Consider the following 70,475-nt stretch of genomic DNA (forward strand, 5'->3'; position numbering starts at 1 on the left):
CTGCAGCAATTATCATCCCTTTTGTTGACACTTACTGCCTAATAACTCTTGCGGAAATAACTCTGATACCAATATACAAATCATATACAACGGATGCCTCTTAGGCCAAATTTATTAATTTTGAAAACACAACATATTTAGAGTGATTACATTACTAGTTACACAAGTCCCGAATCCTAAAACCTTAGTCCTTATATGAACAACTGTAACATGTGTACAATATTTACAGTAACCACCTAACAGATGGGTTACACTATCTTTATCCTTTAGTGGCAGAGCAGATGCAGAGCTATCTCCTGAGGATTTGACCGCTACCTGGGGGAAAGGAAAACATTTGAAAACGGGATGAGCTTGCTAGCTCAGTGAGTGACTTGAAAGAAAATTTATTCCCATGCAAAAGTCTCAATAAAGAGATTAAACTGAAATATAAATTTCTACAGTAACCTTGTACTGCAGTATAAACATCTTCCAAGTATAAAGCATCTAAAGCTGTTTTTATTAAAACTGTTCCTTAGTTGAGAATAACCCTGTTGTGGTTAAATCCCAACGTTAACTGCTAGTCAAGAGAGAACCCTTTTACTCAATCTTTGACTTTAACTACCTATGTGCACGTGGCCATACTAAGTACCGTCATATCTTAGGTACTTCTGCTCAGATATCTTCTCTAAACTTGTCCTTCAGTATCGAGCTACTCAGATACCTTCTCACATGTCCTTCAGTATCGAGTTGGTCGGATACCTTCTTGAATGTCCTTCGGTATCGCGTTTCAAGTAAAACTAGTCATAAATGACTTTCTCTTTAAAGCATGTAAATCATAAAGCATAGAAAACATGTCTTTAAAGATACCAACCATGCTTGGTGTATTTAAACACACATAAATGGTTTTTCAATAAACTTTCATACATGGCATGTGTTTAAAACATAACTCATGGTTTGCTTGGAAACCACTTTGTAAAACTAGCTGGCATGAGAATAATCTTTCTTTAAATTATGGTTTCTTTAAAATATTGTAAATATTTAGTCAAATATTTTAGTCACTCACCTTGGTCGTTTAGGAACCTCTCTCTAGAAGTTCCTTGGTTACCTCGGGCTCCTTTTTAAACCCTAAGATTCAGATTCAAATTAAAGCTCAGATTACTCATAGTTCTAAGCCTTATCTTGAGATACTTCCTTCTGTAAATATGCTCTACAATGTCTCAGGAAACTTACCTTAAAATCTTAGCTCAGAATTTCTCGTGGTTTGGCCGGAATCTTCAAATCCTCAAGACTGGCCCAAGCTTACCCGACAGCTTGACCCTTCTGTATTTTCCTCACTTTCCAGCCTGATTCCTTGAAGCTTCTTCTCCGGAAACCCTACCATGAAAACTAGACTTGTGGAGCTTTCAGGTGGCTTTGGAATCACTCCAAACACACGAGTATGCTGGGAGAACTCCTCATCCCAAGTTGATGCTATTTCCAGACTTCACTGTCTGACTGCGTCTCCTCTTAAAGCTTTATGACCGATGCATAGATTTACTATCAACGCATGCGTTCTCTCATCAACACATAGTTTCCTCACAATCAGCTTTCACACTCTTCTTAATGTCCTTTTAAGAGAATTTTGAGTTATGATCTGAAGTCCTTGGCTCTATTTATAGGCATCCAAGATCTTTCTAAGGCCGACACCTCATACTTAGCCGCATGTCCAAGTGTCTTTTCCCCACGCTATCAATGCAACCTTCAAGTTACCGTAATCTAAGGTGTCTTCCTCTTCTTTAGCCAACACAAAATGCTTAAATTTGTTTGTCTTATTGTGTATCTACCTCATTTTCTTAAGGCTTAAGATTTCTCTTTATCAAGCCACATGTCCGGATGATGACCTTGAATGTGTCCATCCAACCTCATATGCGTTCATCTAACCATGAATGCGTCCATCCAATTGCCGCAACATACCTATGTCCGGACACCACCAATTGGGGCATGCGTCCATTCAATCTTACCTTGTGCATCTAATTGACGCAACTTGGTCACATATGCTAGATGCTCGCAAGGCTCGTCTTTGGCGCATATCCTTCTCTTTTGCATGGCTTACCTTTGCCCTATGTACTCAACTAGGATAATGACCAACATTCTTCCAACGTATACTATTAGCCTTACCCTATGCGCCCACTGATGACATACAGAAATGCATGTCATCTTAGGCATTTTATTTAGAATTATGAGGGCCGTTAAGCAGAATATGCGGCAATTATGTTAGGAATTCATGAGAAAATGAGCTTGCGTTGTTCAACATTAAGAATCTCGGCTAACCCATTATTATGCGTTATTATGAGTTCAATGTTCTATTTTTGTAGCTAACGCAGGAAGTGGACACAAACGCGGAAGCCGGACTACCGCATAGACGATCGCATGCGGAAAAACTCTCCATCGCAAAGGCGAACGTGTTCGATCAATGCATGGGTGTTGCGGTAATCAACCGCATGCGTCCATCGCATGGGTGTTGCGCTCGTCGAGTGATTGCGTTCATCGTGTAGAGTTGCGGTATTAAGCGAATGCAATCACTACATGATTGTGGCTACACGATAATGCATGATGAAGGGATCAACACAAAATTGGTGGAATGAATGCATCAGCGCATCTACCTTGGGAAAAACAAAAGATGATGTTGACATTTCACATACCACGCTGTTAGCAGCAGAGATTCAGAAAGGACTAAACGCGCCGAATGTCAGAATCAGAGCAGTCCATTAATGCTATCGGCGATCCAGGCTCTATATAAAGAAGCCGATGAGCAAAATTTCAACTTGTCCAGGAATTACCCATGCAACCCAGGGTTTTCCCTGCGATCCAGACAAATGCGTGAGAAGAAGCTTGAGAGTTCTTCACCTCCTTCATCCATTTCGAGTGACGACTAGAGCCTTCGACCGGAGCTAGATCTCGGGAGAGTCAGCTCCACCGCCCATCCATGGCACCACCGGCAGCCTTGATGCACATCCGCTGGAAGCAAGTTTTTGCTTCCAGCTGGTCATTTCATTTTCTCTTCTTTTTTTATATTGTATTGTATTACATTTTGTGATTAAGGAATTAATACATTATGTGTTCAATGCATTTATGTGTTTCCTTCAATTCCATCTCCACCTTTCTTTACTTAGCATCCATAAATTCATTGCATCACTTAGTGAGAATGCTAGAGTATCGCATACTTAGTCATGTGGATTAGAGATATGAAGCATGTAGCAAACCACCGAAAGGTGTGTGTTGCGTGAGTGTGTGAGAAAACCTTATTTGCTTAGTGTGAAGCTATAGCACGCTTGTCTATGAGTCGAGTCAGCAACAACTAACTGCCCGGAGGGGTAAGTGGTTGATTGCATTAAGCAATGTAAGCAAGTATTCACTAGGGATAGGAATAATCTTACGTTAGCCAAGTTCATGCAGTTACCTTATCTTATGTATGCGTCCATTGCACCTTTAGAGCTACTGGGGAGAGAGTCTAAAGAAAGAACCTGACTCGAGAGAGCTAGGTTAGAATCGATGCTCGGAAGAGCTAGATTAGGTTTGCATAAGCAAGAATGGAGACTTAAGAATAAGTTTTGTTTGCTATCACACAGCGTATGCACCCTACGGATAGGATATTGCATGCGTCCAAGAAGTAGGATATAGTGGTGATATGCGGCCATCACGCTCATGCGGCAAAAGCACGTGAGCAGGCTTTTCAGCACTTTCGCATATCCATTCCATACGTCCTAGAGTTAGGCTCAAGTGTGTGTAGCATGATCGCATGGCTTGCGTTGACTAAGGTTGCCCTTTAGTCACTCTTAAGGGTTGCAATGAAGACATCTCCATATTTTATCTATTTTCCTATTCATTTACTTCATGTCAAAAGTTGTCGCGTCTCTACCTCTCATTCTTATTCTCATTGCATTGTTTGTTAGCTAGAAGTAGGAGTAGTGTTAGCTTAACAACCCCTCCAACATTCTTTTATTTAACCGCCGCATGCACATTACCACATTCATCTAGCTACAAGTCCCTGAGTTCGACCTCGGATCACTCAAGAAACTTGTGTTCGCATTATACTAGGAGTGAGTGCAAGAAAACTTGTGACAGGACGCATGGTCATCGCGTACATTTGTTAACGCATAGTCATTCCAACGCATGACCATTGATGCAGACAATCAACGCATACCTTAAGACATGCATCGCACATTGCATCCACGGAATTTTAGTTGTTGAGTAATTGACATCTAATTTCCCGATATCACCCCCATGCCTTCGAATGTCCAATGCATAGCACATCACCAATGCATAGTATTAGCCTTGTGTACCGCAAGCCTTAGCAACGCAATAAGTTTCACCATGCGTCCACCATGGCTTGTCTCATCGCCACATAGCTCATCGTCTAGTGCTGCTGCCGCATAGCACCGCGCATAGTGTTGCTGCATAGCACCATCGCATAATGTTGCTGCATAGTACCATCGCATAACGTTGTCGCATAGTGTAACGGTGCTTGTCCAGGGCTTAATTGACAGGGTATTTTTATTCGGCTCACTGCCATCCCCGAGGTATCTTGGTTCCCCCTCATGCCTTCGAACGTCCAATGAAAGTCTTCAGCATCTGAATCACCAATGCAGCTCCTCTATGTGGGCAACAGAGCCCGAGGAGCTATCGCCTCGTTCAAAGACCGTACTGTTTTTCGAGGGTCTCTACCCTCATCATCAATTCTCTGACGGGTAATCCGTCTAGGCGGCCTACCACCGCATCAATTCCATCGGCTTTCTGCAACTTCTTGTAGCCGAGTCTCAAGGAAACGAACATTATCTGGGACCTCTCTCAGGTAGAGCATTTGCAATCTGTCCACATGGGACTTGTTCAGGTTCTTCGTCGCCGACATGATCACTGATCTTCCCTCTATAAGCCAAGATACCAACTGTCACAATCGCTCTTTCGTAAGCTTCTCTTCGATTGTGCGGCACTTGTTCCCGCTCACGAACAAGCCAGCCAACTCGAATACGGACTGCCGATGGCACACCGAGTGCCTCTTGCAACCTCCACGTTCGAGGGAAAATGGTTTTTAGAAAACGGGTTTAGAGAAAAGGTTTTCGTAAGAAGTTTTGAGAGTGTGTATAAAGAAAGAAAGATTGTAGTAGACTAGAAAGCAATAAGCAACAACAACGGCTTTATAGAGTACTACTCCGGGTATGAGGAAATGATGGTTAGTCTTATCCCCATATAGTGCATTCTGAACAAAAAGCCAACTAACCCTTGCATATGCAAAAGGGCGAGTGGTCACTTACAATGAAAATGCAAAGAAAGCAAGCTAACTAAACTAATACAATATAGGATACGAAAGTAAGCTAGAAGGGGGTTGGATTGGGCATGCGGCCATGGGCAACAGGCCCTGGACAAGCATGACCGTTACACATAGCACCAGTCTACCGCACGGCTCTTGCTCATCGTGTAGCGTTGATGCCCATCGTCAAGCGAAGCACGACTATTGGCTGTCGGCTATCGTCTAACGCTGATGTCGATCGTGTAGTGCCAATGCCTCATCGTCTAACATTATCATCTAGTGCTATCGTTTAGCTTCCATGCTTATTGTCTAGTGCTTACACTGATCGTGTAGTACTTTGTCTATCGTATAGCCCGATCGTCTAGCGCCCACCTACACGATCGTCTACCTCATCATGTAGCGCTGCTTACTTACTATACGATTGACCAGCGCCCTTGTCCGCGCAACTTGAGGCTGCCGCACTCTTTGCCAACCTCTCACGACATTGGCTGTCGCATGCGTTTCTCTTGGCCACACTTTGGCTTCCTTCAATGCCCAAATAACCTCTAAATGAGCAAAGCCAACGCATGGAACAATACTTCGTCAATTTTCTAGCTTCCAACGCATGAGTTATACTTAGCCAATTTTTCAAGCTTTACCCAAGAGTCGAGCTTTCAAATTCACACATTTCTTCTAATTTTTCACCCTTTTCTCTACAATTATACATTAATTTCCACATAAACCTACTCACCACACTGATCTCAATAGGGAACATACTCAAGTAGAGAAATTAGGGCTCGGGGTTCACAATATCATATCAACACAAAAGCATAAAACTCAGCTCAATTTTCAAACCATCGGCTTTGGGCATGAATCCCAAGTGGGTGATTGAAGGGAAGGGAATGCTTGGAGGGATGTGGAAGGTAGATGGAGGGGAAGGAGGAGAGGAAGAAAATAGAGAGATGAAATATGAGAGTAAAATCGAGTAAAATTGATTCAACTTTCACATCGAGGAGAGTTTGAAGGTTAGATTTTTGTACCTGTCATATTTTGATGGTTTAATTTTTATACTTAAAAGTTTAGGGTACAATTTTTGAAATTGAAAATTTAGGAGTGAAATTATTATTTTCATCATATTTTATAATTTTTTTAAAATATTCTTTTAAAGTTCAGGACCATTATTAAATGTAAATATTAAAAATTTAGATAAGTAGACTTCTAATTTAATTATCTAATGGTCCTGAACTTTTTTACCAATAAATACTTTATAGTAACAATAATGATAATAAAACCAACTAGCACACTTCAAAATAAACCCGGGCTATTTGACAAATACCTTTTGATACGTTCTTCTAGAAAGCATCAAACCATTTGATCTTGGTTTCAAGAGGGTCGTCTTTTGGATCAAATTATATGAGGTTTCCCTTTGGGTTTCAGAATAAAGAAATGACAATGATCATGGGAAACCACATAGACGAATTTTTGGAGGTAGAGTGTGATCAAGAAGGGTACTGCAGGGAGGAAGCCTTAAGAATAAAGATAGCCATTGATATCACAAAACTTTTAAGAAGAGGGATAACAGTTATGCACAAAAATGGTGGTAGAAGACTGGTTAATAATTAAGTATGAAAGACTATCGGAATTTTGTTAATCTTGTGGTTGTATAGGCCAGGTTGCCAAAGACTACCCAGTGAGCATCGAGATGGACAACACAAGTAAGCCTGCTCCTTTTCAATTCGGACCTTGGTTGAGATTCTCTGGCTTCTCAAATAATTCAAGAAATTGGCGCTCTCCTTCTAAGAATCGGGATGATTTTAGTTCGCCTTTTCAAAATGAACCTATTCCATAGGAAGCTTAGAATACAAATGAAATATTCAAGGACACAAATGGAAACAATATTAACAAAGAACCAGTGGATAAAGCACATCTGAAATGAGATTTAAACGAGTATCTTCAATTAAGAAAATTCTGATGATGCTCGAGTAAGGATAAATAACTTTACCTTTCAAGCGTCGGCTTTGAACATTAACCAACAAATTTTTAAGCCTACAACCCCAATAAGCCTTCTGGCTCAAAAACGAAGAACTTTTTTATACTACAACAGATAATCAAAACAAAGCAAGTTCAAATGAGGGGTTGGAGTTTGTGTCCTAAATCTCGTGGGTTTCATAGTTTGTAAATTTCATGTACACGAATTATTTATTTAATAAAATAAGAAGTTATTTTATTCGACTTTTAGTATGTATTAACCCAGTCTAATAAACTAAGATCCAAAATTATTTTATGTAACTCAAACATGTATGTGGTTGACATACAAGTGGATCATGTTTTAGTAATAACCTAAATAGTCTGTAGTATATGGATAAAGTTAGGTACCTTATTCTGGTGACACTACGGATACGGTCCACTTTGTAATTATTACAATAGTTGTAAAGTATTACAAGCAATTTCATCCTAATCGTTCATATGAAAACATGTGAGTGAAGGTATTTTATACAAAGAATTTGTATAAAACCGGACTGTAAAATGATTAGTCTCTCTTTATAAAGTCGTTACTTGAAGAGATTAACATTTCAATGACCATAGGTGACTCGACCTTAATCCTGAGTGAGTTGTGAACTCTTGTCTATGAGGGCAATCATTTTATTTGTATAGGTGAGAGTGGCCAGATTCGCCAACTCAATAAGTCTACCATTTTGGGATTTGTCTGAGTAGGGAGCTAGGAATATAACTACACAAAATGGAATTCACTCTTTCCCATATTTAGGGAAAGTAGATGAGTTGCTCCTTTAATAGCTAATTCCGAGTCTTGAACAATAAGATTCACCCTCTTACTGGCCCGAGAGGGATTAATTTATAGTTGGACTATAAATTGTTTGTTTATTAGAGGGATTAATAGTACTAGATGTAATTACAAGGGTAGAACGATAATTTGACCCAATTGTAGTTACGAGCAATTAACTTACTATTGATTGGTTATATCCATGGACATAAAAACATATCTACGGTGTGAATATTGCAGTTGTGGGTCTTTAGTGGAATGACCTGCAGTTAATGAATGTTAATTAATTTAATTAAATGGTTCAATTAATTAATCTCACATCATTGAAGCTTCTAATATGTAGGTTCATGAGGTCTATTTGCTAGCTTAGTAAAGATAAAACAAAGAATAAATATTTTCGGAATAATTTGAATACACTTTTACAGAAATGTTGTTCTGTAAAGTTCTTCCCTTCCAAAAGATCCCACAATCTTGATTCTATCCGAAGAATAGCAAGGTTTTCGAGTGGCGGTGTCCTTGTCCATGGCTATTCATGAGATAGCGAAGAAGAAATTATTGAAGAAAGTCTTCAAGGAGTTTGTGTAGAAAAAAGCATTCAATAAGGTCTTCAAGGGTATGTCCTCTTCCCTTATAAAGCATGTTGTAAATTTATGTTTAGTCTGTTGTGTAATTTCTTTATTTTTTTCAAGAATTTCCAAAACAAAAATTACTTACGCACACGTTCATGCTCTTTCACTGTGGAATTTGATTCCTTAATATGTAACCTAGCTAAATTAGTAAGTATAAATAGAAAATACTTAGGGGCATCTTAGGTTGCACCTACCCTTTTTGTGCATCCCACTAAATTGTATGATCATAATTTATCACATGAAAAAATTTTATTACTTATTTTTTGAAACATTTAATTTATTTGTATGTGTGATGAAAGTGAGATGCATAAAGATAGATGCATATTGGAATCAATGATGAAAATATCCATCGACTTGTTGATATATCTGTTAACGAATGGTTCGACATCAATACTAAACATTCATGGATATCTCCAACTTTTTTTTATAAACACACGTAAAATATAAAAAGTGTCATATATTTATTAAAAAAAAAAATAGAAATATTAAGGTAAAAAATACTTTGGTCTTTAAATTTTTATGAAAGTAACAATTTAGTCCCCAAAACTTTGATTGATAACATGATTTAGTCCCTCTACTTTCAAATTTGTAATAATTTAGTCCCTGAACTTTAGTATGTAACGATTTAGTCTTCCTACTTTAAAATTTGTAACAATTTAGTCCCTAACATAAAAATAAATTATCAAAGTTTGATGTCAATTTTTGTTACTCTATGATGTAAACTTTGTATTTTATAAAAATATTAAGTCTCTAATTAGTTTATCGGTTTATTTATACAAAAAAAAAATTTCATTAAATCTTAACAATAATTTCTACAATAAGAACTAAATTATTACAAATTTGAAAATATAAGGACTAAAATGTTACATATTAAAATTTAGAGACTAAATTGTTACAAAATTAAAAATTTAAAGATTAAATTGTTATTTTTATGAAAATTCAGAAACTAAGAGTGTCTTTCAACCAAATATTAATAATAATATTCATAAATTAGTTGTAGTGTAAAAAGAAGTTAATTATTAATCTAAACAAATTTTATAAATTTCGCAATTTCTAAATAAAACTAGAGTCGTATATCGACACCGATATTTTAATGGTTGATTGGAATGCACATAACGAGAAACCCGGCTTAAATTTAATTAAAACCCGCCACTACTACATTTAGTTAAATTAAGGGTAATTCAGTAAAAGTGTAACTCATTACCATGGTACTTGATCAGCGTGCGGATGCGGTATTAGTTTGTAAGACGTCGGATTTCGCTTCCCGCCAGTCGAAAGTGCCCTGCCCGGCTGCCCCGCCTCTACTCAACAAATCGAGTCGTTTCTTCCATGGATAAGGTAGCTTTTTCAAGGGACTCAGAACCAATCACGTGTCCACACGTGGCATTGGCGGATGGCCGTTTGACAAATCAGTGAATAAAACACCACCATTTAATTTCCCTCCCTATCTTACTACCTACAAAATTGGAGGTTAAACCAAGCAGGCAAGAGTTCCAGAACTAGCGAGGCAACGCAGATTGCATTCCCATTCTCTCTCGATCTCATTCCTTTTTCGCTTTTGATTCTTCTCTCTTCTCATTCAACCGAAGCTCCATTAATGGCTTAGATGCTTGCTTCTTCAACAAACCTTGCAGCCAAAACTCGTCAATGGAGTGTATGGGACTCGCTGCTCGGAATTTTGCGGCAATGGCCGCTTCTAATACTTCTAATTTCGCTTCTACTGGAACTAGAAGATTCAGGTTGTTATGTAGAACAGAAAACCGTCAGTTCCGTTTGCGTCGCCCTTCTCTGCTTGTTATGGCCAGTGCCGGAAGTGAGAGTTGCATCGCAGTCAGGGAAGGATTCGCAGACGACGAAGATTACATCAAAGGCGGTGGCTCCGAGCTTCTCTTTGTTCAAATGCAGCAGAACAAGACGATGGAGATGCAATCCAAGCTCGCTGACGAGGTTCGGCTATCTCTCCCTATTCTTCGTACTATTTTTTAGCTTTCTGTAGTTTGTCAACTATTACTTAAATGCTCATATTCATCTCGAATTTTTTTTTTTTACTTGTTATTGGGGTTGGTGCGTGCTTGTGCTCTTAAAAGTTTCTACTCCCTGCAATCTTGTATAAATTAATTGACTAAATCCACCCTAATTACAAAGCTTAAGCATATGGGAGTCCGAAGAACTTAATATTATATCTTTTGGCCTCTGTGGTTTGATTAAACTATGTAATTATATCTGAGGTGGTTGGTTCAATGGAATTATTGTCTCTATGGCGCATGGTAATACGCCTTGACACTCTCCATTTTTCTGCTTCGGCCTATTACTCGTGGCTAATGTTTAAGTTTTTGTTTTTCTTTCTTCTTTATTTTCTTTAATCTCCGGTATAAATTTGAGGACTGAACTGATGATATTAATGGATTTGATTGAGGTCATTTCAACCTTCTCTAAAAAGAAGTATAGAATCAATAATTTTTTTGATCATGCAATTATTGTTTTGAAAAATAAGTTTCAGGAGTTTCTTGTCAGTTCTAAATGAATTGCTGGATTTCTGGAAGCACATCACATGTTTCCCCATTAACTACAAATAGACACTTTATTGAATTGCTGGATTTCCAGTATCTTTGTTGTGATCGTGTTTCTAGTAATCAGTATCATTCTACAGGCGTTTCAATTGTAAGTGTGTGATATCCCCTTCTATTATTGTTGCAGCTTCCGCCAATATCGATTGGAAATGACGTATTGGACTTGGTGGTTATTGGTTGTGGTCCTGCTGGTCTTGCTCTGGCTGCGGAATCCGCTGCTTTGGGATTAAAAGTTGGACTCATTGGTCCAGATCTGCCATTTACAAATAACTATGGCGTGTGGGAAGATGAATTTAAAGGTACGTTGATGCTTGCTATTCATTCCCTTAGAAACGTTCCAGACTGCCCTGGACTTAGTTCAGTCTTGAACTATGCTCATAATCGGTTAATAACTAAGGAGGAATTGCATCCAAAATCCATCCTGTTATGTTGGAATATATTTATCCTTTTCCTTCTAATATATATCATTAAATCCATTCCAAACGTTTTAAGTTGTTATCCTCTCACCTGTGTCACAAGGTCCAACACGTGAGCTACTAATATTAAAGGGGAACAAAAATGACTTTGCAATTTGAACTCAAGACCTCTTAATATAGTATTAAATCAAGCTTAAAAGCTTAAGCTGAGAAGCTCATTAGATTTATATAGTCTTATTTAAAACTAGTATTCTAAGAAGGAAATGACATAGTATACTATTGTTCCTTCAAGTATTAATTTTACGCCATCTGTTGCATCCAGTTAAGGCCAGTTTTAATGCCTGGAAGCTTTCACGTGAAGCGACAAGATACATTACCATGGTTGAACTCCAACCTCCACTTTCATCTAAACTCAAATTTTCAACTTTACAGATCTTGGGCTTGAAGGGTGTATAGAGCATGTGTGGCCGGATACAGTCATATATCTTGATGACAAGGATCCTGTTCTTATTGGCCGTGCATATGGACGTGTTAGTAGGCATTTGCTTCACGAGGAGCTGCTTAAAAAGTAAGAGTTAAGACAGTATGATTTTTGGTACGATGACTAATTTATACATTTGGAATTTATATAATGTATTAATTCCCGTAGGTGTATCAAGTCAGGTGTTTCATATCTCAACTCCAGAGTGGACAGCATTATTGAAAGTACCACTGGCCATAGCCTTGTAGCCTGTGAACATGATATTTTTGTCCCGTGCAGGTAAAATGGCATAATCTTTTTTTTTCCTGCTATTGACCTCAGTATGAATTATTTTAGTCGCTTATATTAACTTTTTGTTCTTTCTTCAACTATTAAAATTTTCATTGTAGACTGGCAACAGTTGCATCAGGAGCAGCTTCAGGTAAATTGCTGCAGTATGAGGTTGGTGGGCCAAAGGTGTCTGTCCAAACAGCTTATGGTGTGGAGGTTGAGGTAGGAAGGAGAATTCCTCTGTTTATTCTTCTTTCTTTTCCTCCTACGTACAGCTACAGACGACTTATACAATCTCTAAAAAGTTATTAAAATTAATTGTTATATTATGTGATAATCAACTGCTGAGTTTGCAAATCATTATTGGAATACTGTATGGAAGGAAACTCTTTGATAGTCTGTTACTCAGAGACACCTTATTAGTATAAACTAAAGTTTTATTTTTTTTTTTTTTTCTAACACCAATTTAAGGGTACTATATATTTCATGCAGTCTGTTATCTGGGGGGAAACGTAAAATGTAGAATTAGACTTGAGTTTTATCGAACCATTGTTTGTAATTCTTGATGTTGCTCTCTCGTGTTATTTCCTAAACAAAATAATGTTCGGTTCTTATATGGAATTTTCTTGTGTTGATAACCAACCTGTACATCTGTATGACCATTTCAGGTGGAAAACAATCCTTATGATCCAAGTCTTATGGTTTTTATGGACTACAGGGACTACGCAAAGCAAGAAAAATCATCTTTAGAAGCACAATATCCTACATTTCTTTACGCCATGCCCATGTCTCCGACAAAAGTATTCTTTGAGGTCTGCACCATTGTTATTAGTTTATCTTTGTATTTTACTTTTCTCAGAATCGTGTATGAATTACACTTGGAAATTTAAAATTTGCAGGAAACTTGTTTAGCTTCAAAAGAAGCTATGCCATTTGATCTGTTAAAGAAAAAACTCATGTCAAGATTAAAGACTATGGGGATCCGAATTGTGAAAACATATGAGGAGGTACGTTTCGTGAATGATGTTCAGTGCCTTTATAGCATGTTACTACTTACTATTTGTTCGATATCTCCTTACATCTCACATCTTTTTAAGAACAGTACGTTAGATGAGTGTTCGTGTCAGTGTATGTTTTTCCCCCTCCTTTCTTTCTTCCTTCCAATTAGTAGCGAGTCAACTAGGAGAATGAAGCATACATGAAACAAATCTCGTTCCAAATAAGATGGTGGACGCAGATGAATTGAGCTTTCATTATCAACCTTGCTACTCAGTACTTCCTCAGCTGAAAGTTTTGGATTTCACCCTTTTCATGTGGCTTTTATGTATCTTATTCTTATTGGTGCATGTTCACGTATAATTAACATGAAAAGGTGTCTAAACATAAGAAGTGTTACCATCTGTCATTATACTGTAAATGATGCTTTTGCATTACTTGAGATCTATGACTGACATCAAATCGGTGTAATATTAGTTACACTCAAATATTTGCTTTCCTGCTTTTCAGTGGACCAACTAGAACTGGGTAAACTTCCACACCTATTGGTGGATGGGGTAGAAGATCATTACTTATGACAAAATCGGTTGTTTAAAAATTTGATTTCCTCAGAATTATGCATGCCATGAAACTCTCCTCCATTAAATCCCAATACTTTGTTTACTGATCGCATATGCTATCAGTTCTCTTGCATTTCAAATTATCAAATTTTGCACCCTTGTTATTCATGACAGTTCTTATATAAACCAGTAAAAGAATGAAAAGGACATAATCTTCCATGTAGGAATGGTCTTATATTCCAGTTGGTGGATCCTTGCCAAACACAGAGCAGAAAAACCTCGCATTTGGTGCAGCTGCCAGCATGGTGCATCCAGCCACCGGTATTAAAAAAAAACGAGCTCAACATCTAACTTATAGAATTATCAATCGAGAAATCTTATATACTTCATCATTATTCCTCAAGCAGGTTATTCAGTTGTTAGATCTCTGTCTGAAGCTCCAAAATATGCTTCTGTTATTGCCAAAGTTCTGAAGCAAGGACAACTAAAAGATGGTCTTGCTAGCGGAAGAAGCTATGGGAACATCTCAATGCAGGGTTAGCCAGTTTTTGTGTTTAAATCTATTTCAAGGACACCATTTTATTCTGTACATGTATCTTTCAAGTGTTTTTCAATGTTTATTAATTTATCTTCTGTTCCAGCTTGGAACACTCTTTGGCCACAAGAAAGGAAGCGCCAGAGAGCATTTTTTCTCTTTGGGCTTGCACTGATTGTTCAACTGGACATTGAGGGCATTCGAACATTTTTCCGGACATTCTTCCAATTGCCAGATTGGTACGATCAATTTCCTCTTAAGATGATGACATCAAAATTCGCTTATGTAGTCTGATAATCTGGTGCTTTGATTTGTAATAACCTGGTACTTCAGCTTGTTGGATTCCATAAATAAATAAATCGATGTAGAGCCAAATTAAGAAAGTAGTAGTTACTCAACATTGAGGTTGCCATCTAAATTGGTATTCTATTGTAGACTTAACCTAATTCTAATTTTAATCATATCTAAAAAGGCTATTCTAAAGCTTTCATACTAATAGAGAAATTGCTTTTATATACCCAAGATCCATTGACTTGAACCCTGCCCACAACAAAAGCCTTACGATGTAATTGCTAGAGATAGATATATCATATATGGAAGATTTTGCTGGATTCTTAATAAATGTAACAAAAAAAAACAATCTCCATCGATAAACTGAACGTTAGCTTGTATACTAATTATTGTTCTTAAGTTGCAGGATGTGGCAGGGATTTCTTGGGTCTAGTTTATCTTCAGCGGACCTTGCACTTTTTGCCTTGTACATGTTCGTCCTTGCTCCAAATGACCTGAGAATGTGCCTCGTTAAACATCTCCTTTCTGATCCTACTGGAGCAACCATGATAAGAACATATCTCACAGTAGCCTGAATTTTACCCCTTCCAAGATCTTGTTCCTGTAATGTAACAACTATGTTTAGATTACACGAGGAGCCTGAGAGGTATTTTTCCTCCATTTTCTCTGTATGTTTCTTGCTGGAGATTGTTATATGTAGTGTACATATTCACTAATCTCCTCCATCTTTTTCCTTTTTATATCTTCGCCCACCACTGTACTAAATCTTATTTTCATATAACTTGAGCTAAAACTTCGATTGTAGGATTAATGGTATATAACCAATAACACAGTAATTTAATATAATATCAGAATAAAAGATCAATGTTCAGTGAGCTTAGTTATAAGTTTAACTGGCATATAGTATGTAACAAGAAAAGGTTAATGCCAATTGAATATATTTAATTGACATGTACTATTTTGCTTTGATTATGGAAAAATACATTTTTGGTTTTTAGGTTTTGGATCTAGTTTCTATTTCGTTCATAGATTTTAAAATGTTACATTTTTAATTCTTAAATTTTGAGTTTGATTTCAATTTATTCCAAGGATTCAAAATGTTCCAATTTCATCATTGAGATTTGATCAAGTTTTGTTTTAGTTTAGTTCCTAGATTTCAAAATTGATATTTTTAACATCGATTTTTTATTAAATACTCAATCTCTGTCTTTAATGATAATGTCTATTAGTTAATTTAAAAGAATTGTAATTAATTAAAGAGAAATTTTCACATATAGAAAAAGTATCAAACTATTTACATAAATAGCATATAAAACATTGATAGACTTCTATCAGCATCTATCTCATAGTATTAATGATAGATTTCTATCCGATCATTGATGGATACTCGTAGACTTCTATCAGCATCAATCAAAGAAAATTAAATTTTATTATTTTGTGTAAATAATTTCTCTTATATGATAGAAATCTATCGTAGTATCAATGATAGATTTCTATCAGATCACTGATGGATATTCATAGACTTCTATCAGTATCAATCAAAGAAAATTAAATTTTGTTATTTTGTGTAAATAGTTTCTCCTATTTTTCTAACTTTGGAAACCCCCTTAATTAAATTTCACTTCATGGTAATTTTGAAATAATTAATTGGCATTTAAACACCAAAGATTGAAAGTGAGTAGTGCCAACAAGATCTTAGTTCAATTGGCATCTGCAATTAGTGAGGATCGTAGTTCAAATTCTCCCACCCCCAATTTGTACTAAAAAAAAGTGAGTATTTAGTAAACAAATGAAATTAGAAGTGTAAATCTTGAAATTTATGGATCAAATTAAAACAAATCTCAAGTATAATATTTTAAAACCTATGGACTAAAAGTGTAATGATAATCTATATTTTATCCAACTAGTCAAACATCTACTAGTGCAACATCTAAACCGTAATATTTTATTGGTAGCACCTCCACATCATATTAAATTATTCAATGCCTCTTATTTTATTAGTCATTTGTTGTATTCTAAATAATTTTGTAACATACATATAACTAAAAACTATAGGTGGGAAAGATATAGATATATTGCTAACATGAATATAACTCAATTGATAAATATTGTATTATCAGTCAGAAATTACATATATATAACATAAAATAATTCCTTTTTTATTAATAAATGTAGAATAAACTAAAATCATATCATTTGTAAAGTAAACACAACTCGACTGCATATGAGAATATTATTGACCACTTGATCTGTGATTTAAATCTCCTAAATCCTATTGTACAAAAAAAAAAATGGGTCTTTTTAAATATAAAAATAATATTTAAAAATATTTACTAGTAAAAAATTCTAAAAATACAATATTTTTAGAATTTTTTGCTATAAGGTGTAAATATTGTTGGATTTTCCTATTTATAAGAATTTCCTAGAAAAAAAAATTATAATTTATTTTGTATCAACGTAGCGAAGAGTGGAAATTATTGTCAAATTTAGTACATTCAATAACTAAGATATCTATACTTATTTTAAAAAGTCATTTATAACCCAATATTCTTTAGGAAAAAAAACAAACACAAAAATAAAACAAGAAATAAAGTGTGGAATTTTCTTTTCACAGTAAAACCTGCCAATCTACTGTCAAAAACAGGTCATAAGGAGAGATTTGATTTCCTCTTTTACCTTTTTTAGTTGATGGTTATTAAGATATCTTATGTAATTTTATATTTAAATTATTAAAAGAATTTATTTTATCACTAAAGAAAAATAAATTTTAAAAATTCATATTTTATCCTCTAATCTATTATTCACGATTTTTTTTTAAATCACATTTTATCTCTAATATTTAAAGAAATTAAGGTAAAAAAGAATTAAAAATACATCACATTTTATTCTCTAATCTCTTATTCATGATTTTTGAAAAAAAAATACATTTTATCATTAATAATCTCTATTTCACAATAAATAAAGGAATTTTAAAAAAAAATCAAATCAAATGATGATTTCACAACTAAATTTTCTGCTAATTTCGACCTCTCATTTTCTTATTAGTTATCTTCTCTCTCTTCTTTTTTTTTTTCTCTTTTTAATTTTGCTAATCCACTCTTTCTAACTTTTTTTTTTTTTCTTTTTTTCTTTTTTTTGTAACATCTTTTTTTCGTTCTTTAAGAAGTTAACTTTTTTTTTCATCACGTATTTTTTTTAGAAAATTACATTTTAAGTCCTTGAGTTTTTATGTGTATTTGGTTTTTGAGTTTTCAAAATATATCTTTTTAGTCTCCATAGTTTTTTAGAATAGATTCATTTGGTCCTTAAGTTTTCAAAATATATCTTTCAAGTCCCCGAATTTTTAAAAATAGGTTTAAAAAGTAATGGAATAATTTTGTTTATTATTATTTTAAAGTAAAAATTATTTTTTCAAAGAATACTTCTTCTCTCTAAAATTATTTTTAAACATATTTTTTAATTTAAAATTCCATATAATTATATAAAGTAAAAATAAAAAATAGTTCAAAGACCTTTTAAACATATTCTAAAAAACTTAGGGACTAAAAAGAAACATTTTGAAAACTCATTGACTAGATACACCTATTCTAAAAGATCAAGGACTAAAAAAGTACGTTTTCAAAACTCAGGAACAAAACACACCTATTATTCACAACTCGTGGACTAAAAAGTTACTTTACCTTTTTTTTACTATTTTTTTTTTTGTAGCAACATCTTTTCCAATATTTTTTTTCATTATTTAAGAAGTTTAATTTTTCTATTAACATATATCTTCTTTTTTTATTTTATTTTGTTCACTTTTCAACTTTGTAAAAACATATAGAGTGATTGAATATAATTTTTTTTTACGCTTCTATATTTTTTTTTCTATATTCACTTGTTGATCTTCACATATTGAAGAGGCTAGAGAAAAGACTTTGCTTTTGAAGTTCGAGAAAATTTTTCAAAGTTCAAATAATTTAGACATCAACAAAGTGATAGAGTAAAGAGTGACTATTTTAATGGTTTGGTAGTTTTTTTTTTTTTTTTCACTTTTTACTTTTTATAAATGCACACCAAGCAAGTTATTGAGTTTATAAGAATAATAACTATTTTTTTTCATGCTTCCGTTTTTTTTTTCACTTTTCATATTTGTCGCAAGTATATATCAATTCATAAAAAAATTGAAATAAAATTTATAAATCAAGAGGAAGATTCATACAAATCAAAAGAGATTAAGTTTTTAGGGTTTTTGTTTGCATAAACAAAATTATATTTTTATTGAAATTAAAATTTGAAAAGAAAATTGAAATCAGAGGATAATCAAATATATTTTTTCAACTAAGAAATGATCAGTATGAAATTCTCTAAAAAAAAGTATTTTATTTTAATTAAAGTTTGAAATAAAAAGAACAATCATATCATTCAAATTAATTAAAAAATTAATATAGGCAAGATTACAATGAAAATAATAATAATAATTTAAATTAAATTAAAATTTAAAATTAAGAGAATAAAAGAATTATCACGATATTTTTCTATGATAATTTTTCGGAAAAAAAAAGGTTTAAATCCAAGTTTGGAATTAACATAATGAACAAATCATAAAAAAAAACTAATTAAGAGATTACTATCACATAATTTAAAATTATTGTTATTATTATTATTATTTTAGATTAATTTAAAGTATAAAAGTAGGAGATTAATCAAATCATCAAATATAAAAAGATTTAAAACAATAAGAAATAACTATCACAATTTTTTTTTTTAAAAAAATCTTGAATTAAATTAAAGTTTGAAACTAGGAAGATAATCACATCTTCAAAATGATTTTTTTATAAAAAAATCACATTTGATCTCTAACTAATATCTACTTCACGTTGAATAATATTTTTTTTTATAAAAAAAATCACATTTTATCTTGGGGGATTTTCAAAGATAGAAAAATAAGTGAAACTATTTACACAAAATAACAAAATTTAATCTTCTTTGATAGAGGTGGATAAAAGTCTATTAGAAATCTATCATTGATTCTATGTGATAAACGATTGAAACTAATATAAATCTATCGTTGATATTATGTTATAGACACGGATAGAAGTCTATCGGTATTTTTTTTTTGCTATTTTTGTAAATAATTTGACATTTTTTCTATTTGTGAAGATTTTCCTTTTATCTCTAACTAATATTTTAAATAGAGTGAAAATTATTGTTTTTTAAACATTTTATCTCTAACTAATATCTACTATTTTTAAAAGGATTTTTTTTTTTTTTAAAAAAAATCACAATTTATCTCTAATTAATATATACTTCTCACTCCTTTCAAACACACACATATATATATACCCACACGTCATGTTAAATAGATTTTTTTTTATAAAAAAAAATCACAATTTATTTCTAACTAATATATATTTTGTGTTAAATAAAGAAGAAAACATTAAAAAAAAAAAAACACTTTTCTTGCTTATGGTATATTATATATATATATATATATTTTTCTTGTCATTTAACGTAAATTGTGTTTTTTAACATTTATGAGATCAAAATTTAGATTGAATAGTTTTTTTTTTTTTGGAATTTTCAAAAATAGAAAAATAAGGAAACTATTTACGCATAATAGCAAAATTTAATTGTTTTTTTCCCTTCTCATTCTTCTTTTTCTCATTTTTTTTTCTTCTTCGATCCGATCTCAATCTCTCTCTCTAACCCCATGCACTCTAACTGCACTCATGTCCAACCGTCGTTTGGGTCTCCACCGCAAATCTGGTTGTACGTCACTGTTAGTGAGCTGATTTTTTTCTCTCTACCTGATTCACTCTCTCTCTTACTCTAACTCTTAGATCCGTGCAACCCAATCCTCATCGCCGCCAGCACTCTAGTTCGCTGGATTTTTGGCTGTTAAGGGTAAAATTTTGGGTATTTTGAGTTAATTTTGTTTGGTTCTTGAACACCCATTAAGTTTTGGTTTTAAAATTGACCTACCATGAAGTTGGATGCTAAATTTGAGTTCTGTTGCTTTTAGATAATTGTGATAGATATTGTTATCAATGTCTATCACAGATAGACGTTTATAGAAGTCTATTGGTGATACAAACTAATACAAGTCTATCATTGATAGACGCTGATAGAAGTATATCATTAGTGTTTATCAATAATAGAAACCGATAGAAGTCTATCATTGATAGAGGCTGATAGAAGTTTATCGGTGTCTATCAGTGATAGAAATTGATAGAAGTCTATCATTAATATTATAGTGATAGAAAGTTATACAAGTATATCACTCATAGACATTGATAAAAATCTATTAGTGCTTTTTTTATTATTATTTCTATAAATAATTTGACATTTTTTTTTATCAGTAAAAAATTTTCTAGTTTTTTCAACTTATATATTTACATTACGTTGTTGAAAATGAAACACGTGCAACACACGTAGTTTCGACTAGTATAAAATAAATGGAATTCCTTATTTGTAATTCTCACGAAACTTAAGGGGTTGTAGTATTACATATAAGATAAAGGCTTATCAATTCAAATGGACAATTAGCAAAAAGGCCAAAATAAATAAATAAACAAATAAATAAGTAATATATCCAACCATATCAAAATAATGAGCATGTTATAAATATTTGAATATTAGATATAAATGTCCATAGATTATATAAATCCTCATATATTATTTTCAAATATCTTCCCATTATCTTTTTCATATATTTATTTTTCTATATCTTGTAAACTATATAAATAGCGGTCATTGAGACCTTTGATATATACAATTGAATAGATAATACATTCACTCTCTACTTTATATTCTTCTTACTTTGTTCTTTATTATCTTGTTTTATAATTGTTTTCTACTCGAAAATAAGTAGTCAATAATTAAATGACTCGGTTAAAAATATGAATATTCTAGAAAATATCTTGAATATGAGTACTCATAAACATCATGAAGTAAATAAAGATAATAAAGAGATCTCAATAATATATGTGTCATGACAAGAAAAGTATAGAACCATATTTAAATAAGTTGACAACATTTTTTCATACAATGTTGCTCACAATATTATATACTCAGATATATTGAAAAAATGTCGCGACATAGAAATGACTGACTTACATGGAAAGAAACAATCCAATAGAAATAAACTTATTTTTCAAATCATGGGAATTAGTAGTTCAAACATTAGAGAATGTCAAAGATGTGAGATACAAGTGACTATTTGTAAGAAAAACAAATAAAAAGAGGTCACTTTATATAACGCGAGACAAGTTCCACAACAATTCTCGCAAAGAAATGATATTGATTATAGTGAGACATATTCTCCATACATTTATATGAATATCTTAATAATTATATCTTTGAAGAATTAAAGATACTAAATTCATATAATTCAAATATTAAAGAAATATATATATATATATATATATATATCATAGATATTCTTATAAAATATTCATGACGAATGTGATATAATCATTTTATTAAATATTTGTTAATATGAGGGTATAAAAATAACCTCTATTTTGTTGCTTTTATAAAGACACCACAATTTGAGATTTACTACATATTATTTATATATATACTGATAATTTGAGCATAAATTCCTAGAAAGATTTCAAAGATAAATAGAGTTTCTTAAGAAATAAATTGAAATGATAAGTTTTGTATGATGGTTCATTCACTTGGTGTGAAAAATTTATATAATCAGATATCAGAAAGATAATAAAGAATCTTAGGTCCCGAAGAACCATAATATTTTTGAAAGAAGTGCGCTTATATCTTTACCAGCTTATATGCTACCTGTCATACCACAAATATAATATTCCTACAAAGAAAGAAGACATTGGAGTAGAGTTAAACATATGTTATGTTTTTATTTGAGAATTAGTTTATTTTATTCTCATAAATCTAATAGTGATCTAGATGATTGTGAAGATACCGGTTAGGTTACTTATCTAACTAAAGACGTCTAAAAAAACTCGTGGGTCGAGGCCCCGGGGGACCCGTCTCGAATGAGGTGAAAAATCCCCGAATACATGGGGAATAGGGAGAGGGGTGGGAAATTTTTTCCTCATTTATAATCTTCGTCCCTAGCCCTATCCAACCTTTTGTCTCACACACACACGCACACACACGCACGCCCACCTGTCCGCATACACGCCTGCACATGCACGCGCACACACACACACATGCATGCACGCATGCATACATATGTACACATGCACACGCACATTGATATTGGAAACTTTTGTGCTCGCACACACACACAACATTAATATTAGAAACTTCTGCACATACATAACATTAATATTGGAAACTTTTGCGCGCACACATACAATATGAATATTGGAAACTTTTTTTTTTTTTTTAAGAATAGGTGATATTATTGTACAACAACAAAAGGGATCCCATAGCCCGGGATTAAGGCATCAAAGCAACAAAGCACAAGCAAAGATAGGGCAACAAAACCAAAACAAAGCCAACAGGATAAGACCAGAACAAAACCAACACAAAAACATAAACACGCAAACCACCAGGGAGAAAGGCAAAGAAAAGAACCCAAAACCTTACAAACTAGAGGCTATAGCAAAACAGAGAACATCGTGAAGTTAAAAAAGAAAAAACATTTGTACACACACTAGATAAGACCAAGAAGGTCAACTCGTCAGGAAGTAGCAGGAGCACGAACCGTAGAGACAATAAGGTGAACCAGAGTAGACACCTACCTCGGTCGACCTCTATGCAACCGTCGATTACGCTCCTGCCAGATGTAGTATATGGAAATATACCAGAAAACACGGAACAACTTACTACGCACCCCCTCACCCGACCCCACTCGGTACAACCAACTTAATTTTACATCCTAATCAGCCACCCGATGCGTGAAACCCAATTGACGCAACACACTAGACCACACCTCTCTCCCAAACCCACACTTAAAAAATAAATGATCCCTCGATTCCACACCTCCCCCACATAAAAGACACCCCCTCCCCTCTGACACCACACCCCAACTCCTAAACCAATCTCGTGTACCCAACCTGTCCCTCATTGCTAACCACGCACAGAAGAAGTGACTTGGAATATCACCCCCCACCCACAAAATACTAGCCCAAGACACCCTAGGATGACGATGACGCATACTCTCCCAAACATTAGCGATAGAAAACTGACCACTAGTATCTGGCACCTAAACCCAATAATCCTCCCCCCTTACTCTAGGCCCCACTACCTGGATAAGACTCCAGATCTCAAGCAGCTCCCAAGACACTGTAGGCCACCTCCAACCTCCCTCACCATCCATGAACTCCGATAATCGCGCTTCCAAACTACTTCTTGCATCATGAACCACCGTAGACCCGTATGAATCCAAAATCGCGTTCCCCCCCTCCCCCCCCCCCCCCCCCCCCCCCGACAGCCAAGGATCCTACCAAACAAAACAAGACCGTCCATCGCCGATCATCAAACGAATCTGATGCTTGAATCTATCTCTACTTCGCAAGATAGCCCTCAAGCACTAAGACCTCCCAACCTCATTCCGAACAGCCCACAACGACCGCCCACGCAAAACATACGCCTCCACCCATGCCACCCATAGTGACCCCGATTTAATTAAGAGAAGCCAAAGCAGCTTCATAATAACAGCCTGGTTCCAAAAGGCCACATGTTTCACACCCATCCCCCCCTCTCCCATCGGCAAGTACACCTCATCCCATGCAACTCGTGCACCACCCCGATTCACCACACTACCCTTCCATAAATAACTACGTAACAGACGATCAACCTCATGAGTTACACACGCAGGTAACACGAAGATGCTACACTACCTGATAGAACTGTAAAATAGACCTAACAAGCTGCAACCTCCTAGCAAAGGAGAAGGACCGCGCTGTCCAGCTTCTAATACGAGCTGTAATCCTCTGTATCAAAGGCGCACAATCCACAAGTCTCAATCGACCCACCAATAAAGGTAAACCCAGATACCTAACAGGCAACGAACCAAGAGATACACCTATATACGCAGCTAGTTCCTTTGCCTTCCTTGACTCCACACTCACAACAAACATGGAACTCTTCACAACATTTGCAACTAACACAGACAACCATGCAAACTCTGCCAAGACGTGCCTCACAAACTCCAAAGAATCTCTCTCAACTGCATAGAAAATCATCAGATCATCTGCAAAAACCAAATGAGTTAGGCCCAAACGTTCACACCGATCATGGAACCTAAACCACACAGGAGGTTTATTCAACAATCTATACAAGATCTCCATCACCATCATAAACAAAGAAGGAGACAACAGATCCCCCTACCTCAACCCCTTCTTACCAGGAAAAAAAAAACCCTTCAAGGGAACCATTAATCATCATAGAGAACTTAGGTGAAGTAACACAAGCCTTCACTCAACTAACAAAATGAAGGTCCGTATCTATAGCCAACAACACACTAAACAGAAAATCCCAATTTACCAAATCGTACGCCTTCTGAAGGTCTACCTTTAACACACAACGCGGCTTCCCTCTGCCCTCCTTATAGCTCCCCACGAGCTCTTGACACAATAAAATGTTATCGAAAATCGATCTACCCGGAACAAACGCAGACTACTTAATACTAATGAAATCAGGCAACCACAATCACAATCTCTCAGCAAAGATCTTCGAGATACACTTGTACACAACATTGCAACATGAAATAGGACGAAACTCTTCCATACGTTCAGCTCCCCGTCTCTTTGGGATGAGAGTATTAGTAGTAGAATTTACTCCACCAGGCAGGTAACATGTCTAAAAAAAAAATTCAGCACAACGTTACAAAAATCATCCCCAACCATACTTCAAGCAGCTCTGTAAAAATCCACCAAAAACCCATCAGGCCCAGGAGCATTCCCAGACTTCATCGAGAATAAAGCCTTCTAAATCTCCTCCCGACTCACTGGCCGACCAAGCGCTTCCACCCCATCTTCGAACCAGTTGAACTGCACAATATCCTCAATTCGGGCAGTAAAATCTGAAGGAAATTGAAAACGAGATTCCATGAGCAGCGGAACAAGACTATTCCAAATTACAATCATGAATCAAAAAACATTTACCGTCGACTTCAAACAAACGGTTATACGATTCATACAGAAATTACAGCATGTAAAATAGAAAGGAACAGAGATTAAAACTCTATGCACATAGGCAGAAGCATCTCCACACTCCGTTGCGCGATCGCTCGAACAACAGCGACTACGAACACTCGATCTACAAGACTGCAACACCGCACGAACACTTCGCGCTCGTCCTCAACGATCTCCTCGGTCATGAACTCCTCCGCAACAGCGAACAACCTCCACAGCACCACGAACAACCTCCAATAAACCTCGACGGTGTTGATTTGAATCTGACACCACCAACAAGGCGACCTTGGTATTCTCGGTATGAGAATCCAGAGGGTGGGCTCTATTCAGACTTGGTATGAGACAGACGAATGGAGGAAATAACGATCGCGTACACGACTGGGCAAGTGAGAGATGGCAGAGACCTATCGTATAAGTCGATGCCCAATTGTTTAGATAAAGCTATGCAATCGTCTAAAAAAAGCTATGTGATCGTTTAGCTCGGTCTGTCGCCTACAGACTCTACATGATCGTTTACCTTAGGCCAGCGATCGTCTAGAAAAGCTATGTGATCGTTTAGTAATACTGCATGATCGTTTAGCTCGCACCTGCACGATCGTTTAGCTCGCCCAGCCATCGTTTAGTAAATCTATATTTACTTGATGACCCGTGAGTTTCTTTGCGCGAGAGAGAAAAAACTCAAAAACTTTTTTCAATCGTTTGTAAAACCTCATTTCAAAATAGGAAACTACTTTCCTTTTAAACTCACGGTTACCATGATCCAATAACCATCCACTACTTTGGTTATTTAAAAGAAAAAGAATTAATTATCTAATAATTAATATTATTATAAACATAAATGATAACCAACTTATCATACTATATTTATAACCTATAGTTTTAATATTTCATCTCATGAAACATATAAACCATAGTTCTTTTTCTATTCCATGGTACTTAATGTAAATCTCATTTACATCAATCCTCCACTAGATGTATCTCATACATCATACCGATTATATCATATATAATCAATACCTCTTGTCAATTTGAACATTTCAAATAAACACCAAGAACGAATCCTCAACAGAATCCAAGCTACCAAAGGGACCTCGTGGACCTGTAGCTCCGAAGCTCAAACAGTACGTGAATAATGACTAAACTCTTTAGTCACGGGATCCACCATCCGTTAACTACCCTACCAGGCACTCCACTAAAGATCGACAGCTGAACTCTCTTTACTACAGATATATTATGTGTCCATCTTAACCAATCAGCAGTGCGATAACCCTTCACAGATCGCTCGTAAGTACAACTGGACCAATAACCGTTATGCCCTTGTAGTTACATCTGTCTCCTTAAGTACCACTGATCCCTCTAATGAACATAAGTCATAGTCCTACTATGACTGAGTCTTCTCTTCCAAAGAGAAGTTGTGGCCACTATGTTCAAGCCCCGGAATCAGCCCTTAAGGGAGCAATCTCTCTACTTATCTCTGCTTCGGGAAAGGAGTGAATTCCATATTGTGGATTGAGTTCCCAGCTCCCAGATCAGACAAGTCCCCAAAAATGTAGGCATGTTGAGTTGGCAATCTGGCCACTCTCACAAATACTAATCAAAGAACGGCCCTCAAAGGCAAGAGTTCTCAAAACACTAAGGATTGAAGTCATGTCACCTATGGTCGTTTAAGTGAAATGCAAGTCTCTAGTATCAACGACGTTATATACAGAGTCTAGTTATCTTGTGGTCCAGGTCTTATACAAACTCTTTGTATAGGACACCCCCGCTCCACGTCTCCACACGAATGGTCAGGATCAACCATCTGTAGTAGTTTACAACACTTGAAAACCTCTACAAAGCGGGTGGTATCTGTAGTGTCACCAGGATCAGGTATCCCACCTTAATCCTTATACTACAGACTGATTTAGGTCATCACTTAAGGCATGATCCACTTGTATATCACATATACATGCTTAAGTTCACATAAGATAACCAATGAGCTTTGTTTATTGGATATGAGTAAATGCCAGAATTAAATAACACTTATTTTATTCATCGAACAATGTGTATCTTTACAAAACAATGAGATTCCGAGAGAATTAGGACGCCAATCCTAACAAGGTTCCTATACTCCACATTCTGAGCCCTTAAGCAACCCCGAAAGAATTCTACCACCACCCCTGCCACCCTATAATGCACCATTTGACGAGTCCCTCCAGCATCCACGACCATAAAGAAACCACTGCAGCTACGACAAGAGCGAACACAGCGATGAAAAAAAGTTTTGTTCATATCACCTAACTCCAGCCACCTTACCCTGGCCTTCTGCCAGAGCGACTCCTCCTCCAATCTCGCCACTAACCAAAACACCTCAGTGGCCTGAACTGCCTCCGCACACACCGATTTTGAAGCAGGATCCCTTTCTACGGAGCTTGAGCAGCCTCCATAACTTGCCTAGCCGCCCACACCTTATCAGCTAACACAAAGATATGCCTACCAAATGATGCACGAAAAACCCGCTTCACTGCCTTTAAATTTCGCACAAAACTAACCATAGGAGACACATCCTCAGACCTTCTCCACATTGACCTAATAGTATCAAGAAAACCCTTTGCCTCTGTCCAATTAGAAAAATAATGAAATGTAAGAGGCGGCCTACTCCTCGTCTCCCCTGTAGAAACCAGAAGAGGGCTATGATTAGAAATCCCTCATTGACCAGGCTATGATTAGAAATCCCTCATTGACCAACCCTAACCTTCGAATATAGAAAAGCTACCTTCCACGCCTCATTAGACAAACATCGATTCAATCGACACAAGATATCATTCCCCTGAAGTTTACTAGTCCAGGTAAACCAGTTACCTGTCACACCCAACTCAACCAGATCCGCCTCCAATAACACCCCATCAAACTTCTCCATCTCTCTCAAGCTAGAAAAACCACCAAAATCCTCCGAACTACTACGAATAGCATTAAAATCCCCCAAAACAACTCCAGGAAGCTGCCACGAGGCACACACATCAATCAACTGAGACCACAAGTTCCTCCTCTCGCTCACGTGATTAAAGGCATACACAACACCAATATGTAACCTAGCACTAGATACAATATCCACTAAGGTTCCAAAAATGAATTGATCCCCACTGACATTAATGGAAAAATCATAGACACTCTTCCGCCACATCACCCAGACCTCCCAACTCCCTGCACACCATAGCTACACATACAACTCCAAGCATCACCAAACCTACCCATCACCATACCAAAATTCTCATGACGAACCTTCGTCTCAAGAAAATAGTAGAAAGTAATAGAGGAGGAAGCCAAAAAGTCTGCCACCACCCTATACTTGACAGGGTCATTCAACCCCCTAACATTCTAGGAACACCACATCATGAACCTTGCAAGAAATCACACTTACCACCTCCCACTAGGCCTTTGCCCAAACTCCCGAACATCCCATCCATAACAAACAACGGATCAGGATCTTCCTGCACTAGTGCCAATGCCAACGAGTTTCCCCCCCATCACACAAAACATCAAACTGATTATAATCATCAACATGCTTTACAAATCCCGTAATTCTAGGGGACCCATAAACTACTCTGCTCTTCAAGGGCGTCGTACCCGGTGACCCACTACCACCCCTATGCCCTACACCTCCTCTATCACGCCTACGACGACTAACCATATTAAACTCTTCAACCCTCCCTGCGCTCTTAATCTCATCCATTGGGCTAACTCCCCTCGCACCCATACCCAAGTCCTACCCCTTCCTCACACTCTCAATTCCCCTATTCTCCTCCAAACACCCCTCATTGACTGCCACAATACACAACTCTTGACTCTTCTCCACACTCTGTTGCTCACACACAGCCCCAGTATGCCCAAAGGAACCACAATAAGTACACCTACGAGGTTTCCACTCATACACTATTGGAATAATAAACTCCTGACCCCATATTCTAACAGTGACTGAAGGGGGCATTCACGAATCACCATTCACCTGAACACAAACTTTCGCATACGATAACCGTCGCCATTATTTTGCTGCAACATCAAAAGAGACAGGTTTACCCACAGGACTAGCTAACATTACTAAACCCTTAACCGTCCACAACTCTAGGAGAACACACTCCAGTTTAATCCAGATAGGAACAGAATCAAACACAAAGGTTTCAGGAACAATACTTGGAGACTACTGTCGTAATAAGATGGGCTTGCCACCCAAGTGCCATGGACCATTCTCCAGCACCCAATCTCGTGACTATATCTTCTAAAATTTAAAGATAATCAAACTGTTCTCCAATAAAGTAATAGTTGGCATCTCGACACGTCCCCAAATTCTCTAAATAAGATGACAAATAACAGAATACGGGAGTTTGACATCCACAAACTAACCAACTAGAGATTTCTCTCACATATAGACACCCTCATGAATAATTTCCTCACAAGGTTCAACAATAACTTTATCATTTTCAACCAATGGGGGAATGAACTCCAAATTACCCCTCAACTTAGACCAAAAAGGGCCACCCACGAATTTCCCCCTTTCATGCCGGATCCAGAACCACCAGAACCACACCCCTCCCCCAACCGATCCAACTTTGGACCAAACCCTCTAGCTAAACCAGTTTTAGGAACCGGCTCCTCCCGCTCACGAAGAACCTGAGTGTCCACTGATTGACCCTCACTTCCATAAAGCCTAGCCCGTGAAACCTCCTCACTGTCTGACTTCTGCCCCTTCGAGCCTCCCAACTCGGGCTCAACACCACGTGACCCACCCACCAAAGCCTCCTTGCCTATCGACCATTTCCCCAACTCCCTCTGTACCAGTCCACTCCCTTCACTCAGTCTCAGCCTACTCCCATCAGGCCTGCTCATTCCAGCTCCCTCAAGGCCCAACTCAACACCCCTCACAACCTGGTTTTCATCCGGGCCCCCAACACCCTTAAGGCTCCCAGACACCCCTTTCACTTCCTGCCCATTAACTAACCCAAAACCCAGTCCACCCGGTTCAACCCTCACAACCCGAATTTCCTTCTTCAACCCAACACTCCCCATACCAGACCCTTCACCTTCCTTAGAACGACCGTCAGACAACCCAAAATCTTTCACCTCCAAAGAACGAGCACCCAATCCCAATCGATCTCCGGTCTAAGCAGACGAAAGGGTTGACGAGCAATTCGCCATCCATTCTTCTGCTTTAGTCTTAGAGGCGACCGCTTACGCACCATCATCACTAGCTCTCACCGTGTTAAACCCACACCTCAATAAGATTGTCACCGTCTGCCAACAAATCGGTTGCTATCGAAAACAACAAGTCGACCAGAACAAGTCGCCAACAAGTCAACAAGTTAACAAGTACAGACCGAAACTCGTACAGACCTCAGATGACCTAGATGACCGAATCCAGTCAACAAGTTAATAGATGACCACACAATAATTATTGGAAACTTTTGTTAGGATAATTATGGATGTTTTAATTACACACAATAATATTAAAAACTTTTGTTAGGATCACATACATACAAAAAAAAAAAAAAAATTAATATTGAAAATTTTTGTTAGGATAATTATGGATGTTTAATTATTTAAGTTTAGAACTTTATTACTTTAATTCCTTAGATATTGTAATTAGGATGTTCTAATTGTTGAATCATAATTTTTACAAATTATGAGAATTTAACAGTTTAATTATTTTTTTTTAAAAAAATTGCATGTGTATCATTATATTCATTAACAAAATTGATAATATTTTATTTAAATAAAAACTGTATTGCAAATATTTAAGGAATTGTTAATATATATATATATATATATATATATTTAATTAAAAAAATTGTTAAAAAATAAAGACGAGGAATTTTTCTACGCAAGGAACCTGATCCCCACGAAATTTCTACCTCATTCCTTGCAGGGAAAATTCGTGATGACAGAGAACGGAATGGGGGACGGGGACGAACCTGCCCTGCCCCTAAACATCTCTATATCTAGCCCGTAAGAACTAGATCAGGTTACTTAGTATTTGGAGAAGATTTTTCTATTATGGTAGCTTATGAAGCCAAACATAACAACTACTTTAAATCATGTTAAAATCTTGATGATGTACGAGGCTAGCCAATAGTGTTCTTATATGAATGTGATAAAGCATAAAGTATCGACATCACTATTCAACGAATTCCTTTAAAAGACGACTTGAGAGACTCATTGACGAACGTGTTACCTGCAACAACATTTAAGAAGTTGACATACTTGTATGTGACAACCAAGAGTATCAAGTGATATTTTCATGAGAATGAATAAATGTGTTGCACTCTTTTTCTCTTGACTATGGTTTTGTCTGGATTTTTCATCAAGGTTTTTAAGGAGGTAGTTATTATTTTTTCTTAACTAGGTTTTTCCCAGTAAGGTTTTAACAAGACAAATGAATATTAATATAGATGTTAGTAGATTATATATTCCTAGATATTATTTCCAAATATCTTTCCTATTATCTTTTCCATATATTTATTTTTCATATGTGTTCCTTATTTTCTTGTTTTATAACATAGAATCATATATCAAATCTAGAAAAATACCAGATTTTTTTTAAATGTAGAATTTTGTGTAATAAATAAGGGAGAGAAAATTTGTATTGAGAGGTCTGCAACTTGAAATCTAAGACTATTTAATAAGATCAATATTTATTTATTTGTTTTGAGAAGAAGTCGCTCAATTTTCTTAAAAAAATAAAATAAAATAATAATCTCAAGTCTTCACCTACTTCATTTTACATATTTCATTCATCTAGTCCATTAGAAAATAAATTACCAATTAACTATCACATTTTACATAAATTTTATTTAGTAAAATTATATTAATAAAACATTTATCTAGTCCATTAGAATATAAATTACCAATTATCATCTTTAAAATTGATAGTTTGATTTTTATCATTGCAATGGTTACCTTCAGAAAAAAAATTCAAATCATCATAATATTAAGTTGACCTTTTTTTTTATTTTATTTTAATTTCTAGTGATGAAAAAGTGAGTTATTTGTAATTGATATCGATTAAAGTAATAAGCCAAGAATAATAAATTATAAATCTATTAAAAGGTATTTAAAAATTTTGGTAACTGTATAGTTAATGGATAAGATGATATTATATTTGATGGGACAAGATTAAAAGATATGAGTTTTTTTTTTCTTTCAAGTAAATATAAAGGTATGGAATTGCGTTAATATTAAATTTTATAGAGATAATACATCAAAGTATCATAGCAATTAATAATAATAATTTTTTTTTTAAGAAGTATTGTAATTAAAATGTGAGGTATTATTATTAATGATATTAATAATAATAATTATTGATTCTCTCTTAAAAAAAAATAATAATTGTAATTCTTTGTAGATAATAATAAATATCATTAATGACATTTTAGTTATATTCGTAATACTTTATATTATTTAAGTATTATAAGATAAATATGTCAACGGTCTATTTTAAACTAGGGATGTTGGTACCCAGCCATTTTTATTCAAAATAAAGTATAATAATAATTTTAGAAAAATAAATAATAAACCTTTGGTTTGAAAATCTCTCTAGCTTTAGGGGAAGGAAATAAATAATGAATGCAAAAAGCGGTGATAGTTCTATTGGTTCGTCACCACGTTGCGCATTTGTAAGCTGTGGCATCTCTAGATTCTTGACATTTCTCTACAGTCTGTTCCTCTTCAAATTGCTATTTGCTTCTTTAATTGCTTTCTTTGGAATGTGAAATTCCTCTCTCTGTTCTTCTTATACCTCCTATTTTTGGTGTTCTTCGGGGATTCCTCTTCTCTAATCTCTCTGCCTTCATATCTTCACCGACTATGTAATCTTTCTTTCTCCCGCTCTTTCTCTCTCTTTGTATACTGTTTATGCGCGCTTCATTACTTTTCTAATTTGTGTTCCTTTTTCCAGAATTTTTCTCTTATTCCGTCTATTGTTGCTGTGTTCGCTTCTTTCATTTGATGGCGATCGCCGATACGCTTGAGAGTACAACCCCCTCGGATAGCTCTTTAAGCGACTTGGATGCCAGCCGCTTCCTTCGTAGGAGACCGACTGCTACCACCACCGCTGGAGTTCAGTCCGATACAATTTTGAGACCGAACATTCGTGGGACTGATACTTCGCCTCCAGATCATGCAGTTGATAATGGTTTATCGGCTCCCAAGAGCTTTGAGGAGGACAAGGAGCGAAGTGACCCTGCTGAAAATCCAAATCTAATGGAAATGGAGAAGGATCATGGTGAAAAGGACGAAAGTCGAGACAAAGCCAATTCTGATGTTTCTGCTGTGAGATTTGCTTACAGGCCTTCTGCTCCGGCTCATAGACTAGTAAAGGAAAGTCCTCTGAGCTCTGATGCGATATTCAGACAGGTAGGTGGAGATTCTTGTTTATTTTAGCTTCGATATAATTGAACTCACCATTACAATCGCATTTATATCCGTTCTTCCTATTAGATATCATAAGTAGGCTTAAATAGTATAGCTGGAGCCCGGAATCATTAAACAGCTATCTAAAGTTAGAGTTTCTGTTTCTAAGTGAAATCGTGCTTAGGCCGACTGCTTTTCGGAGGAATTTTTCTGTGATGAGAACAAATTATCTTGCATTGTCATTGAGTATAACATACTCTCGGGAACTATGGTTAACATGCGGTGTTATTTCTGGCCTAAGTTTTTAGATCAGATCTGATGGTTAAGGGATATATATAATGCTGATAATTTTATTAACTTTAAATGGCAGAGCCACGCAGGTCTGTTCAACCTCTGTATAGTAGTGCTTGTCGCGGTAAACAGCAGACTAATCATTGAGAATCTTATGAAGGTGGGCCTCCTCTATGCTCTGTTTATGTAAACTTGGCTCACAACAACGTAGAAGAAGTGAAATTCACTCAGTTGTCGTTTTTTACGTATTTCTTCCATTGTTTTCCCATTTAGTCAATTCTGGAAGAGTAATATCTCTTAGGTTTAATGTAGTTTCTCTTTTCCTCTCTTTTGGTATATTTCTGCAGTATGGCTTGTTAATTCAAACTGGTTTTTGGTTTAGTTCAAGATCCTTGCGAGACTGGCCACTTCTAATGTGTTGGTAAGTTCTCTATTGTTTCTTTTGCTACTAAATTGAGATGCATATGCTATTATTGATTTATTTTTGTATGCATTTCAAATTATTTTCTGACATTAGACAATGTCTTGCCCTTGCAGCCTTTCTCTCCCTGTATTCCCCCTTTCTGCCTTTCTTGTTGAGAAGCTGGCTTCACAGAAAGATATATCTGAGCCTGTACGTTTTCATGGTTAACTCTATGGGAAATTCTCTCTTTCTTTTATTTCCTTTACTTTTTCAGGATTATAATCGTTTCTTTGGATAGATTTTGGCTGTATATATGATATTTAGATGTTTAATGGCTGAAATTGTAATTGCAGGTTATTATTTTTCTTCATATCGTTATTACCACAGCTGCAGTTCTGTATCCAGTTTTTATGATTCTTAGGTCAGTTATGGTTTACTTGGCACATTTGGCAACTCACTGGGAATCATCAGCTGAATGGGAATGATGTTAAGATAATTTCTAGTTTTCTTTATATATTGTTACCTATGTTTTAACATGTTGAAATTTCTTATATAAGTAAAAAGAGGGTTGATGTTATCATATATTTTTAACGTTGACGTAAGCCTTTTAGAGAGGTGAACCGTCCTGACTTTAACAAGATAGTTCATTATGGATGTTTTATGCATATCTCTTCGCAGTTTTTTCACAATTGTGTGTAAAAACTGATCCAAATTGCTTGATGAGAAAAATAGAGACAGCCTATCATTTAGCTATGCAGTCTAGCTTTAAATGATGCATAAAGATGGAAAAACCTTCTCATTGGGTTATCATCAACGTTCTCACTATCTATTGTATAATTAGGAAGGGCATGTCGGCATTTAATTTCGTAGGAGCCTTTTATGTTGACACTGTTATTTCTTAATCTCTAGAATTGAATTTTCATAAATAGTATACCATTTAAGTCTCCTCTGCTTTCTAGATATTCTGGAGTATGTAAACTACTGTTTATCTATGGGAATGATGCTAGATTCTATGATCCTAACTGAATTTATGTGATTGAAATTTGAAGGCTACAATCTAATTTTGTGACTTTAAACTGGGCAGGTTTGACTCTGCTGTTTTGTCTGGTGTAACCTTGATGCTCTTTGCATGCATTGTCTGGTTGAAATTGGTTTCATATGCCCATACGAATCATGACATGAGAAAAATTTCCCGATCAGTTGATCAGGTAACAATCTGGTTTCCTTTCATTGGTCCTTGAACAAATTGTTTTTTTATGTAGGAAATAGTATCCAATGATTTGTTAAGATTATTACTTCTAAATTACGGTGTTTTATTCAATTATTATTGTTGTGAATATTGTTATTATTTCTTGTTCAGAAGGATATTGTTGAACATCTTTATCTAAGCATAGAACTGAGGAAATGGAGCCAAGAGCCAGATTTGATTAGATAGCTTACTTTTTACTGGTTTTTCCATGTCTATTTGAAGTTATGCTCTTAAATTTTATCCTGCTCATTCTTTGGTAAGGTTAGAAATATGTATATTATCATTATTTGTGCATGATGCTTGATGATTTGTTATCTGTCCTAATGCCATAAAGTTGTTTCTTTAGGGAGATGTCGTGCCTAGTTCTCTGGATTCAGACTACCCTCACAATATTAGCTTCAAGAGTTTGGTCTACTTTATGCTTGCACCAACATTATGCTATCAGGTATTTTGTTAATGAGAAAATGTATTGCAGACTTTGTTAAGTTCATGAATCAGCTGCCAATTAGCATGTGTATATAATTGCTTATTCACTGTGTAGCTTGCTTGTCCAGATTTTTTTTTACCCATCGTGATGGGGTTTTATTCCTGTTGACGGGAAATGTTTGCATTGTTCTTACAGCCAAGCTACCCACGAACAACACACATACGAAAGGGTTGGGTAGTTCGACAATTTATTAAGTTAATAATATTCACAGGGGTTATGGGTTTCATTATTGAACAGGTATGTTTTCTACTCTTAAATCTTAATAATTCCCCAGCTCTGTCTTATTTTCTTAAACTGCATAAATTGATGGATCTTTTGTGTTTCAAATTTTTATCTTGTAGTACATAAATCCCATCGTCAAAAATTCTCAACACCCTTTGAAGGGTAACCTTTTGTATGCTACAGAGAGGATCTTAAAGCTTTCTGTGCCAAATTTATATGTTTGGCTCTGCATGTTCTACTGCTTTTTCCACCTTTGGTATGTATTTTCAGTAGGGTAGAACAGTTTGGATGAAGTCTTGGTTGAGCTTTGAAATTACTAAGTATGATTGCACCTGATAGGTTAAATATATTGGCGGAGCTTCTTTGTTTTGGAGATCGGGAGTTTTACAAGGACTGGTGGAATGCCAAAACAGTTGAAGAGGTTATACATATATATGCTTAGTGAAAAATTATTTCTTACGCTTTCTTCACCTTTTCCCTTTTCTAGGGAAATAATCTTAACTATTTGTCTTGATCGTGTGGATCTTTCCTTTTGCACCATGGCTGCAGTATTGGAGAATGTGGAATATGGTATGTTTCTCAACCCACATTTTTTCGAAGTGATTTCCTTTCTCAACTGTGATCTATCATAATGTCCAATCATGATATACTGAAATGAGGCATGTCTTCTTAACAATTTCATTGTCTTTTCACTGTTAGTTTAATATTTTTAGTTCATAATACTATCAATACTTGCAAAGTACTTGTATAACATGCACCCACTTAATTCCCATGTACTGTCACTAATTGTGTTTGAAATTAACTGTGTATGAGAGAGAGAGAGAGAGAGATTAATGGTACGACTGATCTGACTTCTTCTGTAAACAGCCTGTCCACAAATGGATGGTTCGCCACATCTATTTTCCATGCCTAAGGAATGGGATACCGAAGGTACTAAATTTTACACTGTACTTTGCGCTATTTTTTATTCTTACCACGTATATCTTTCTCAGCTCCATGTATGGACATTCTTCAATACATATTTATCATATTGGCCTTCAAATGTTGATTTCACTGTTTACTGATATGGTAAAAAGATGCATGAAAAGGTTTAAATTGATGAATACTTCAAGCTCCTCCTTCCCCTATTCTTCGTGATAAATTTAAGTTGGTTGCATTTATTTAACAAATGGATGGAGATGGTTATGTTAATTTTATTGCAATTTGTTACTTTCGATAGAGATAGAGATAACGCATGGGATACTGAAGAAAAATGAACACAACTGGATGGTCTATTAAGGCTCAGTGATCTCAGCACCCAAAAGATGATTTCATTTCATAACTCAAAATATTCTGTTAGGTAGATGCTTTATTTTGAAATTTCATCTTCAATTAATCACCAATTCATCTACAATTATTAAATAATAGCACAAGGGTAGGCAACAAAAGTATTAGATCTGGCCAAGGAATTTTGGCATCTATACATCCAATGTGATAACATTCAACATGATTCTAAGTGGACGGACTATAAATCTTTTTGTTATATTGATTGCTGACAAGTTGAGACTTCTCTTAGCTTTGAACAATATATTGTAAGCTAATTGTAAACCTGCCACAATCAACTTAATGTAATCTTGTCATTATTTGACTTTGTTCATCTAGTCTTACAAAATGCTTTGTATTCTATCAGTTTCTAATCACTGAACTCTGAAAATTTCATGTGTGAACTGACCATTAATTTCATTAATTGTTCTATAAAAAATTATTGTATGAAATGCTGTATTTTTTTTTTCTCACCAAACACGTGCAGGGAGTAGCAGTTGTAATTGCATTTCTAGTTTCTGCAGTATTCCATGAGGTATAATACTTTTCATTTTCTTGGTGTTCTATTTCCTAGTTTTTCTACAGTTTTGTTTGCTATGCTTTATTGATGAGGGAAGTTTTGTTTGTACTTGTACCGTGATTGAATGATTTGGAACGGTCAACTCCTTTGAAATATTATTGAGCTTATGGCCTCAATTCTAATGCAAACAATTGAGTGGTAACATTTCAAGTCTTCACTTTGTTAATGAGCATGTCCTGCTAAAAGTTCAAGAAAGATATATATTAAAAAAAAAATCATTGTACTTGGTATTTGTCAATTGTAAAAAAATGTAAAATTGTGTCCTCCTATCTCAATTTAAAATTGAAATGTTGCATTTGAATCTATTTCAAGTGTTATGATCTATGGAATTGCCCATTACTTGCCTCTTCAAACTTCGCTGCTCAAAGAACGGTGTCGTGTTGACAAAAAAGTTTCATGATTATTGAGTACAATTTTGCAGATTGCTGGACGGTTAATTCGTATTTTGTGTTCTATTTGAATTTTTTATTGTTTTTATTTTTGCAGTTGTGCATTGCTGTTCCTTGCCACATGTTCAAGCTCTGGGCTTTTATTGGAATTATGTTTCAGGTCAATATTTTCACTTCATCATGTTATGAAATTTCACCTGATAGCCCCTTGTGCTGGACATGAATTCATTGGTCCCCTGTTTTCTTCTTTGCTCTTTGCTTCAACTGTTTTCTTGCTTGATGTAGGTTCCGCTGGTTTTGATAACAAATTACCTACAAAATATGTTCCAAAACTCTATGGTATGCCACTCTCTTCCTAGAAACATCAAATTATAAATATTAGGATTTTGGAGGAAAGTAACACACATGGCCTCAGTCTCTTAATAAGTTTGTAAATCCCAAATTCAACCACGGTATCACTTTCAGCTCTACAGGTCAATAGTTCTTGCTACAATGTCCTTATAGTTTGGCATTCCACTTGATCAAACCTTGGCGTTGATTGTAGTGAGAACCCATAAGAGAACTTTATTCAAGTTCGCATTACCTAAAAGTGAACTTGTGGTCTGTTAAAGTAAATGCCAGAGATACTTTATCTGAGTTCAGATCTCATGTAGAGTGCATTGATAAGAAAAGTATTCAGTTTAATGCTATAAAGCTGAATATCTATGAAAAGTAGTGGTAGATTCTGTATGTAGATCTCTGTTTCTTTTATGATATATTTGGTTTTCAATTGTCAGGTTGGGAACATGATATTCTGGTTCATATTCAGCATTCTTGGTCAACCAATGAGCGTGTTACTGTACTATCATGACTTGATGAACCGCAAAGGGATTGACTAAGCTTTACACTCGAGTGTGTGCGGTTAACATAGCAAGCCCACCCTCTTTCCTTAACCAAATCCCCAAGTGCTTTAACCACAAGTTTTTGTATTCTTTTCTTTCTTTTCACCTTCTGAGATCCAATTCAATGTTTCCTACCAGTTTTATGGTTAGAGTTTCATTAAACTTGTATATGTAAATTGATCTAGGCGTATTTTGTAATTCCACAAACGTTCAACATGCGACTCAAGCAGTTAAAAATGGCTAATTTATAGGAAGGTTCCAATTCATTGTATGTTTATTGCAGGGTAGATATTAAGTCTTCAAACACAACAACGTTTCTATCAGTAAAGAGACTTAAATTTAGAGGTAGGTTAGAAGAGACTGAAGATCGGAGCGTAAATGGAAGAAAATAACTTCTTTCAAGGCAAACCAAAAAACATAGCATGTACATGCCGCAATTTACGTTTCAATATAACAAGCAACGAAGTTCAGAGGTGAGCGGGAGTGAGGGAGAAGGCATGTGGATGGATGCAATGTATGTTTAAATAGTGGGACCAATTTGTGAAGATGGACTTTACAATAACAAATCCCAAATAAATACATTGTGGGTTTGTTGTCTGAGGAATCGTAAATGTATGTTTCCAAATCGCCACACCCCTTTTAAATGAAGGAGAAAAAATCCCTCCAAATTCTAGAGCAGCAAATGCATGAAGTCCCACACCAGAAAATCCTTGTACAAGTGAGCTTCTTAATAATGGACCCTCTCATCAGTCTCCAACTGCAGTCCTTTGATCCCCTTCAAAGCCGTGTTATAGTTCTTTACATGTCCATGTCCTGTGTGCCTTCCAGACGTTCATCTCTTTGGATCTGCCGGTCCAACTGGTGGGCTTCTCTGTGCACTCATGCTCTTGTGCAATGCCCCAGGACTAGCATCTCTTGTTCGCGACCGGTGTGGATCCTGTTCACTTCCCACATAAGGATCCTGACTGCTCGACACTGCAGCACGTCTTGATGATCCACTTGATCGCCCTACAATATTAGGACCTAAAAACTGCAATGCACAAAGGACAACTCAAGACGTCAGTTAGTTTAGCTCAGAAACAAGTTTGAAAGCCTACTATACTGTTTTACTCATTCTCAACTAGTCGTCCAGCAGTAAACCGATAAGTTAAGAGCACGACTGTAAGCATGTGGAAAATATCTATGCAAGTGCAAAACAGAACACAAACAAGTTCAAAAAGGGTCCTGGTGTTTGCACTCAAAGAACGAGCGGCTGCGCGACCATGTGATCCAGCAGGCTTCTTAAAATTGTTCTGAATTTGAAACTTCCTAATTGTTCAGCAGGCTGGTTAAATCGTTCTGAATTTGAAACTTCCTAATTGTTTGTTCTATTAGAAATTCATGATTGTTTAAAGTTTGGTTCTCAAATCTAAAATTATTAATGTCGTAACTAATTGTTAAACGTACCATAGCGTCCTTAGGAACTGCAGTATCGTTGGCAATTGGACTATAATTCTGCCCTCCGCTTAGATGAATCCATCAAAGACATCCCAGCTAGTTTTGCCTCCTCTCGAAAATTTAAAGTACAACCAAAAGAAAACCTGTCTGTCTATCAACATTTGCTATACTAGGAGGAATTTTAGAACTAGTTCCAGCAACCGGTTCCAACACCAGCACCCTATAGAAAAAAAAGTACACTCAGTGCGGTTAAAAGAAAGGGCACAGTTGCACAATAAAAGCAAGTCACATATAACCAACTAGGGCACGGGTTGGAGGAGTGACCAGCTGTGACTGCTGATACTTTAAAATGGTCCAGTCAAAGACAATCGATCTGGAAACCTGTAGCAAGAAAACCAAGAATAACAAAACAAATAGGATTTCAATAATAGACGATTGGAAACAATAAAAAAAGCTGCAAGTATGAACTATGAAAGAAAAACTCATACATTCACGAATAAAGAGATCACGAAATATTCTTTTCAGATAAGCATAATCTGGCTTATCATCAAAACAAAGTGATCGACAGTAATGAAAATATGATGCAAACTCTGGTGGATATCCACGGCATAATGCCTATAAAATAATTAAATTCTTGAAGACACAAAAGTAGTGTTAAAAATGCTCCAAAATTTACATTTGAGAACAACTTACCTCAATAGATGTAGAAACTTTTTTCTCATACTTTTGCTTCTTGGTGCCTGCTTTCAGTCCCTGCAGGGAAGACTACCAGAAACAGAAGATGTATTTCTAAATCAACTAGCATCAGAGAGCTATAATAGATAACAAAAACAAAGTGGCAAAAACTAATCACCTTCCTTTTAAGAAGTACATAAGCACATAACCAAGAGACTCCAAGTCATCCCTTCGACTTTGCTCTAAAACCCATATTGTCAGTAAAGAAGGCCAGATCAATAAAAGGTGATAATAAGCACTTACTACATTAATAAAATCAAGAGAAAAACGATAAAATAGTTCTCAGGCTTGGATATAGAAGTTAAGGAGAACCTTAATTCCAAACAAGTGACTATTTAGATGGCCTAGACAGGTATCTACAGCATCCCAAAAAAAGGAAAATGTAGGTGTCAATCATGTCAAACATAGATATTTTGTGCTTGTGCATGGATTCTGTTCATTTTAGATAATGCGGGTGGAAGATCCCCCCACAAATACATGAAGCAAAAACACTTATGAAGATCAGGGTAAAAAACACAGGGGATTATTCAAAAGAACACTAAATGTAACAGATTTTCTCAAAATGAATTTCTTTCCCTTTACATGCCATGTGCCTATTGTTGTTACTACAGTAGTCCTTTGGGAGGATGTTTCAAGGCTATGTGTTCATTGGTTTAAAATGAGACCTAAGGTATTATGGAGGGATATCGTTAAAGCAATAGTAGTTTGGAGATTTTTTTTGACGAAGAGGAATCCGTGCAATCACTGAAGGCTAACATGTTAACTGAGTGAACAGAGTAGAACTTATCACACATTATATGACTTCTTGATGTACTTTCTTGCAACACTCCTGAGGGGTTGTCTTTCTTGGGGTGCTTCCTCGTAATACTCTACATTTCTATTGTTATCTCTCAAATATCAATTAAACACTCCGTTTCTTATTTCCCAAAAAAATGAATACATCAAATCTCCACCTCATATAATTCACTATATTTGAAAGCTTCAAAATGTGGCAAATATAAAACAATTCAACAATTTTGTGCTTCTCATTACAAATATAGGTTTATCAAGTGTGCTCATGCTGAGTTTCTGTCCTAATTCTTACATTACACAATCTCTAATTCATTTTTGTCCATTCTTCTAGGTGGCCACAACTTCACAACCAGTGGATGTCACATACAATTATTAATATGTGCCAAAACAACCCAACATGCAACTTGACTATCAAATATTTCAAGGTTAAATACTTGAAGGATAGCCGCAAATCATATAACAACGGCAAGATCAGAGAATAAATATTATTAATATAAATATGGGTAAAATGATTATCTATCCCAAGATGGGTGTTCATGCTAGCATATCTTGCCGTCCCAGTCAAGTTCTTATTTTCTCTACAACCAGGAACAATTATCAAAGACTTCCACAAAAAAAAAAAAAAAAAAAAAAAGCAGAAGAAAATAAATCATGAAGAATAGGTAAACGCAACATATAGTAACTCTTATAACCTATAGGGAATGTGTTGATGGGTAGAACTATCTCTATACTTCTTAGCAAGACCAAAATCAATGATGTAAACCTGCATATTATAATCTACATCATGCTCTATCTTTGTATGCCTTGACAAACTAAAATTTATCAAGATTTAAAGAAGTTGGATGAATTTTAAATTCAAAGAACTTTAAACCAAGTACCTGATTTGCACGCCTTCCAAGCCCCATCAGAAAATTGTCCGGCTTAATATCTCGATGTAGAAAGGATTTAGAATGGACAAACTCAACACAGTTGATCTGGGCAAACAACCAAATCATGTTTACTATTTGAATTGTAGTAGACGGCAAAGTGACAAAATGCACATTAGATGTCAATTTACTTAATTAAGTCTACCATTTGATCTGCAAGCATAAAAACTGTCTTCAAAGAAAGCTTTCTGCTACGGAAGTTAAAAAGATCTTCAAGACTCGGACCAAGCAAATCCATTACAAGAACATTGTAGTCTCCTTCAACTCCAAACCATCTTACATTAGGTATCCCAATTGTGTTCAACAGATTTTTTAAATGTAAGAATAACTTCAGATCATCAACAATAAAAGTCACAATTACATGAAAATAATAATAATAATAATCATATTTTTTTGAAAGAAAAAGAGGATAAGAATATCTCATTACTTCCTCCCTGAAGAATTCTGTATAACTTAGACTCGTAAAGCAACTGAAGATGCTTCGTCTTGAAATTTTCCTGTACATGAGAAAAGTAAAGCAAATTAGAATTATGTTTTACCAAGAACATGAACTGGCTCATAAAGAAAACGAAGACTACAGTATTCAACTCAACATAATGAATAAATAATTATGCATCCAAACCCAACTAAACACACACACACACACACAAATCTATTTGCTTTATTTTATCCAAGTAACACATATATCACTGCTTCTCTAAGAAGATAGCAACCTCGGTTCAAACATTAAAATTCTTTGCATTCACTATCCCTCTAAGTAGCATAACCAGAAAGGATCAACGTTCCACTCAACTAAACCAGAAAACTCTGACTATTTGCTTTAAGTGCCACATAAATCATTCCTATTCTAAGAAGACAGAAACATCAATTTACACATCAATGTTCTTCTCATTCAAAACATCTCCAATTGGCATATCTGATACAAAACCAAAGTTCGAAGCACCTTAAGTATAATTCAATTGTTGGCTCAGTAATTAAGGGAATAGTTCGTGGTAAATACAACCATACATAGAGTTCAGAACCACAAACGTCGACCCCGAATGGGAAAAGGAAGGGAAAATAAGCGCATTTAAGCGAATGAAGAGAGAGAGAGTAGGCGGAACTAGAATCGTAGTGTTGAATTAAGATCGGAAGACTTACGAGTTTAATTGCAACCTCTTCATTCGTCTGTATATTAGTACCTGCAGATGGAATTGAAGCATTAAAATCTAGTTGTTGTAATAGAGCAGCATAATGAGAAGCTGGAATGGAGAAAAACCAGACAAACCAAGATAGATCTCCCCGAATGCTGACACGAGGTTCCGACCAAGGCAAAACTTATTGCCGACGGGAGGTTCCATCCGGGAAGGAAAAAGAAGAAAGAGAAGTGTAGAAATGGAAGATGATTAGGAGAAGTTGAACATGGAATCGAGGGAATCAAGGGAATTAAGGGTGGAGAATTCAAAATTCAGTGCCATGTCAACGCTGAGAAGAGGAATCAGAGGTTCATCAATTAAGAAAGAAATGAAAGAAAGTGAGAAATTTCAATTAGAGATCTAGAGCAGGGCAAAGTAGGAATTTTGGTTATCATTTCTTTGGTCACACCATAGGGCGGCTAGGGTTGGGTAGGTTAACAAATTAAAAAAAGGTATGTTTAGTCACTCCATCGCTTACTAAATCCTCTGCGATCGCCCACAAACTCCTACACGATCGCTTAGCTATTACTATTACACGATCGCCTTCTTAAAACCTATACGATCGCATACCTTTTACTATACGATTGTCTACCAAGTGCTACACGATCACTGAGTTTTACTACACAATCACTTAGCTATTACAATTAGACGATCGCTTCTCAAAACCTATACGATCAAATACCTTTTACTAAACAATCATATACCAAGTGCTACACGATCACTGAGCTTTACTACACGATTGCCTAGTGGAAGTACACGATGAGTGGCACGCTGTGATGGCCTCTCCATGACAGCGTCTTCTGAACTCCCACTCTCGAGAGCTCTCTTTCCTCACTACACGATCGCCCACAAACTCCTACACGATCGCTTAGCTATTACAATTAGACGATCGCCTTCTCAAAACCTATACAATCGCTTACCTTTTACTATACGATTGTCTACCAAGTGCTACATGATCACTGAGCTTTACTACACGATCTCCTAGTGGAAGTAGACGATGAGCGACACGCTGTGATGGCTTCTCCACGACAGCGTCTTCGAACTCCCACTCTCGAGAGCTCTCTTTCCTCGCTACACGATCGCCCACAAACTTTTACATGATCGCTTAGCTATTAAGATGAAATGTTTTTGGTAATCCTCTTCATGTATATGCTCACTATGCATTGAACACTTAGCCAAATTCTTAGGCCTTAACTTGACTAGGCAGCAACTTCATTACCATGCATGCATGGCTTGCGTCCGTGCCTTGCTTTAGGCGTTCAAGCCTCCTATGCGACCAAGCTTTCAGCCCACGCCTACTAGCCATCGCATGGCCCATCGTATAGCAACCTTTGCGCCCATCGTTTAGCTCATGTGCCTGTCTTGTGGCACATTAACGCATGCCCCATGTGTTCATTTGATTGTGCCCATGGACAATTGCATAGCAACCTTTGCGCCCATCGTTCAGCTCATGCACCTGTCTTATGGCACATCAACGCAGGCCTCATGCGGTTGCACCTATAAACTTCAATGCAACCTTGCGCCTAATACCTACGCCTGCCTGTAGGATCTAATGCCTACACAGCACTTGTGCTTATGGCTTCAATATGCGTTGCATGGTCTAATGCCTCTCAACGCATCCTTGCGTCAATTTAACCTCTAACGCATGCACTCAGCATCATCTTCAAACCCTTAAAGCTGCCTGCTTGTTCAACCCAAGCAGCTGCCTGCTTGTTCAAGATTCCAGATTTAAATTTCAATTTTAATAACTAACTTTTCAAGAATTTTCTCAAGAAATTTCCTTCTACAAACATTCTCTAAAATGTCTTAGCAAGCTTAACTTAAAATTTTAGCACAGAATTCCTTGTGGTTGAGCAGGAATCCCCAGATCATCAAGACTGGCCCAACTTACCCGAGAATTTTACCTTCAGTCGGATTCTTCATTCTCCAGCTCGATTCTGCTAGAATCTCCCTCTTACATTTCAACCTCAGTAACTAGACATACTTAGGGTTTTAATGGCTCTAGAATTACTTCATTTGTACGAGCGAATTTCTCAAAACCTCTGTTTGAAGTCGAGCTTCTCTTTTAAACTAGCAACTGTATGTTCTCCTTTTAACATCAAGCTGCCACCTCATCCTTAAAGGATAATATCAAACTTGAGTATGACAGCTGGCTTAGCTGATCAATCACTAAGATGATCCTTTCCTCTTGGTTATCGAAGCAAGGGTCAGCTTCCAAGTCAACGCTTGCAACCACATGGCCACATGCCTCCTCCACAATGCATCGCCCAATCTGCGTAACGCATAACTCACTTAGAGGCTATTGCGTCCCTCCTTTGGTCGCATACTTCCTAAGCAATGCATATCCTAACCCACGCGTAGCTTAGTCTTATCATATCAACCAAGCGTTAGGCCTTCCTTGTTTCATAGCATAACTTTAGCGTGCATCGATTTTCAACGCCTTGCGCACATCGCATACTCCATCGTCTAGCGCCCAACGCCTATCGTCTAGCGTTTTTCGTGCAGCTCATTGTCTAGCGCTGATGCTGATCGTGCAGTGCCAATGTCTCATCGCTTAATGCTATCGTCCAACGCATAGCGCTATCACTTAGCGCGACCCTTCGTATCGTCTAGCGCTGCACTTTACCGCACGATCGCCTACTGCATTGCTTAACTCCGTGCATTTGCTACACGATCGCTTACCTCATCGTGTAGCTCCGATCGTTTGCTAGATGATCGCATACCTCATCGTGTAGCACCGGTCATTTGTTAGACGATCGCATACCTCATCGTGTAGCGCCACTTATTTACTACACGATCGTCTAGTGCGTGCATCTCCAACTCCCAGTGCCCAAATACCTTCGCAAGCCCCTTGGCTGCCGTTAAAGAATTAGAAAGCCTCTTTTCCTGTTCGTGACCTTATCAACGCATCATGCCTTTCAACTCATGCGTTCATCCTTAGTACCAACGCATAGTTTATCCTTGCCTAACACTTTGCCTCTACAAGCCTTGGTTGCTATACACGCAACCTCATGTGTCCACACTTCTCCATCAACGCATGTCTATACTTTGCTTCCATATTTCGCCAATTTCACTTGTTATATTATCAAAAACTCACCCTTGACTAAGTATTTCTAACACTTAGAATTTTCTTCCTCCATCTTCCTACTTTCTTTACTTCCTTTCATAATTTTACTTAACACGTTTGTTACTCACTTTTGTAGGAAAAATGGAGTACGGGGTTTACAGATTGTCAGCGTACCCAAACATGGCTAACAAGAAATGTCCACATGTCCACAATCAACAGGTTATAGGGTATTGAGCTTGTGTCCACGTTGCTCATCAAGGGTTATTAGCGGAGAATACCCAGGAAAAATAGATAATCATGCCAGGATTTTCCAACTAACAGGCTGGGGAGATTACATTTTGCTATGTGATTGTTGTTGATTGTGGAATTGTTTTCCCAAAGATGAATTTCTAAAATCAAACTTATGTTTGTTTAAAGCTGCCATTCATTGAACTTTGTAGCTCATGTTTTACATGTTTTATGCCTCCTCCCCCCCCCCCCCCCCCCCCATGTAGCGAAAGGTGAGGAGTTCCAGGGTGCTGCTAAGGTCAAGGTCTACCACAAGCCACAGTTACACTTCCAGAGGGTTTTACACTGTTGTTGTTGTAAACTTTGTAGTTAAGTCTTGGAGTTGTATAAACATTACATGGTTGTAATAAAATGGGCCTACTTAATCAGTTGTTGTTATCTCCTTGACTTAAAGTTTACTGAGGATAGTAAAGAGGTTCAATTGGGTAGTAGGTATCACAAAAGGGTGGTATCTGCGGTCTCTTATGCTTCTCCTTGGGCTCAGGAGTGCGGGCTCAATGCGGGGTGTGACAGAATGTACCTCAGGTGAGAAATCTTACCATTGAAGAGGTGTATGAAACATGAGAAGAAGTATACTTGTGTTGGAACAACAAGAAGATCATATTCAAAAGTTATTAGAAGACAATCACCATATTTTGAGCACTATATCAGAATTAAAGAAGGAACGGAAATTGACTCAACAACATTTTGATTCAATATTTAAATCTGTTTGCATGTTAAATTCGGGTACAAATGATCTAGACAAGATTCTTAACACAGGGAAGCAAGTTGCTGACAGAAAAAGAGGTTGGGTTCAGTAATCATGGGAAGTCTGGTTATAGAACAACATTGTCATCTAAGATTGTCTTTGTCACTGCTCAAAATCCTCACATGTCTGAGCTAAAACCGGATGATACCATATTTGTGACTAATGTTGAAATTAATAAGTCTCGGAAGAAATGAGTATGTCATTACTATGGGAAGGCAAGTCACATTCGTCCCTTCTATTTTTTTTTATCTTATTAGCCAAAGGGAACATAAAACATTAAGACATTCTTCCCCGAGTCTATCTACCTTGAGTCATGAGAACGTAAGAGTTACTTTTAGAAAATTTGAGTAGCGTATCAAAGATTAAAAAATATCAAGAGAGGATGTCCTGCAATGTGGCTTTTACCTCGTTACATACCTCAAATTAAGAAGATTAGTACTTCGAAAGTGGATACTTGAGACACATGACAGGTGAAAAATCCTTCTTGTCTGATCTAAATGCATGTGGCTCTAGACATGTAACCTTTGGTGATGGAGCTAAAGGAAAAGTGTTAGGCAAAGGAGATGTCGAGATCTAGTCTTCCTGCTCTTCGTGATGTCATGCTTGTTAAAGGCTTAACTGCTAACCTAATTAGCATCAGTCAACTATGTGATCAAGGATATCAAGTAAGTTTCTCTAAAGATAAGTGTTTAGTAAAAGATGACAAAAAACATGTTAGTTATAACAGGTTCTCATTCAATGGATAACTGCTATCACTGGTCTCCTGATGCTTCCATTGATGTTTATAACTCTTCCTAAATTATTAAGACTGAAGTGTGGCACAAGAGACTTGGTCATGTAAGTCTACAATCAATAAGAAAAGCAATCAACGTGGAAGCCATTCTTGGATTACCTTCTATGAGTGCAAAAATTGATTCATTCTGTGGTGAATGTCAAACTGGTAAACAAGTTAAAATCTCTCATAAGAAAGTGACACAATGTAGTACTAGAAGAGTTTTGGAGTTACTACGAATATGGTCCAAGTAATAAATGCCCAAGTTTCCTTCTTAGTCCAATCTCGAATGGAACTTTTTTTTAGGATTGTTACAACATATTTTTTACTCAATTTCGAATAGAAATAGGAAATTAATAAAAAAAAATAGAAAGAAATAGGGTAAAAGGATTGGAGTTGGTTGAATGTATTACATTGACTTGATGGGACCCATACAAGTTGAAAGTTTGGGAGGAATATAGAATGCTCTCGTTTATGTTGATGACTTTTTTCTTTTTACATAGATAAGATTTATCATAGAAAAATTTGACACTTTCAAGGTGATTCAGACATTATGTCTTTAGCTTCAACGTGAACAAGAAAAAAACATCATTCGTAATAGAAACGATCATGGAAAGGAATTTGAAAATTCTCAATTTGCTGATTTCTGTACTTCTAAAGGGATTCTACACGAGTACTCTGCTCTATAACTCCTCAACAAAATGAAGTTGTAGAAAGAAAAAACCACACGCTCTAAAAGCTGGCTCATGCCATGCTTCATGTTAAAAGGATGTGTCACACCCCGTCCCAGACTACTCTCTGAGCCTAGGAAAGGATATGACTGCAGTAGTTATCAACCCTTTTGTTGACACTTACTGCCTAATAAATCTAGTGGAAATCTCTGATGCCAACATGTAACTTATACACAACGGATGCCTCTTAGGCAAAATTTATTAAGTTTAAAAACACAACATATTTAGAGTGATGACATTACTGTTTCACAAGTCCCGATGCCCAAAACCTTAGTCCCTATATGAACAACTGTAACATGTGTACAATATTTATAGTAACCACCTAACCGACGGGTTACAATATCTTTGTCCTTTAGTGGCAGAGCAAATGTAGAGCTATCTCCTGAGGATTTGGACGCTACCTGAGGGAAAGAAAAACATTTAAAAATGGGGTGAGCTTGCTAGCCCAGTGAGTGACTTAAGAAAGAAAACGGATTCTCATGCAAAAGTCTCAATAAAGAGATTAAACTGAAATATAAATTTCTACAGTAACCTTGAACTGCAGTATAAACATTTCCAAGCAGAAAGCATATAAAGCTGTTTTTGTCAGAAAACATTAAAACTATTCCTTAGTTGAGAATAACCCTGCTGTGGTTAAATCCCAACGTCAACTGCTAGTCAAGAGAGAACCCTTTTGCTCAATCTCTGACTTTAACTACCTATGTGCATGTGCCATATTAAGTACCATCATACCTTAGGTAATTTTGTTCAGATACCTTCTCAAAACTTATCCTTCAGTATCGAGCTGCTCGGATACCTTCTCAAATGTCCTTCGGTATCGATTTTCAAGTAAAACTATTCATAAAATGACTTTCTCTTTAAATCATGTAAAGCATACCACATAGAAAATATGTCTTTAAAGATACTAACGTATGCTTGGTGTATTTAAACACACATAAATAGTTTTTCAATAAACTTTCATACATGGCATGCGTTTAAAACATAACTCATGGTTTACTTAGAAATTACTTTGTAAAACTAGCTAGCATGAGAATAATATTTCTTTAAAACATGGTTTCTTTAGAACATTGTAAATATTTAGTCACTCACCTTGGTCGTTTAGGAACCTTTCTCTTTAGAAGTTCCTTGGTTACCTCGGGCTCCCTTTTGAACCCTAAAATCTAGATTCAATTTAAAGCTCAGATTACTCATAGTTCTATGCCTTATTTTGAGATACTTCCTTCTGTAAACATGCTTTACAATGTCTCAGGAAGCTTACCTTAAAATATTAGCTCATAAATTCTCATGGTTTGGCTAGAATCATTAAATTCTCAAGAGTGGTCCAAGCTTACCCAACAGCTTGACCCTTCTATCTTTTCCTCACTCTCTAGCCCAATTCCTTGGAGTTTCTTCTTTGGAAGCCCTACCCTGAAAACTAGACTCTCAGAGCTTTCAGGTGGCTTTAGAATCACTCAAAACGCACGAGTATGTAAGAGAAGCTGAATTGTAGGAGAAGCGTGGAAAATGCAGCTGGTCGAGCTGGAAGAATGGAGGATCAACGCATATGAGAATGCGAAGATTTATAAAGAGCGCACCAAGCGTTGGCATGAAAAACACATATGCGCGAGAAACCTCCAAGTCAGGCAAAAGGTCTTACTCTTCAACTCAAGATTGCGGCTCTTCCTGGGAAAATTAAAATCACGCTGGTCCAAACCCTTCATCATTAAAGAAATATTTCCATATGGTACAGTGGAGCTGATCACTGAGGATGGTGGCTGGACATTTAAGGTTAATGGACAGCGGGTCAAGGCATATTGCGGAGGTGATTTCCAGCCAGAAACAACCTCCGCAAAGTTGAAAAACCCGGACTACCCTCCTATATGATTCTTGAACTCTTATTCCTTCGTCACTTTTACTATTATTTAGCTATCTGAATCTTACTTACTTTTACTTTTCAAAAAAAAAAAAAAAAATTGTTGTTTTGTTTTAAATCATTTGACCCTCTCTTTGTCTGTTTACAACGATTAAGACACGAGATTGCGGAGATGTTACATGAAGAAGCAAATGATCTCACTCCATCATCGCAATCCACAGAAGAAAGATCGCTGCAAGGATGGATGCATCAAATACACAATGGGAGCGACAACGCAAAATTTGGGGATGTACTCTTCCTTATATTTATTACAAATTTTGCGCTATCACATTGCATTCTAGTTTTAAAAAGTTTTATCACTGCATCCTCTTTGATCACCGCAATCATTTGACATAGATAAATTTAGTAGTTTACCGCATTCAGTTTCTTTGCCAAGTATGATTTCAATGATGAAAAATATGCTTCTATGTCTTTCGTATATACTAGAGTCAACTTAGTCTTAAGATAGTAACCTCATGAAACATTTCTAGAAGTTAAGGGTTTGCTACCTTTCTCTCAAACTCTCTTTACAACGCCTTCTAAGACCATCGCATGACTTATTTTAATATTTTGGCAATGAGGACATTGCCACATTTTAAATTTAGGGGTGAGGTATTTATTTTTGACCTTGCTATTTTCAAAAAAAAAAAAAAAAATTGAGAATAACAACTCCACTGTCAACGCAATGGGAAACCCATGTTGATAAGAGTTAAGTTGTGAAAGGCATTTACCCGTAGTTGGATGTCCGCATGACACACGTGGAGGCAAGCCAAAACGAAAGTAAATCACTAGGATCAACACATAAATAAATGACCGCAACTCCACTGCCAAATAGGCATGATTTAGTTTGAGAAAGAGTGCGTTGTTCGTAGTTGGATGTCCGTATGACGCCCGTGGGGGCAAGCCAAAATGAAGGCAAGGCACTTGGATCAGCGCAAGATCAGAAAAAATATCAATGAAAATTTTTTTTGTGCAAGGATAAAATCATTTGACACCCCCGTAGAAAAATTTTCTTTTCAAAATAAATCATGCGATGTTCCAAAATTTAGTAAAATCCTTTTGAAAGTTAAGCTTGCAGTCCCTAGGTCTTAGAAATATTTTAAGAAGAGACTTGAATAAGACTTAAGAAAATTCTGGTATATAGGATTTGAATGAAGTATTCTTGAGAAATCTAGGAAAAGAACATTGTGATTGACTTGTTAAAGGAATCTTTAGCTTATGCTTGAGGACAAACATTGTTTAAATTTGGGAGTGTGATAACGGGCAGAAATGCACGTTATCATAGTACTAAGTTCTTAAACAATGTTGGATTCCGTTGATGAAATATGTTAACTTGCATCCATTAAGCATCGTTTTTCATAATATTGCGGTCACATGCGTTCAGCGCATTAGAACAGTTGATTTTTGTATTTTTGTGCAGAATATGCGTTAACGCAATGCAAAGATTGCGATCATAGGAATTCATTGGTTGAGCGCAACTTCACCGTAAGGCTTTGCATTGATCATGCTCGCAAACATTCGCCCGAGAAGGATCACTGGAACTTGGTCAGCGCAACATGGTAGGCGCATCCGGATGAAAGGATAATTACAAGCGATGGGGCAGAAAGCTGATGACAGTCGAATCCAAATTAAGTTGACAATTGTAACGCGTATTTTTAGCATGATGCAAATCCATGCCATAAGCTTGATGACATATATTTTATGCGATGATATGTGATACTACTTCTAGATATGCATTATTAATGAATGTTTTTGTAGTATGTTGTGCGTTGTCATAGTTTCCTTGCGTTGAAACCAAGTATAATTTCACTGCAAGTTTCTCGGTGTGATCTGAGGTCGAACACAGGGACTGTTTGAGGTTATTGCGTTATGTTTATGATATATGCGACCAGGAGTTTTTCAATTTATAAAAGAATTTGTGTACAAGTAATTAAACATGCGATAAAGTAAAGTAAAGCGGTAAAAATGCGATAATAACATAAATTGCGTTAAAGTAAATTGCAATAAAATAAATTTAAGCTAAGATGATACAAGATACAAGTTTCGTGATACAAGATATTGAGGTCAAGGCTGGCTATGAAGATTACACAAAGATCATGTAATGCGGTGACAAGTCTTATGTGTGAAGTAGAAACAGGGGAGATAATTAATACAAACATCGCAAGTTCTTTAATTTCGTTCAAGATATAAGTACGGTTCCGTTTTTTCCTTGGCGTACACCTCTCGGTGATCGATCGCGTTCCCACATTTCTGTGGTGAAACAGGGATGAACGTAATGAACGCAAGGTTGCTTCCATCTCTGGAAGTACTACTTGCTTTAGTTAACGCATTCTTCTAAACTTCTCTCCACAGATCAGAATGACATCTTCACTTCTGCTCTCACAGGTGAAGATGCCATTTAGCATGCCTTAGCTAAACACATTTATCTCTTTAGCATAAATTAAGTTACTTGTTTAATCCATATTAATTACCAAGGTATTAAGAAAACTTCATGGAAAAATCGATTAATGGAGGAGCGAAAATAGACAGAAAAGTGGAAATGAAAGTGATCGAGACATTCAATAACACTATTTAACGTCTGATACATGATTTGTGAATGAAGAGATTAAGAGAATGAAATACAATAGATGAAATAGAGTTAGAAACAAATACAAATAAACGCCAACGTCTTAACGCCGATTTGGATGGAGATTTGTTTGCTGGCGTGGATGGATCATGTGGAAGGAAGAGCTTCCCTCTCGGGCTTGCTCAATCGGTAGCAGGGATCTAAGCACAGAGCTTCACGACAGGGATCTGGCAGAATCGCACTGAGACTCACCTCTCGATCTTGTCTCTTCTCTTCCCAGATTTCTTTCGATCAGTACTCAGCTTAGCCTCTCTCTCTCTCAATGATCTAGCACCAATTAGCCCTCGTATCAAGTATATCTTCTCTGAATTCTATGGGGGTATTTATAGGTGAAAAGCTTTAATTCTCGGCTTGTGGACCCCACTCCTTGTTATGAAAATTCCGAAGATGGAGGAATAAATATTCCTTCTGTTATGCAATCAGACCGTCAAATCTGTACAACGGTTAGTTGTACACGTGTCACAATCCTCTGCATTTGCATGATCATCTTTCGATCGATTGCTCGCATGCGGTGTTGTTTTTATTACCGCATGCGGTTGAAATTCAGCTCGGGATCGACTGTCGCATTACGTTGTCATTGCGTTAATCATCTCTTCATTGTTGATTGACAGGTGCAAGGTGACAGAGATACGTTATTCAGTTTCTCATTGAGCCTTGATCACAAGTGGTGATTTGGTTTCCTGCAAAACAGTAGTAGAAATATCCTCTTCTACCATCTTAATGATGTTAGTGGGCGTAATTGTGATAATTTGTATTTATTGTATTTCTAAGCTAATTTTCATACAATCGATGCATATTCCTTCCCTTTTGGTCGCAATATCTGAATAAGGCAATATAAATAACTTGTATTTCTACAAGTTATCAACAACCGATAACGGTTAAAAAGTATACTTAGCTTTATCGGTGACAAATATTCGGCACATCAGTCAGGAATTAAAACTGTCCCATCTGTACAACCAGGAGAGAAAAGCCGCCTTTCACCATGGATGCTCTATAAATACCAAGGGCATTCTTCAGAAAAGGGGTTGATCAGTTCACAAGTTTAGCAATTAGAGATTTCATACTTCAGTTTGCACGCTTTTGTTCTTATTTTTCTTTCATTTTAAGGCGGACGCGAAGGAGGAAGTTGTGCCGGTAGATCTTTTCGGTAAGCTTGGGAGAGCTCCGAAAACTTCAAGGACAGAGAGAGGGCCGACGCTTGCGGAAGCGAGAACATCTTTAGAATAGAATAGAGTTCTCAGTGTAAAAAGACTCGGTCAGTAAGGAATTGTTACTAGGCTCTCTACCTTTAACTTTCATTGTCATTTTGTACTCAACTCATTTATAAAAATGAAATTTCCTTCTCTATACTTGTTCACTCTCTGTTATTCACGCATGAGTAGCTAAATCAGTTGAATGGGTTGAGAAGCATTTAGCTAGCACAACTAGGGAATCTTCATTCTTTACGATTATCTTGTTTATATATGCTTCATTCGTCCATTAGAGATACTCGGGAGGGTAGTCTAAGGACAGGATCTAGACTTTGGAAGGTCAAGTTAGAATCTAGACTCGGAAGAGCCAGTTTAGAACGCATAAACAAGAGATAGATGCTTAGGAATGAGCTCTATTTGTTATCAACACATCGCATGCATCCTAGAGATAAGATATGATTGTATACGGTCACCTTGCTTTCGTGCATTTTGCATCATCGCATAGGACAAGAGTAGAGACTTAGGGATAAGCTCTATGGACACTTTTGCATTCAACACATGTGTCCTAGACTTAGGAGCATCGCATTTACATTGGGAAATGACTGGCGCCACTGTTTTTCTTCGTTTTCCTTACTTCTTCGGCTAATTTCTTCAAATAAAGCCTCCCAATAGCTTCTTCTTTACTTTCTCTTTAATTTTATTTCATTTTTCCCAATTTTCCTTCACAAAAATGGCCCTAATTTGGAAACAACTTTTTTCTTCTTCTTTGATCGGCCAAACTCAGAAATATCGTAATATCCTTTCTTTCTTTGTTTTCCAGCTTCAATTTCCGGTTTAACATGTGCCCAGATGATTAATCCTTAACCTCAAAGACATCCAATGAGAAATTTAAATGAAAAGCACCTCAATTTTTCCAAAATCTCTCAAATTCTTTTTTTTTCCTCTTCCTCTCGGTTCACATAATTTTCCCCCAATTTCCTTTAATTTCCAGTACGTTTATGCCCAATAAGTTAAACAAGCCCAATTTATCTTTAAAACTAAAAAATTACAAAAATTTCACCACTTTTCAAATTGTTGACTTTTTTTACTTTAACTTTGACTATTTGATCGTTGACTTTTACAATTGACTTTGACCTATCCCGAGCATGCCAAGTTCATCATTGAATTTACTTTACATGCTTAACTAGGTTCGTTACCCTCAAATTATTCCTTAAATCCTTATTTCCTCTTCCTAAGTGAAACAAACGTCAATCTAAATATTTTTATTTTTAATTATAAATCTTAACAAGAGATCTACATCAAACTTTATCTCGAGTCCCCGAGTTCAATCTCGACTATATGCTTCCTAATATTCTAAGAAAGAGTAGAAGAAGAGTGGTCTTACAAGTTACTACCCCCTTTTTGAAAATTTCGTCCTCGAAATTCAGGTAAGGTCATCAGATGAATAGTTGTGAGTAACAAAACTTCCATCAACTATGGCCATTCTCTTTTACGATGACCAGGTTGTCCGCATTTATAACAAGTATAAGTTTCATTCTAACACTGTTCCCAATGATACCTGGTTCATACTAAACACAAAGGTCTCCTTCTAATACTAGCAAAGGATTCTTTAAGTTGCTCACTAGAAACAATTCCCTTTGTTCCCCGATTTTCTTTACTCGAATTCAAATCGGAACCTGATGTACCTCCATGCTTGGATTTTAAAGTTCCTTTATTAGGCACTCCAAGTGCAAATCTTTTATTCCCTTCACTTCTTGTTCATTCAACATATGGACTTGGAGAATTTAAATCCATTATCACTATATAATATTCCTCCTGCCTAGTTTTCTTCCATCACACTATTTTCCATTCACATAGAAACTTCCACCAGTTAGAAAATTCTTTCTACTCAACACTGGTTGTTACAAGGGTATGTATTTCTTTCCTCAATCCTTCCTCAAACCGCCTGTATAACTCTTTGTCAATCTTGAGTTGCCTTTAGTCTCTCTCTAATAATTTTAAGATTCCCAAAGTAACATGTACTGGCTTAAGGCCAATTAATTTCCTTTCCTAAACCCAATCTGTATTGATGCATCACACAGAATACAGCAGTTAGTTCTAGTTAGAAGTAACTCTTATCCACTGGTTCCCATAGTTGGATCCTCAACTCTCTTTCGAACTCTTCCAAAACCAACCTGTACGTTGCTAAAAAGGTCATTACTGTCCTAGGTACCATGCCAGACCACTTAGGCCAAATGTCTAGGAATTTTCACACCACTAATCAATCTTGTTAACTAACATTTTTAGTACATAACTCTAAATTTATGCTATCCTTCCATAATAACTTGTCTTCTTTCTTTAGCGAGTACATACTAGCTTAAAGGACTCTCTTGCCATTCCTTTAAGTTATTTCAGGTGTTACATCCACTTCTGGCTACCTCAAGATATTAAACTACACCATTATGTCATTAATGCTACCAAACCCACATAGTGAAGAAAACAACACAACACATAAAAAGGGAAAAGGGCGTAAAGACCTTATGAGCTGTGAAAAGGGCGTAAAGGCAGTTTACGTCACTTTAGGATTTTGGGATGCCCGACAAACGTGTTGGTGTAAAATCCTAAAAAATTGGAACGACGTTCAAAACTATGCCTATTTGTAGGTTATCCAAAAGAAACGAAAGGTGGCCTATTTTACGATCCTCAAGAGAATAAGGTATTTGTATCGACAAATGCCACATTCTTAGAGGAAGACCACATAAGAAGTCATCAATCTCGCAGTAGACTAGTATTGAATGAAATTTCCAAAGACGCTACAGATAGAACTAGTTCATCTACTAAAGTAGTAGATAAAACTAGTACATCTGGCCAGTCACATCCTTCTCAAGAGTTGAGAATGCCTCGACGTAGTGGGAGGGTTGTTCAACAGCCTGACCATTACTTGGGTTTAACAGAAACACAACTCGTCATACCTGATGACGGCATAGAGGATCCATCGACCTACAAACGGGCGATGAAAGATGTGAACCGTGATCAATAGGTCAAAGCCATGGACCTCGACTTGTGGGCAGTCTATGTACTTCAAATGATGTAAAACCAATTGGTTGTAAGTGGATCTACAAGAGAAAACGAGACCAAGCCGGTAAAGTACAAACTTTTAAGGCTCGACTTATGGCAAAAGGTTATACCCAGAGAGAGAGAGTTAAATATGAAGAAATATTCTCTCCCGTTGCCATACTTAAGTCGATTAGAATACTCTTATCCATTGGCATCTTTTATGACTATGAAATTTGGTAGATGGATGTCAAGACAACATTTCTAAACGGCGATCTTGACGAGAGTATCTATATGGCTCAACCAGAGGGGTTTATTGCACAGGGTCAAGAACAAAAGGTTTGTAAGCTTCAAAATTCCATTTATAGGTTGAAACAAGCTTTTAGATCCTTGAATATAAGATTTGATACTGCGATCAAATCTTATGGCTTTGTACAGAATGTTGACGAGCCTTGTGTTTAAAGAAGATCGTCAATTCTACTATAATGTTCTTAGTTTTATATGTTGACGATATTCTACTCATTGGGAATGAAGTAGGTTACCTAACTGACATCAAGAAATGGCTAGCAACGCAGTTCCAAATGGAAGATTTGGGAAATGCGCAGTATGTTCTAGGGATTCAGATTATTCGGAACGGTAAGAACAGAACACTAGCCATGTCTCAAGCAACTCATATATACAAAATGTTGTCTAGTTATAAGATGCAGAATTCCAAAAGAGGTCTGTTACCTTACAGATATAGAATTCTTTTGTCAAAGGATCAATGTCCTAAGACACCTCAAGAGGTTGAGGATATGAGACGCATTCCCTATGCTTCCGCAGTAGGGAGCCTGATGTATGCAATGTTATGTACTAGACCTGACATATGTTACGCAGTAGGAATAGTCAATAGGTACTCGTCCAATCCTAGATATGATCATTGGACTACTGTTAAGAATATCCTCAAGTATCTAGGAGAACGAGGAACTACATGCTCGTGTATGGTACTAAGGATTTGATCCCTACTGGATATATTGGCTCTGATTTTCAAATCGATAAAGATGCAAGAAAATCTACATCGGGATCAGTGTTCATTCTGAATGAAGGAGCAGTAGTGTGGAGAAGTGTGAAGCAAAACTGTATTGCGAACTTCACAATGGAAGCTGAATACGTAGCTACATGTGAAGCAGCAAAGAAAGCAGTATGGTTGAGGAAATTCTTGACAGATTTGGAAGTCGTTCCAAATATGCATCTGTCTATCACCCTATATTGTGATAATAGTGGTGTAGTTGCAAATTCAAGAGAATCAAGAAGCCACAAGTGTGTCAAGCATATTGAGCGCAAATACCATCTGATCTAGGAGATTGTACATTGTGGAGATGTTGAAGTAACCCAGATATCTTTTGAGCAAAACATTGTTGATCCTTTTACAAAGGCCCTCGTGGCTAAAATGTTTGAAGGTCACCTACAGAGTCTAGGTCTACTAAGTTTGTAAACTAGGACAAGTGGGAGAACTTTTAGGTATATGCCCTAGTTTATTGTATTCTTATGTTTATTTTACTCATATGTTTCTCACTTAAATTCAATATTGTGATACTTCATTAGGAGTTTTAGTCCAAGTGGGAGTTTTTTGGATTTTATGTCCTAAAACTCGTAGTTTGTAAATTGATAATCATATTCTGTTTTGTTTTTCGATAAAATTGTTATTGAAATTGTAATCTTGAATCCAATAAACTAAGGTCCTGAGGTTATTTAATGTAGTTTGAATTTTATGTAGTGACATAAATGTGGATCAAGTTCAAATATATAGCCAAAATGGTCTATAATATATGAATAAGATTGGGCGCCTTATTCTGGGGATACTATGGATGCGGCCCATTTTGTAGTTAGTACAAACGATGTGATCCTAAATCGTTCATGTGGAGACATGAAAGTGGGGGCATCCTATGTAAAGATTTTACATAATATTGAACCATGAAATAGTCACTTTTTACGTTCTAAACACTGTTTTATGTATAAAACTAACTATTTGGTTAATTGATGACCTAGGTAACTTAATCTTAATCCTGAACTAACTATGAACTCCTGTTCACTCGAAATTATCCTTAAATCTGCATAGGTGAGGGCAGCTCATTATCGTTGGCTCAATAAGCCTCCCATTTCAGGGGTAAGATCAGGTGGATAGTTGGGAACATAGGGTGCAAGACGAAATTCACTTCTAGCCGTTATAGGGATAGTAGATAGGTTGTTCCCTTTAGTACTGAATCCAGGTCTTGAACAAGGGGCCCCATCCTCTCCTTAGCCCGAGAGGGGTTCGGTTTATAGGTTGGACCTTAAACCAATTATTCATTAGAGGATCAGTGGAACTTAAGGAACAAGATGTAGTCTTGGGGGTAAAACGGTTTTTATGACCCAGCTGAGATTACGAACAATCTGTGAATGATTAGCTTAATAATCATGGTTATATCAAATGGACACAAATATATCTATAGTGGGGGGAGTGCAACTACAGGACTATAGTGGAATGACCCGTTAGTTAACGAATGTTGATTAACTCCGTCTGAAAAATTTTTAGCCAGTTAATCACGGATCGTTGGAGCCCATGATCTATAGGTCCATTAGGTTCCCCTATTAGCTCATATGGAATAAACTTAGGATAGTATGATAGAATGATTCGAATTGTTCGAATTAGGTGAAGAGAGAGAAATCGACAAGTATATGTGATATAGCAGTCGGTTTTCAGTTTAGAGATACAGCTTTAATATTTGAATGTAATTTAAATATCAAGAATATAAATACGTTCATATTCGAAAGCTCGGAAATAATGGAAATGGTCAAAGATGTAAAAAGTCAAAGAGTTGACTTTTGACTTTGAAAAGTCAAACTTTGACCGACCTTATATTCAAATGTGATTTGAATTTCGAGAAAATAAATACGGATTCATGCTCGAGAAGTCAAAATTAGTCAACACGAAAAAAATCATAAAAAGTCAAAATATTGACTTTTTGGTCAAAGTTTGACTTTGACAAAATGACTATTTTGCCCTTTGACTAAAGTTAGTGGAAAAATCCAAACTTTTGTTGGATAATTCCACTAACAAAATAGTGGGCTAGGTGTTGGCTTATAGTGGAGACATTAAGCCCACTTAGATAATGGATTGTAGGTGTTGGGTATCTATGATTTTGTTTCATGCAATTGTTGCATGGTTTTTTTCTATAAATTGGGCTTTCAATTTGGATGAAAAAACTTTTGCCATTTTGCCAAAATTATTTTCTAAATTTGGGCTGAAAAAATCATTATTTTGGAGAAATTTTTTCAACCTAAATCCAACCCAAAATTCCATTTCTTTTTTCATCTCTTTCTCTCTTTCAGGTTCTTCATCCATCGGGTCCCACAATCCGGTTCTAAGTCCAGAGGATAGTAGGTCAGCTCTAGTGGTGGTCCGGAAGAGTTTGGGTCGAGATTTAGCGAGAAAAAGCGTTTTTCCGGGAGCTACAAAGGTTGTATTCTATCCCTATTAATTTACTGTTTTTTCCTTCATTTGCATGCTAATTTCCTTTTAATTAAAAGTAATTAGAGTGTAATTAGATCCTTATTCCGCTGCCTATGTCTCGTGTTCCATCATCAGCCTCCTCCAACCTCCCTAATGCATGCACAGGTTACTACTAATGAGAATGTTGGTCAGAATACGACTGCCTTGAATTCTATCATTGATGATTCGCCTGCCGCTGAAGCAATTGTACCTCAAAATCCTAATACCAATGCTGGTAAACCTGTGATTGACAAAGAAATTTCATCAGACTCTTCTTATGACCATGTCGTGCTTGTGGAACTAGGCAAGCATAGAATGAAAAAACGGTCTCAATGTCTTAGATTGCTGGTTTTTCTTCCAAAATGCGCTCACGTTTAGCACCATCCTTTGAGAATCCTTCTAATTCGGTTTCCAGTGTTCATTCTCATTCATCATCTGATGCAGTTGATGCTACTGTGGTCCCAAAAAGAGTAAACACCAGAACTGATAGAAGGAAAGGTTCCTCGGAATGTTCTATTCGTACCCATTGATGGTATTTCTTTTCACTGTGAAGAAAATGTTTGAAAATGGAAATATGTCATTCGTAGAAGAATTGTAGATGAACAAAATGTTTTAGATAGGAGACAATTCTGTTTGACAATCATGGAGCTTTTAAATCAGGTTGGATTGCTGAAGACAGTTTCTCAGCTTGTACCTTTTTATCCTCAACTTATTCGAGTTCTTTTTCAATCTTTCTAATTTGTTTGATGATCCAAGTAGTGGTGAATATAGAAAATTTCATGTAAGAGGTATCTGCTTTACTATTTCTCTAGAAGTTATTAATGAGTTTCTTGACCATGATGATACCTTAGCTCTTTGTGCACCACATCCTTTTACAAAAACTTTGGTGATTGAGCTAACTAGGGGCACTTATTCTTCTTGGCCTTCATCTGGTCAATTGTCTACTACCACTTTGAGCGTCAAATATGCAATACTTCATAATATTGATATTGCTAGCTGGTGTCTCTCTACATACGGTTCTGAAGTGTCTCCATCGCTTGCCATTCTGTTATACCAAATTGGCACTGGTTTTCGATTCAATTTTGGCGTTTTTGTTTATAATCAAGTTTTGCATTGTGTTGAATCCTTTGTTATCAAACTACCTATTTGCTTCCTTCGTCTTCAGTGTGGTATCATGCTCTCTCAGTAGCCAACCATTCTTACTCCCGTGGATGCTCCAAGTCTTGTTGCCAAGTGTATCAATCTAAGCTACAAACTTTTTTAGGGGTCCCATGTGCCAGACATTATGCACAACATTCGGCCTTCTAGAGCTGATGACATACCTGTGCCTGATGATCTTCGTGCTCTTAAAGGTGGCCTATTAATTCCTTATAATCTTAGAACACGTATCTTACAGGTGCTCTCTTTTGAGTTCGAAACTTTGAGCGGTATAATTCGTTCTCTTACAGATCAATAGAGGACTGTAGATACTCTGGTTCAATTGTTGAGTTTATCGTTACCTTTTGATGATGCCTCGTCTACTTCACAACGTCCTTCCTCTCAACATGCTTAATTTGCTTCCTCTGGGAATCAAGGGGGAATGTGGGTTTTTTTTTTTTTTTTTTTTTTTGTGCAGTGAAGTTGGTTTGTTGTTGGTGGTTGTCTTGGTGGTTGGTTGTTGTTGTTTTGGGGAATGGTTACTAGTTTTCTTGTTTAGTCTTGGTTTTTGTTACCTTAATGCAGTTTTTATTTATGTTATCTCATGATTGCCCATACAAGAAAATAGTTATGCCAAAGGGGGAGATTGTTATTGTTTTTATTTTGCATGTAAATTTTGTTTTATTGAAATATTTGATCTTTTCCGATTGACTTCGTGATGGATTGTCTAGTTGTTTATTTTGGAATGTTCAGGTCTTGTTGGTTTTCTTATCTGTAACTTTCTTGTTGATACTGTTTATAAAAGGAAGTAAGAGAATGTTCTCAACTAGGTTTTTTGGAACTGAATGTTCATTGTCATTTTTGTGCGGCCATTGCTGAAAGCGAATAAACAGAAGGGTTTGCAGGGTTCTTTATCGTGCGTGGGTAAATACTTGAAGAGAAGCGTTGAGTTTAGGGCAAGCTTAAATGTACAAGATCAATAAAGCCTGATCTGAGAAAAAATCTTGAGATAGATGAAGTCAAGTTTAGGGGGAGTCTAAACAAATTGCCTATCTAAGATTTACTGCACTATATGACAGTTGTTCTATCCATTAAGTAGTTTCTCTTGTAAACCTTCTTAATAATACTAGGCTTCTTTTTATCTTGGGCACTGTGCTCCCCAGATGTAGGCAAAGTTATAGCGAATTGGGTTAACATATTGTGTGTTATTTTTCTTCTCTGTTTGTTTCTTTTGTACTAATACTTCTGTCAACATCATTGTGTCCATCATCATATATTCAGTTGACTGTTTGTACGTTTTTCATATTTTATTTTTATATATATTTTAAAAGTTAAAATTCACTTTTATCTCTAAACCTTGTGCTTTAGTTTTAAATAATTTAACCTCTATACTTTTATATTTATAAGCAGTAATGGAACGTTGAATTGAGTTATGAAGTCTAGAATAATGTGCTTGTGGAGTTAGAAATCTATGTTCAAGAGTAGAAGGTTAGTAGATTAAATCTGTGTTTGGAGTTCATAGTTGAGTTACTAAGTCACCGTATGCGATACAGATGTTTGCAACCCAAAAATGTCTTGATTTTCTATTATTTATTTTTTGTTAATATATTTTTGAGGTGAACAATTTAACTCCTAAACTTTAATAAGTATCAATTGACTTATTGTATTTAACAATTTATAATAATTTAACCTCTATTATACAAATACTATTAAAATTTAATATTATTTCTTAAACGATTTAGTTTGATGAGATATTTCTGGATAGAAACTAAATTATTAGAAATATAAAATTGAAAATTGAATTGCAACATGTTAATATTAGAGGAGTAAATTATTATAAATTTAGAAGTACAATAGTCTCGAGTAAATAATAAAGTAAATTTGTGTTTAAAAAAAGTTATTGTCGTTTTAAAAAGTACAAAAATAGATTTTACTTCTACCAAAAGTAATATTTATATATTTTGATCAAGAATTCGATTTCCATTTCCATTTTCCCTTGAAGTTTCAAGCGTTAACTGTTTTTGTGAGTAAATTTGTTGACATGTCTTTTAATAAGTTGAAAAGTTATCATAATTTTCTAGAAAGAAATTGTTTGATGTCTAGCTATTAAGAAGACACAAATCCTGGTTCCATAGAGACATTTTCTTAAAATCATTTGTAGATTAAACAAATAAATATTTAAATCTTAATTTTCAAAATATAGCTTACATATTTATTTCAAAACAAACATATTTGCACATTCTCCATTTCTCTGCTTTTATCCTCCAACCTAATTTTGATACATATTGTAAATAAGTTATAAGCCTAGTCACCAACAGAAAATCAAAAGAGAAAGGGAACAGCTCACAAACCAACACAATTTACAAACTAATTCCAAATTCTATAAATTAAACCTCCAACTCCAAACCCTGTAATGTAACAAACTCTATTTAGTATTTTTAACCACAAACTTCTCCCATGGAATTACAAATATGCCACTACAGCAGTATAGCCAACACATTTACTGCAGAATTCTCTCCATATCTGCAAAGGTATCACAGTTACATAACATCAAATTTAAATTAAGCTGCAAAATAGAGCTTTCAAGACAAGTAGAAATCTTTTAGAGTTTCGAACCATAATTAAGGCTTGGAACGATACGTTTCAAGTCCAAATTTCATCCGAAATTCTGAAAATTTTCTACTTAGTTTTGAAACAGCAGCGACGTTTAGAGGTATTTTTCATAATTTAGCCGATTTATATACAATGATATGGAATGACAGGGGCAAAAGTTTCCTACTTTTTCCAATAAGAAAGTACTCATGGAATGGATGAAACAAACTTATTGAAAGCTTGTTTCTGTACATAACCTGAGGGGCAATCTTGAGGCTTCTTGATCAGATCCTCCAGTTCCAGGAAAAGATTGAAATGGTTACTACTCAATTCTTCATCAACAACCATATCCTTTGGTGGCATACAATTCGCTGCACCATCTTCCAATGCTTGGAACGGCGTTTTGATCTGTCCAGATTTGATAACATCAGGAAAAATATCGGTGAGCTCAGAGTGCATGCTCATAAGCTCTTCTTGGACTTCAGTTTCAAGATTGACATCCCGAGATGCGTCGATAGTCTCAACGCCAAGATTTTGATGTCCTTGAATTGCAAGGAATTTCCTTTTCTTTCCAAACTCATCTCTATTATTCAGCTTCTTCTTTTTCAGCATTCTCCTCTGGACCAACTGTCGACAAAATGCGGGGTTTCTCGACATTTTGGCAAGGAAATAGAACATCTGTTGATGCTTGGATTCAACGCATTGAACACGTTCTTCGACCATGGTGAGTTGGTTCTGTGAGTCCTGCTGCTGGTCTCTCAATTTGGACATCTCTAATCTCAAAATGTTGTTATCAGTTTTAAGAGTTTGTAGTTCTGTTTCCACTACTACTGGCTTTGTCAAATCTTCTAAATTAGTAGTACTCATGGCCAAGCCTAAATGCTGCTTCTTGTAATTATTATTATTATTACACCTATTTCTTCTCTTAATATTCTTCAGCAAATGTTTCTTCCCTCCTTGAAAACCTTCATTTGCAAACTCCCATTTATCAGAATCAATCTTCCTAAAACCCTGCAATACACACCCAAAAACTTATTAATTCTACCCTCCCTTATTTTTTAAAAACCAACCCACAATTTCTCAGCATTATCTACTTTCTAAGAATGTTTTTGAAACCCGAACTCGTTTTGAAAAACTTAAAAACATATTGCCAGAAGGTCCTAAAGACCTCGTATATATATCATACATACACTACCAAAACTAAAACATATCACACGTTTATATACGACAACTGAAAACCGTCGAACATAATTTTCAAAATAGTTATCAAAAACGAAGAAAAACAAAATCAGAAACATAATTTTGAAATCCTAACTTGTGATGTGGCGGGAAAATGATATTAAGTCAAATCCATGATAAAAAAAAATATATATATATCATCTCTAAAGTGGAGAGAGCACTCCTCCAGAACACAGTTTTTATTTCAAATAATGATATTAAAAAAGCTTCCTATTATATAAACTTACCCTTAAATAAGAAAATTAACTAATTAAATAGTAATTAATCTAAATTTAAAAAAATAAACTACAATTAACTTAAATTATACAAATACTAGGGCTACCGAAAAACTTGTCTAGAAGTTGGTTGATCACTTCTTTATTGCATGTCTAAACATAGAAACTGGTTTCAAAACTAAGCTTTCTGAAAGAAATTAAACGAGAAGAACAATATATTGATTTTTGTGGATTGAGAATCTAAAAAGAATGAAAAAATAAAAAGCATAAATTAATTAAAAAGACTGACATAAGTATTGAGCTGGCGGATGAAGCTGGAGAAATTGGAGTGCTTAAAGTACTTAGGGAGAAGAAATTTGGAGAATTGATGAGAATCCCAAACAATAAAGCTATTACGAGATTCGCTCCAAGATACAACCGGATCGGTTTCCGGATCCTCCACCATCTCATACGTCTTCTTCAAGAACGGCGCCGGCCCCACCTCATGCAACCCTTCCATTGGTTTCACCCAAACCCCATCTCCACCGCCGCCGCCCCTATTCCTCGCCGCCGTGCTTACTTCATTTATTTCCTCTTCCTCCTTTACATGACTCATCTTTTCATCTACGACCTCACCGATTGCAGTTCCAGCGCCGTCGCGGGAACCACCGTCAGCGTCAGGGAGGACCATTAATTAAAAAAATACAGAGGAATTGTTTCCGATAAGATAGATTTATTTAAGTGTGAAACTAACTAATTGAATTGGTACCGAAAATGGAAAGGGTGTACAAGATTTTCCCTTACTTAAGATGGAATATTTTGGATTTATTTGTTATCCATTCAGTTCAATGAATCCATTTTTATTTTCTTTTTCCTCCCTAAAAAATAAAAATAAAAATCAGACTATATCCACGTGTCATATTCTCAACCCCATTTACTTTCTAATTTTTCTTGTTAAAATTACACATCCAATGAGTTTAAATTAAAACTCTTGAATTAAGTTGGTTTTAATTGTAAATTTACACATTCAATTTTGAAAAACCAACAGTTAAACACATAATTGAAAATCAACATTTAGTTACTCCAGAATGATTAACAATAAATAAAAGTCAAATGCTAAGAACAAACTTGACCACTACTATTTTTTTTAAAGTTCTAAAACTTGACAATTCGTTTTTTAAAACATTGATAGAGGGTGAATAAAAAAAAATAATAAACATATAATTTTTTTTTTTATAGGAATGAAAGTGTTACAAGATTAATTTTAAAATAAAACATCAAAATAATTTGTAATAGAGCCTAAATTTTGTAGTTTTGTGTTTTTTTCCCGTGATCTTTCAAGAATATCAGTAAGTTTCTAAATATTTATATTTTATAAGTGTTGTTTTTAAAACGGTGAAATGTTCTTAAATTTTTTATTTTGTGTCAAATAGATTAATAATTAATTTTTTTAAAATTAATTAATTAATTTAATAGATATAAATTTGAAATCTTGATCCCAGCAAACTTTAAACTTTGTAGTTTTAAAATTATCAAATTATGATTAAGTAAAAATTTACTATTAAATATTGAGGGACTAAATTTATCATTTTCACTTAAAATTTTAATGACATGTGAAACATAAACTAAAAAACCTGTGATCATCAAAACTAATCACATTATTCCTTTCATTTCTTAAAAAATAAAGAGTAGTAATAGAAATTAGAATAATAACAATAAAATAAAATTCGGGTGATGCGGTCGCTCGGACCGATCAATGTGCATGACTACCACGTGGTATTTAGCCCATTATCCAAGTAATAGTCACATTTGTCGTTTCCTTTAAAAGTTTAAAACATAGGAATTTATACTCTAGGACCACATCTATACTTTAATTACTGTTATGCCAAATATTGTAATACCTCTAATTCTATTTATAACATTTTTATAATTTCACATAATTATGTTTCTCTCTTTTATTCTTAATGAGTAAGTTATTATTTTTCGCTTTCATTACTTTACATCCATTTTACTAGACAAGTATATTACAATTTCATCAAATAAATACCATAATAATTCGTTGTGTAAGAGACAATTACTTCGAATTAAAACTTTCACAAATTTGCCATATATTCAAACCACACTGTATTTGGGAGTGTTATTGGGGTAATGATTTTTCATTTGTTTTATTGTTAAATTATTATATGCATAATTGTTATGTGAGGTAAGATAAATACACATAATAAAAACAAAAGAAAATTTAAAATATATATCTCATCCATCTAGAAATATTTGTATCATCATAAAATACTTAAACTAGATATTATCTATTAAAATACAAACCGT

General features: G+C 35.8%; 4 protein-coding genes and 1 pseudogene across 6 annotated transcripts; 2 read left to right on the forward strand and 3 right to left on the reverse strand.

The window, feature by feature from the left end:
* Positions 1 to 9,850: 9,850 nt before the first annotated feature.
* LUT2 (Lycopene beta/epsilon cyclase protein) lies at positions 9,851 to 15,491 on the forward strand. The gene is made up of 11 exons (XM_039035238.2): positions 9,851 to 10,603; positions 11,354 to 11,525; positions 12,075 to 12,210; positions 12,292 to 12,402; positions 12,513 to 12,615; positions 13,062 to 13,205; positions 13,293 to 13,400; positions 14,174 to 14,270; positions 14,357 to 14,485; positions 14,591 to 14,723; positions 15,182 to 15,491. Exons 1-11 carry the CDS (start codon positions 10,304 to 10,306, stop codon positions 15,348 to 15,350), a joined length of 1,602 nt encoding a protein of 533 aa, XP_038891166.1. The 5' UTR covers positions 9,851 to 10,303; the 3' UTR covers positions 15,351 to 15,491.
* Positions 15,492 to 24,274: 8,783 nt separating this feature from the next.
* Positions 24,275 to 29,616, reverse strand: LOC150035737 (uncharacterized). Its single transcript, XM_090314414.1, has 9 exons — positions 29,398 to 29,616; positions 29,111 to 29,237; positions 28,722 to 29,063; positions 28,412 to 28,530; positions 27,991 to 28,313; positions 25,695 to 25,812; positions 25,400 to 25,545; positions 24,607 to 24,987; positions 24,275 to 24,521 (listed from the first exon to the last, which is right to left on the reverse strand). The coding sequence occupies exons 1-9, from the start codon at positions 29,614 to 29,616 to the stop codon at positions 24,275 to 24,277; spliced, it is 2,022 nt and encodes a 673-aa protein (XP_090170540.1).
* A 3,773-nt stretch (positions 29,617 to 33,389) lies between these two features.
* Positions 33,390 to 40,337, forward strand: TAG1 (membrane bound O-acyl transferase (MBOAT) family protein). Of its 2 annotated transcripts, XM_039034261.2 has the most exons (17): positions 33,390 to 33,718; positions 33,808 to 34,265; positions 34,633 to 34,713; positions 34,901 to 34,974; positions 35,091 to 35,166; positions 35,310 to 35,377; positions 36,041 to 36,164; positions 36,552 to 36,650; positions 36,828 to 36,929; positions 37,034 to 37,170; positions 37,254 to 37,335; positions 37,464 to 37,484; positions 37,782 to 37,844; positions 38,704 to 38,751; positions 39,283 to 39,345; positions 39,471 to 39,524; positions 39,962 to 40,337. In XM_039034261.2, exons 2-17 carry the CDS (start codon positions 33,858 to 33,860, stop codon positions 40,061 to 40,063), a joined length of 1,602 nt encoding a protein of 533 aa, XP_038890189.1. In that variant the 5' UTR covers positions 33,390 to 33,718; positions 33,808 to 33,857; the 3' UTR covers positions 40,064 to 40,337. The 2 variants fall into 2 exon arrangements, with proteins under 2 accessions (XP_038890189.1, XP_038890190.1); XM_039034262.2 differs by lacking the exons at positions 38,704 to 38,751; positions 39,283 to 39,345; positions 39,471 to 39,524; positions 39,962 to 40,337 and adding an exon at positions 38,134 to 38,697 and having other exon boundaries at positions 33,449 to 33,718.
* A 133-nt stretch (positions 40,338 to 40,470) lies between these two features.
* On the reverse strand, positions 40,471 to 45,296 carry LOC120079836 (casein kinase 1-like protein 1; annotated as a pseudogene).
* A 21,188-nt stretch (positions 45,297 to 66,484) lies between these two features.
* LOC120080066 (heat stress transcription factor A-7a-like) lies at positions 66,485 to 68,945 on the reverse strand. Of its 2 annotated transcripts, XM_039034621.2 has the most exons (3): positions 68,461 to 68,945; positions 66,975 to 67,728; positions 66,485 to 66,648 (listed from the first exon to the last, which is right to left on the reverse strand). In XM_039034621.2, exons 1-3 carry the CDS (start codon positions 68,839 to 68,841, stop codon positions 66,626 to 66,628), a joined length of 1,158 nt encoding a protein of 385 aa, XP_038890549.1. In that variant the 5' UTR covers positions 68,842 to 68,945; the 3' UTR covers positions 66,485 to 66,625. The 2 variants fall into 2 exon arrangements, with proteins under 2 accessions (XP_038890549.1, XP_038890548.1); XM_039034620.2 differs by having other exon boundaries at positions 66,485 to 67,728; positions 68,461 to 68,943.
* Positions 68,946 to 70,475: the final 1,530 nt, after the last annotated feature.

Source organism: Benincasa hispida, chromosome 6 (genome assembly GCF_027475165.1).
Source record: "Benincasa hispida cultivar pf3 chromosome 6, pf3_genome.v1.1, whole genome shotgun sequence".
Lineage (NCBI taxonomy): Eukaryota > Viridiplantae > Streptophyta > Magnoliopsida > Cucurbitales > Cucurbitaceae > Benincasa > Benincasa hispida.

What these genes read in the sequence shown, in the direction of transcription:
- LUT2 (XM_039035238.2), top strand. Translation starts at nt 10,304, where the DNA reads ATGGAGTGTATGGGACTCGCTGCTCGGAATTTTGCGGCAATGGCCGCT. An exon ending in CACGAGGAGCTGCTTAAAAA is followed by an intron (nt 12,211 to 12,291) that starts GTAAGAGTTAAG and finishes TAATTCCCGTAG; the next exon opens with GTGTATCAAGTCAGGTGTTT. An exon ending in TTCTTCCAATTGCCAGATTG is followed by an intron (nt 14,724 to 15,181) that starts GTACGATCAATT and finishes CTTAAGTTGCAG; the next exon opens with GATGTGGCAGGGATTTCTTG.
- LOC150035737 (XM_090314414.1), bottom strand. Translation starts at nt 29,616, where the DNA reads ATGGGTGCGAGGGGAGTTAGCCCAATGGATGAGATTAAGAGCGCAGGG. An exon ending in GGTTGAGTTGGGTGTGACAG is followed by an intron (nt 28,531 to 28,721) that starts GTAACTGGTTTA and finishes TGGTTTCTACAG; the next exon opens with GGGAGACGAGGAGTAGGCCG. An exon ending in CTGAGGATGTGTCTCCTATG is followed by an intron (nt 28,314 to 28,411) that starts GTTAGTTTTGTG and finishes GTGGGCGGCTAG; the next exon opens with GCAAGTTATGGAGGCTGCTC.
- TAG1 (XM_039034261.2), top strand. Translation starts at nt 33,858, where the DNA reads ATGGCGATCGCCGATACGCTTGAGAGTACAACCCCCTCGGATAGCTCT. An exon ending in AGAAAGATATATCTGAGCCT is followed by an intron (nt 35,167 to 35,309) that starts GTACGTTTTCAT and finishes TTGTAATTGCAG; the next exon opens with GTTATTATTTTTCTTCATAT. An exon ending in ATTGGAGAATGTGGAATATG is followed by an intron (nt 37,485 to 37,781) that starts GTATGTTTCTCA and finishes TTCTGTAAACAG; the next exon opens with CCTGTCCACAAATGGATGGT.
- LOC120080066 (XM_039034620.2), bottom strand. Translation starts at nt 68,841, where the DNA reads ATGGTCCTCCCTGACGCTGACGGTGGTTCCCGCGACGGCGCTGGAACT. An exon ending in TCCGCCAGCTCAATACTTAT is followed by an intron (nt 67,729 to 68,460) that starts GTCAGTCTTTTT and finishes TGTGTATTGCAG; the next exon opens with GGTTTTAGGAAGATTGATTC.